Source organism: Lynx canadensis, chromosome D1, assembly GCF_007474595.2.
Source record: "Lynx canadensis isolate LIC74 chromosome D1, mLynCan4.pri.v2, whole genome shotgun sequence".
NCBI lineage: Eukaryota > Metazoa > Chordata > Mammalia > Carnivora > Felidae > Lynx > Lynx canadensis.
In genome coordinates this window covers 52,559,155-52,631,243 of record NC_044312.2, presented here as the reverse complement: position 1 = coordinate 52,631,243, position 72,089 = coordinate 52,559,155, and positions in this window count along the sequence as shown.

Genomic DNA, 72,089 nt, shown 5'->3' with positions numbered 1-72,089 from the left:
AAGACAAGGAAAAGAAAGGGCATTTATTAGTAGACACTGTTTACGGAGGCGCCTCCTGTGTCCTAGAGCCCTCACTGCGAGGTTGATTGCTAACCTGTCAATGCTGCTTGAGAATCAGAAGTTAAATGACTTGACTTAGAGGTAAATAACACTTAGGAGGTGCTAGGCCAGAATTGGACTGCTGCCCTGACCGGCTCCTGAGTCCGTGCTCAGGACGCCACATAACGTGTCTGTGGCCACTAAGAGCCAGGTGCTGTCCAGGTGCGGGAAATACAGAGGTGGTAACACTAGTGCCTGGAGTTCGCATTCCAGGCAAGAGTACGCTTCTTTATTGCACATGACTCTATCTCTAGGCAGAGGTGACTTCCACAGGGTAAAGTGTTCTGAGAGCTTAAATGTGATGAGCACAGTCACGTGAAGACTAGTTGGAAAACCTTACGTGGACCTGAAGCATTTGTAAGAAGAAGGGCATTCTAGGAAGGGAAGGTAGCTGATCAAAAGCACAGAAGTAAACCGCAAGTGGGATGGCAGAGACTGACGATAGCAAGCTTGTTCTCATAAAAACTGTGGTGAGGACTGAACTTACTGTTACCCTCAGCCTGTGCTTAGCTGCAGCCAGAAGAGATATTGGTGTGGCCATCAAGTGCTCAAGCTACTCAGGGGTGAGGTCCAGAACCTCACCCTGGCTAGCTACACGCCCGTGTGTTGTGTCACGTGACCAGTAGAGAGCAGGAAGGCCAGGGAGAGCAAAAAGTGAAACAGACAAGGGAGTTGGCTGTCCCCTACGGGTCCCCTGAAAGGCTCCTGTTTAGCACTTCAGGCATATCATCATGCAAGTTTTGATGGCTTGCCTCTGCTTGAGGGCCAGCCTCCTGAGAGGCATCGTGCTGCTTTCAAAAGTATCCTCCCAGGCTGACCTCTTGCCCCCACACAGGGTGGAGGAGGTTTCCTGATTATCCCAGCCTCTCTCAGGCCTCCAAGCCTGGATGCAGCCTCTTTCCTCCACCTGCATCTATTTCCCTCTCTCCATCCACATCCTTAGTTCATTTCTTGAAACTAACTGGAAATTCTTTCCCTTAGTAACACCTTCCTCCTCTTTTCCAGGCATAGCTGTTCCCTCTCAATGCTTTCACATGCGGTTGTGGTTATCTTTGTGAAGTTTCTCAGAGTACGCTACTGTAATTTTCTGTGTCCAGGTTTCTCTGCTCCACTGATGGTGTGCACCTCCAGGGCTCAGGAAGAGTTTATGGAATGAATGAATGAATGAATGAATGAATGAGGGGGCAGCTGAGTGAATGAATGACTTCTGCATCCCCACAGCCTAAAGCAAGATCTGCACCAGGGCTAGTGAGCAGGAGAGTGAATGAGTGAGTCTAAGAGGGAAGAAATGAACAATCAAGTTAACAGGGGGTCAGGGACTGGATCCCTGCTCTGACCAACATGCTGTGACCACAGGCAGACATGGGAAGTGACAGGTACAGGAATGCTCTCCTGAGACAGCTGCTATGAACCTGCCATAGAGTTTAGTGAGTGACAGATGGTACTCAAGCAGCTACTCTGGGAAAAGAAAAAAAAAAAATCAATTGACCTAAAACACACACACGCACACATACACACACACACACACACACACACACACACACACACATCTAAAAGAGGATTAAAATCTCAAAAGACAGCATGTGTCTGTACAATTCTGTTGTTGAGGCTTTCAGTGGTACCTCGTAGAAATCTCCAGTATGAACTCTCCCTCCCATTTTTTCCATTTCATGTGGAACCACATTCTCCAAAGCAGTGTCCAGTAATATCAGGCAGCCACATCCCTCCTTGTAGCTGCACAGATAAATCACATTCCTGCTTTTTGCAGTAAACAGAACATTTCAGTAAAGGCAGCCTGGGGGAGTAGAAAGGGCCACCCTGGCCTTTGCAGAGATCTGGGTGCAAGTCCAAACTAGTCCATTCAACTCATTGAGGGATCCTGGACAAGTTTCCTTAATTTCTCCTTATCAATAAACGTCTTTTCATCTATAACATAGGAAGAAGATCCCTGGTCATCACTGGTGCGAGGACTGAATGGCTTTTAGCAGCTCATCCTTGGGTGAGTAGGGGGCAGAGAGCAGTGAATGCAATCTGGAGGAGCAAGGCTTGAGTTTCAGTCTTAGCACTTTGGAAAGTTCTCATAGCTTTGTGAAAGAATTTTCATATTCCTCATTTGTTCTTTCAAATAGACTTGCAATTCAGGCCCCTGGGGTCAGATTTTCAAGCACTAGCACAAGCAATCTCGGATTTGGAACCTCCACACTGTTAATTCTCTAGGAGTTAAGCACTCCTCTGTTTTCTTTCATTTACTTCCTTGGATTTCATTCATTCGTTCATCATTCAGCTATCCACTTGTCCAACCATTAATTAATGAGTACATCACTTAGTCATTTAGTCATTCTCTCCTTCATTTATGAAAGATATAATGAATATTTCCTCTGGACAGGCACTGTGGTAGGCACATGAAATATGCTCAGGAACCCAATCTTCACGACATTCACTCTCTGCAGGATGACAAGACACATGCGCACACATACACACAGTTATAAACAAAGTAGCAGGTACTACAGCAGATGCATGAACAGGGAATTGCGGTAACATAGAGTGTTGTGTGATTAAACACTGCCTAGGAGAAGCAAGGCAGGCTTCAAAGAGATGGTGATAGCTGACCTCCAGGTTCATCTTCAGTAACCAGTGCCCAGTGGTTCCCTTAGAAAAGTTTTTTTTGCTGTTGGCATCCTTTATGCAATTATAAGACAAGACACTCGGCATCCATTGCCTTGAGGAAAAACCGGATAATTCTATGGTCTTTGTCATATAGGACTTGGTGCTGGAGACACGAGAGGTTAACTTGCAAAAGGATTTCAGATTCTTTAAGGGATAAAGGGTACATGACTCCAAACCCTTTTTCAGACATTTAAAAGTGGAAAAAATTTGGACAAGATTTGCTAAGAGGATTCACCAGGAAAACAGGGGAGTGTGGCTGGTGACCCTGGCTCAGCACAGGGCACAGGGATGTAGGAGAGTCTTGGGTCCAGTACTGCCCAGTCTGAGTCTGGGAGCTTCTCAGGCTTCAGTAATCCTGACTCAGGGTCTTGTTTGTGAATCCAACAGATGAGAATTTAATGCATGGCCAACAAAATTAGTAAACTTGGTGCTAATACAGGAAACCCCCATACTAGTAGCAGGGAAGCAGCTAATTTGTTTCAGGGTCCAACCAGGCAAGCAGAAATCATGCCAGTCTTAATATGGAGAATTTGCTATGCAGATGATGGAATGCTGAGAAGCCAAGTAGAGTGCTATGGGGTGACCTAGAAATGTGCAACAGCAAAGGAAATAAAGGAAGGGGATTCGGAGTTGTCATCTGAGCCAGGATCCCAAGGCAGAGAGGTAGGGAGAGAAGCACGCCGGTTTCTTCCTTTCTTCACCTTCTTCCATTTTACCCATAGTACCCTCCTCCCGCATTGGCTAAAGCCAATTAGAAGCCAGCCGACAAAGAGTCCTGGAAACTCCTACGTGCTGTGATGAGCCTGTCTACCCTGTGATCCAGAGCCAAGCAGGGGATAGGTGAGAATGGGGTGAAGGCTGGCTCATAAAGGCATCTTCAGGACAAGCTGAAGGGCAAGCTTAGGGTGTGTGGAGCCTGTCTTCCACAAAGACCCCGTGTGGCAGACTCTGGTTCTTTCTCCGTTGGTCTTAATATACCCCAATGTTCTTAAACAATCCATAGGCAAGATGTGGGATATCAGGGAAGAATTCAAGAGATGATATCAGGCTTCCTACCAAGAAGTCATACAAGTACTAATTCAATTACCTGAAAAAGTAAATTGTATTTGAATGTAATTGAAACCGATGTTGGGAACGAAATCATATAGATTACATGATAATACAGTAATGACTATACTTACTAATATTGAGTTCTTATTATATACCAAGCACTGCACTAAATACTTTACATAAATTAGGTCAATTAATATTCACTACAATCCTGTGAGGGTATATATCATTACCCCAGTTTACAGATAAAGAAACTGACATTCAGTGACTTGTGGAAGGTCATACAACTAGTAAATAGAAAAGTTCCAGTTTCCTTGGGATCCAGAATATATGCTCTTAATCACTACGATATATGGCTGCAAAGGAACAAAAGTATATCCTTTGTATCCCAGTTAGAACGTGGCCTGTCTTGTTTCACTAGAAGGGGTAGAGTCAAATCCCATGCAGTGGAGAAGAGGCCACATATCACTAATGCAATGTGACATCCCAGAAATTAGTATCAGGACCCTGATCAAAATATATTTGCATTATGTGTAGCAGCAATAGTCTTCTTAGCTTCTGTAATAGGATAATCTGGCACCAGCTCTGCTCTTCCCACTGCTGAAGACAGAAGTTTGGTCCCAGGGAATGTAGCAAGGGAAATGGGCTGAAACCAACCGGAAGAGAATTTGAGCTGATTATCCTACAAAATATGTCCGAGCTCTGAGCTGTTACCCCATGAAAGTTCCCCCAGGGATGGTGCAGAAGAGAAGCCCCATTGCCTTTAGCTCCTCTGAGTAAGAGCTATGTAAACACAAAGTATCCAGATGAGTCTCTCCCATCAGCTAAGGATTACTGAGGGCTCTCAGGAGCTAGGGACCAGGGACCACTGCAGAAATAGACGGAGATGCTCCCTGGTAATAACAACCCCCAATGCAACACCGTGGTGATACCACATATATTATCTCCTTTCAGATGCTCAGTGGTCCTGCAAAGGAGACAGGACAGACATTATTATCCCTGTTTTCTAAATAAGGAAGCTGAGTCCCAGAAAACTGAGATGATTCACTGAAAATCATACAGGCTTTTTAGTAGATGAGATGGAATTAGAACCTGAGTCTTAAATACTGGTTTAGACCTCATTGCCTTGCACTAAGTAGAGAAGATATGGTTATGCTTTCTTGTCTTTTCCATACCTATCTGGGTCTTGGGGGGTTGAAATGACAGACCTCCAAACAAGTCCTCTAACACAAGTATTCTAATGATAAATCAAGCTGGCTATGGTTGCAATGTCTGATTTAGCTTCAGATAGTAAGATTATTCCTGGGAAAGGACACTCACGCATGAGGTAGATGCACACAGCACCAAGAAGGGGAGCTATAGAATGTAGACAGGGGGCTTGTGCTGCACTCACCAAGAGCCATCCATCCCAGGATCCAGGCATTCCCAGCCTCTACCATCACTGACACCACAAGTGTGGACTCCCAAGCAACTGCAGTCACTTTTGCATCCCCTCACTGGACTGTTTCATGGTCAATGAGGCCTTTTATCTAATTTTTTTTTAATTTTTTAAGGTTTTAAAATTTAGTTTTGAGAGAGAGAGAGAGAGAGAGAGAGAGAGCACACAAGTTGGGGAGGGGCAGAGAGAGAGGGAGGCACAGAATCTGAAGCAGACTCCAGGCTCTGAGCTGTCGGCACAGAGCCTGATGTGGGGCCCGAATTCATGAACCACGTGATCATGACCTGAGCCAAACTCAGACGCTTAACAGACTGAGCCCCCCGGACGCCCCTGGTCAAGAGTCCTTTTAAAGGGCTTCCACGGGAGGCTGTGAGTGCCTGAGCAGGGGCTTGCCAGCCTTAGGCATAGAGAAGACTCCACGGAGGAGCAGATGAAGCTGTTGCTTCAGCTGAGATGTGGCGAATGTGCAGGATCCTGGGCATGGCTTTGCCCAACACTGCCATTTGTCACATCCAGTTCATTTCAATGAACAATTATTAATGTGTGTGTATTACTAACTGAGACCCAGAGAGTCAAGATACATTCCTAACGACCCAATGTACTCATGGCGGAGCTGGGTTTATTCGACAGGTCTTCTGACCTGGTACCTTCCACCCCTACCACCACCACCCCACTCTTCTCTCTTGGAGCAAAGCAGCACTAAGGGGCCTTAATCACCTTATTTTCTTTGTTGTTAATGCTAATTGTAAAAAATGCCTGACACCGAGATCTGTCACATTTCATGTGCAGGTGGAATAGTGACTAATGATCTACATTAGAATCATTGAGACTTGGCCTAAAAATTAGCTGATTGAATTTGTCAGATCTGACTATGGTTTCATGAACCACGGTGAAATCACCATTTCATTTGACACGGATGAATACTGAAGCAGCTATTTAACCTCAGGCAAGGCTAACCTATCTACTCTTGATGCTGTGATTGGCTGCATCATTCAACCTGGAGCCCAGAGAGAGGGTTTGCTGACTCATCAGCTGGGTTTCAATTTTGAGCACCTATTATACACCAAGTGCATGTCCTCTTGCATACATCACCACATGTAACACTCACAACAAAACGAAAATTATTATATTGGTTTTACATGTGAGAAAGCTGGGGCAAAGAAGTGTTAAATAACTTGTGCAAGTTTGTGCAGCTATTTAAGAACAGGAAGCAATTCATACCAACCAGGTTTGTCTAATCCCAAACCTCATATTCTCTTCCCTAACCTAGGCTGCCAGGGAAAGAAAGTTTTGAAAGAAAAGAAATAAAAGGCAGTCTCAGATTTGGAGGGAGCTTTATGTCATAACTGTAATGGGGGTGGCCATGGGGTTTAAGTGTCTTCTATCACAGAGATGGTCAGAGAAGCAGGGGAGGCGAGAGCTGAGCTGGGTCAGGACAGGGATCAGGGTACTGAGCAGGCCCAGGGCCCAGCTCTGCTGCTTTGCCGTGAAGAGTAGTGATAAAAGACAATTCATGTAATAACTATCATCAAAGTCATGATGAAATATAAGTTTACACTTCTTTAAATTGTAAAAATTAAGAAGACTTTCAATATTACACTAAGAGATTATGGATCAATAGACTCTCCGAAACTCTGCTGGTGAGAATGTGAATTGGCATTACCAATTTGGAAAATAATTTGGCATTACTTTGCAGCATGAAGTGTTCATCATTTTACTCCCCAATATATGTGAAATGTTCAAGAATGTTCACAGCACTACTTTCTACAGTCACAAAAATTGGGACATGATTCAAATGTCATCTTCAGATGAAATGAGAACTAAAATATGGTACATTCACATACTGGAATATTATCAGAATTCACAGCAAATAACCTCTGGGTATATACAACAATGGAGTGTTTTAATTTGTTTTTAACTTTTTTTTTTAATTTATTTTTGAGACAGGGAGAGACAGAGCATGAACAGGGGAGGGTCAGAGAGAGAGGGAGACACAGAATCCGAAGCAGGCTCCAGGCTCTGAGCTGTCAGCACAGAGCCCGATGCGGGGCTTGAACTCACGGACCGCGAGATCATGACCTGAGCCGAAGTCGGCCGCTTAACCGACTGAGCCACCCAGGCGCCCCTGGAGTGTTTTAGTAATACAGTATCATACAGGAAAAAAAAAAAAAAAAAACAATCCCCAAAGATTATATACTTCATGATATCCTTCTTAAAATAAAATTAAAACAAAGCAAACAAAAAAAATTTTATATAAAGGAAAACATGAGATTGATGAATACAAGTTTCAGGATAGTATTGTCTTGGTTGGGGGGAAATAGAAGGATGAGATGTGGGTGTAGGTTTTATTCACTATGGTAGATTGTTGTACTAATGGCCTTACAATGTCCATGTCTCCCTGTATCCTCATTCTTGGATCGCTCTTTCCCAAAATTGACTATGACCTTGGTATATTATCTGCTTTGGCCAATGGGATAAATGCAAATATGATGGAAACTGACTTGGAATATACTTGCACATTGAACTTGCCCTTTCTTGCTGATCCTGAGACGCCTCCAACCACTGTCATGTGAATACAATTAAACTCACCTCATGGACAAACATGGTTCAGCCAGTCCTGTCACCCCAGCTAACAACCAGTACAACGCAACACTCAGCAGCAAATTCCAGACAACTGTGAGTGAGCCTGTCTTAGACCATCTGGCTAAATCTGCCCAAACCTGAGGAACCACCCAAGTGAGCCCAAGCAAATTGCTGACCCACAGAAGCATGAACTCATAAGCCATTGTTATTTTAGGCTGCAGAGTTTCAGGGTGCTTTATCTTATGGCAAAATCCAACCGATTTAGTTTTTCTGTAGGGTGTGGACTTATTTTATAATAAACAAACAAATGAGAAGCTTGTATGAATCACTGATGAGAGCATATACTATGAGCCAAGGATTGCAATTAATCCAATTCTATGCACCTGAGGCTCATTTTAAAATAATCAACAACAAAATGAAAATTCACCTCTTAGCTTGCTGATTACGTCAGCCTGCAAACCATTCTCCCCATCTAGAATTCTTTGCTCCTTGTGTCAGACTGCTGATGGATAAGCCTTTCCAACCCTCAACTCATGCTACAACTAAATCCTCTCTAATAAGCATAAGAGGAAGTGATGTGTACAGATTCCAAGTCATCTTAATAAAGACTCTTGTCCTGAACTCTCTTCTCCCTTCTCCTTCTCAACTTCTGAAAATGGTAAGACCTGGAAAATCTCAGATACGTTTTTGAGAATAGCATACCTACCCTGCTAGCTTGGGTCCCTGGTGGCTTTGTGGACACAGAGTCTGCTAACCTTACTTACCTGAATTGCTGTATAAGAAAGGAATCAATTTATATCTTGTCTGAAACACTGTAATTTGTGAGGCTTTGTTACAGTGCACTTCAGTTTTTTTGTTCCAACCAATAAACTCTTCCATACCAATCCCTACAGTAAGATACGGTAATCTCCCTGATATAAAATAATTTTTTAAAAATGGAAATGCTTTTATTGTTTTTGTTTATTGTGTAAACTTCAAACAGAACAGAAGCGTATGAAAAAGGCATAAATCCTAAGGATACCAAGTGGTTTGGAATTTATCATTTCATGCTTTTTAGGTACATGTAAAATGGCACACATCTAGACTGATGGGGCTGTAGTGTTCATACTGTTGTATAAATTATGTTTATTTAACAATGTATTATTGACATCTTTCCATGTCAACACAAGATCTATATAGTAGTTCACTCAGTAGATGTCCCATATTTTACTTAGAAAGTCTCCTAGGAGGTTTTTTCAACTTTAAAATTTCATTATGGGGCACCTGAGTGTCTCAGTCAGTTAAGTATCCGACTCTTGATTTTGGCTCAGGTCATCATCCCATGGTTTGTGGGATTGGCCTGTGTCAGGCTCTGTGCTAACAGTACAGAGACTGCATGGGATTCTCTCTTTCCATCTTTCTCTCTGGCCCACCCCCACATGTGCGTGCATATGCACGCACGTTCTCTTTAAAAATAAATAAATATACTTTTTTTTAAAGTTCCATTACAAAAATGTCAGGAACATTCTTGTACCCTTACATCAATTTCTTTTTTGTGCACTTATTCAACTTATTTCCTCACAATAGGTTTTAGGAGAGAAATTTTTGGAAGAGAGGATATTGCGTGCATACAATACATATTGTATCTTGTGAAATATGTTATAGACTTCCCATCTCTCTTAAGATAATGCCCAGACCCAATGGCCTGGCATACTCCAGCAGAGATCTTCTATACTAAGCCCTGTGAGCTCAGCCAGCCCTGTGAGCCTGGTCCCTAGAGTGCTCTCCATGTTAGCCATACTGATTATAGTTTTTTATTGAAGGCATAAAGCTATTTCACGACTTCGTCCATTTCCTGTTACTCCTTATGTCTTTATATTTGCTTGTTCCAGATCTCGCTCTCTCTCCCTCTCTCTCTCTCTCTCTCTCTCTCTCTCTCTCTCTCACACACACACACACACACACACACACCCCTACCTTGTATTATGAGCTAACTTCTTTCTGTTCCTGAAGATCTAGCTCCATTTTACCTATTCCAGGAGGCTTTTCATTATAGTTTCCCTCAACTTGATCATATCCTTCTCCTCTCTGCTTCCATAGCAATTTTCACCTACTTTTATCATCGCACTTAACACATCCTGCTATGCTATTTATCGTGTTTATTATTTATTTTCTTGTGTAGACTATGTTATCTTGAGAGCGGAATGTATTTGACTCTGAATTCTCCTTCTCAGAATGGTGGCTGGCATCTAGTAGGCATTCATGAGATGGGAGATAACACTGGTTTTTCACAGGCATTTTTGGTGATGTTGTCACAAAGATTTATTCTAGACCCCTCTAAAAATATCTCAGTGTCTGCTAATATCCTTCCGGCCATAATTAATACTGGCTCTGGCACTGGAGTGAGTCTAGGACTGCATTAGCAACCTATCAGGGATTCCATAGAAGTCAGGGGAGTGAGCAAGGCAGGAGTTTAAATCTTAAAGTCTGAATATCATCATCAACTTGGTTCGACTTCCCTGGATGTTCCTAGGAAAGGTGAAGATTCATGACTGCATCAATGCCTTGAATGGATGGTTTACTCTCCTAGGACATACCATGTGTTGTTGGTGAGGAGCAGTTTGTTTAAAATAAAAGAGCGACAGCAGAAGGTCTAGGCTATTCCTTGACGTTGGAGGACCAGTGTCCATCCTGTAGACCACCATTCCTCTCCTTCCACTTACATGACAAGGCTCTTAAGCTAAAATTATGAGCCAGGACTTAACCTAAGGAAGATTGCTCCCATCACAGACTATCGAGGCTGGAAGTGGGCTTTGGAAATCACTAGAACATCTTCCAGATGAAGAAAATAAAGTTTAGAGTAGGTAGGTGATTTCCAAGGACAGGCAATGAGTCAGTAGAGAGCCAGGATTAGTTGATAGGTATTCTCTGCTTCCCATCTTGTGGTACCATCCAGAACTTTCTGATAAGACAGAAGACTGGCTACTCCTCTTTCTCTTCCAAGACACCAAATTAAATTTATTCTAGGGGTGCCTGGGTGACTCAGTCAGTTAAGTGTCTGATTTTTTATTTCGGCTTGGGTCATAATCTCATCGTGCCTGGAATTGAGCCCCATGTCAAGCCCTTGCTTGGGGTCCTCTCTCTCTCTTTCTCTCTGCTCCTCCCCTGCTCCCTGCATATACTTTCTCTGTCGCCCTCTGAATAAATAAATTTTAAAAATTTAAAACACACTTATTCTAAATACATCATGCTTCTTCTTCCCTAATCATCATCGAATCATGATTAGAATTAAGAAGTGGTTCTCACAAAACGAGACTTTAGGTTAAATAAACAATACTATATATATCAATAGTATCAAAAATAACATAAATACCAACAGATATTTCAAATAAATCAAATTCACCAAAATCTATTCACTTTCAAAATTGTAAAGACAATCACTGAACCTTTCTTTGATGATCCAGAGAGTTCAATAACCAGTGTTCAGTTAATTTCCCAAGTGCTTATAATGTGCTGGCCACCATCCTAGGCTGTATGGATACCAAGAGAAGCAACTTGGAACATTCCTCGGTTTCAGGTTCCTCATATTGGATAAAAATTAGCATTGAATCAATGAGGAAGAAAAATCTTGGCAATATGGATATTCTCATTATTAATATCTTGGATGCATTTATGATGGCTAGGTTAGAACCATCTGAATCATCTTGCTGAAGTCAGTATATCAGTAAATAACCAGTGTATAGAGGAAACAGCCAGAATTCAGTCGTTGACCTTGGGGAAATCTTTACCATTCTGCATTTCCATAGAGATACTTATATAATTTCAGAATTTATAGAACTCTTGGGTATCATCTAACCATATGTGTATGTATGTTGTATGTATGTATAGACATGAAGGAAACAAGTCCCTACAATATCAGTTTGTCCTAGATCCCAAATGTTATTTGGTAAGAGAGTCTGACAAGGTCCTATGTCTCCTGAATTTTCACCAATTCTTTTTCTATCACACTATACTAGTTCCTAGGGGTGGACAGACCGAGGTGGCCCTCATGATTCACTCTTTCTACTATTCATGTCTTCGATTAATCTTCTCCCCTTGGGTAAACAGAGACTGTTAACTGTTTCCAACCAAGGGATATGACAAAGATTATAGATGTCATTTCCTTAAATTATGTTATCTGTAGACTATTTATATATACACTCTCTCATTAGCAGACCCATTTGCAATTCCACCAAAAACCTGAGTGCATTCAAAGTGGATTCTTCCTTAGTCCAGTCTCTAGATGACAGTGCAGTCCATCCAACACCTTGATTTTAGCCTTGTGGGCCCTAACCAGAGGACACAGCTGAGCTGTGCCTATGGTCCTGACTCATAGAAACTATGAGATAATAAATAAATGTGTGTTATTTTAAACCACTAAATCTGTGGCAAGGTTTTATACAGCATAGAAAACACTAGGTCTCCAATCAAAATATATAAGGTTTTAATAAACCGAGATACCAAAACTACCTAACATGATGACAGACATATACTAAAACAGAAAACACAAAATTTGGTGCATTGGTATATCCAGAACTAAAACAAGTTGGAAAAGTGTGAGGCATTCAACACAGGAAAACCCAGACTAGTCTTTCTGAGGTTATGTCTGCTGGTCAACAGTCCTAACTATAATAAGGACTCTGTTCTGCATGAATTGTTAACTGAAGCTCAACTAACTTTGGATTCCATATGTGAGAAACATTTGTACGTATAAAAAAGAGGCCAAATTTTAGAACACTGTCTGTTGCTGCGCATGGAGGCAGGAGTGAATAAGGTTAAAGACTGAATTTCAATAGTTTAGTAGAATTAAGGCATTATTACTAATGTATCCAAAGGTTATTATAAGGGTTATAAGGATATATGGTTTCTTGCTAAATTAAAGTATTATATTAATCATAATAAAATCTATATCTCACTGGTGTCAGCCAGAATGTGGTCAAAGGTTGAACGCTTATGCTCTAAGGAGATATATGTTACATTCTCATAGCAAGGGTTTCAACTAGGGTTCATCTTGTATGCCAGCTGTAACTGATTAATATTGGCAGCTTATACTGAGTTAGTCTTCACAGGAATGTATACTATAGCGAACCAGCCATGGCTGTCATGGGCAAGGGAAGGTGGAAGAGTGGTATACATGTCCTCCTTGGGCATGGGTGCGTTGTGGACCTTGTATTGAAATATATGTAGTTTTAGTCCTGACAGTCATATTCATTCACTTGGTGATTTGAGGCATGTCACCCAACTTTTCCAAACAGTTACCATAATAAGTAGTTTTGAGAGTTATTAAGAGTGTCCATGTATGGGCATCTGGGTGGCTCAGTCAGATGAGTGTCAGCCTCTTGATTTTGGCTCAGGTCATGTTTCAGGGTCATGGGCTCAAGCCCTGCCTACTTAGGATTCTCTCTCCCTTTCTCTCTGCCCCTCCCCTGCTCACTCTTCTGTAAAAAAAAAAATGTCCATGTAAAAGTACCCAGAAGAGTGTCAGGTTTCGGTCAGATGTTTCTTTCTCAAAAACCTCTTTATCCATAATTGACAAAACTTGGAAGTAACCAAGATGTCATTCAACCATGATACATCCGAACAACAGAATATTTCACAGTACAAAAAACAACTAAGCTATCGAGTCATAGAAAGTCAGGGAAGAATATTAAATGCATATTATTAAGTCAAAGAAGCCAATCTGAAAAGGCTACATACTGTATTCTGACTGTATGATATTCTGGAAGAAATAAAACTATAGAGACAATAAAAAGATCAGTGGATGATGCCAGGGATTAAGAGGAAAGGAGGGAAAAAGAAGGAAAAAGAAGGAAAAAAAAGGAAAAAGAAGAGCACAGATAACTTTTGGCATAGTGAAACTATTGTGTGTGGCACTCTTTTTCCAAACACATAGAACATACAACACCAAGAGTAAACTCTCATGTAAACTATGACCTTTAGGTGGTAATGATGTGTCAATGGAGGTTTCACAGACTGTAACAAATGTCCCACCATGGTGCAAGATGTCCCCAGTGTGAGAGGATGTGTAAGTATGGGAGCAAGTTTATACTTTCTGCTCAGTTTTGCTATGAACCTAAAAATAAAGTTTATTAATTAAAAAAAAAAAGTCAACTTCTTTTGAATCTCTGAATAGAGTTAAGGAGTTGAGTGAAGAACTCAGGGATGAAAAGCCGAAGTAGATGTACTAGGGGTGAGCTGCAGATATCAATGGACTATGGGGAAATAAAATTTGTGACCAGACAGAGGTATGAAAATCAGGAGAAAATGGGAATCCAACGAAAATCATAGAGATCAACGTATCTGGAGGAGATAGCCTGAGTGCCAAACATCAGAAATGGGCTCTAGTCTGAATGGCTAAAGGACAATGTGGAAGGTGCAACCACCAAGTTTACCTCTTTCTATGCCAGCCATGAGGTTCACATTACTTAAAACTGCACGCGAACTGCCTGCTTTCAGAGCGCTTTTATCTTAGCATCACTGGCGAGAAAACCGCTTGTATAATCCCAAAAGAAGCATGGAGAACAGTAAGACCTTCATTCTTGAAGTGATTAAAAGAACAGGGACAGCTAGTTATGGAGCAGGATCAATAAGGAGACAGACACAGGCTCCTTCACTCTTTCTGAAAAGGAGGGAAATCCGGTAGAAGGGTCCTCAGCTTTGAAGATGAGCACTCCACTCAGAATTCTGAGTGTGAGTTGATGCTTAGGTCAGGGCAAGGTCTAATGGCTGGAGGGGCACAGATTACAAACTACCCACTAAGGGTAGAAAAACCTTTTCCTTCTGCCTCAATACCAGCTTTCAACTGGGAAGAGAATCAGAAAGGATTGCATAAGACCCTGCAATGGAAACACAGTGATAAACGGCTTGCTTCTTGCCCTCAGAAACTTGTCTCAAGGAGAGAGATGGATAGTTAACTAAATACACTCCACATCACTCTACACTGGGTGCTGTATGGCAGAGAAACGAACGATATACTATGGTAACATAGAAAAGCATTTAATTTTGAAAAGTGTCAGGATCTGACTGTACCATTTTGAGTCACAAGATGAATTAATTTTCCTGACTTCTAGGCTTTCCCTACCAACCAGAGCAGCGGGATTTAAAATCTCACTTTCCAGTTGATTTAAGGCCAAACTGAAACATTTATTAGAAATCACTTTGGGCAAGTCACCTCACCTCTCTGAAACTCCTTTAAATTTTTTAAATATAAAATGGAGCTAATAATAATATCTATTTCATTAGTCATAACCTAGTAAAGCAATGTTGAGTCAAATCCTACTTAACAATGTTGGTGTGAGGGCCTTATGGAATAATGGTTGCAAGTACACTTTTTAAATGGCAAAGTACTATAAAAATTTAAATTATTGATGCCATTTTAAAATTTTATTATTTAACATTCAACATAACTAATCGGAATGTATGTTCCATAAGGGCTAGAAGAGAATATTTTTATTATTGCCACTTCTCCCTTTTGCAAAATACAATACATAACACTATGTTTCGAACTGGGAGTCTTTTCAGTAATAAGTCTTGGACTGAAGGACAATTTCCCTCCCTTCCCTCACTTTTCTGAGAGCAGTGGGGCTTAACAGGTTGAAGACTATTGACACACATGAGCTACTATGTCACATATCAGGATACAAACACAATGTTCCAGTCAAGGGTGGAAATATTAATGTTTATATATATATATATACATATATATATACACACACACATATGCATAATATATATGTGTGTAATATGTACATATGAATAGAGTCTATACATATGTATTATGTATACATACTATATATAGTACTATATATATAAAGTAAGTATACATATATTAATCCTAATTGTAATAATGTATACATTTTATTACATATACATAAAATCCTAATGCCTTCTCTATAGTGCCATATAGTTGCAAAATTGATCCCAGACACATTAAACTAGATGTAGTCACAAAGACAGTAGAGCTACATAACTCTGCACCCAGATAAAGCTATACTGTTTTGGTACAAATGTCCTATTTTATTTATTTTTGTGAATATATTTCTGCATATTATGTGCAGGGAATGTATTTCTTAATTTGCCAGTTAATTAAAATGTGCTTTGATAAGGAGTAAAAAAGATTCAGCATTATCTCTGAGGACAAATACGCATTCCTTGATGTAACAGTCTATTTAAAATGTGGTTTGATTAATGCCAAATTCTCAGAAGGTACATTTAAGGGAGAAACAGGCAGGGTTATCAGACTAGGGATTCCTGTCAAAAAGGATCGGTTCCTGGTTCACTTCAACCATCTATCTTTATAGTTGGTAATGTTTTCATACCTTTACAACATTTTATAAATAAAGCTCTTTTGATATCCTTTCAAAAGATGTTTAATAAAGTAGTAAAACCAACACTTTTTTTTCACCAACTGTTCAGAGTAACTGGGATGGTTTGCAGAGAATAGGAAAATTCCTTCCCTTCAAACTTGCTCAGTAGGGATGAATGGTAAGATAGAATTTATTTCATAACAGTGCTTCATTTGAACATAAATCCCTCCCTTCTCCCTCACTTACCTTTCATAAATGTGGATGGACCAAGGCTGATTCTACAAAGACCAGCAAACCAAGAAAGACCACTGAAGCACTATTTAAAGTTGTAGAGAAAATATTACAGAGAAAAGAGGATGAATTCAGAATCTGAAAACCTAGAATCAAACTTCTACCTTCATGTAGTAATTGGGTCCTGGAAAAGTTATTTAAGTAAGTAGAAGTTACCAGAAGTTTAACAATCGCAATCACAATTTTTATGTCTGTGAAATGGACAATAACAAAATCTCCCCATCTTGTTTCATGGGATTATACGTAAAATTCAAAAAAGGTCATTAGCTCCACCGTTGTGAAAGCTTTTGAAGTGCTTCCTCTGAATCAAAAATAAGTAAAACACCTTCTTTATCCATTTATCAGTCAATGGTCATTTGGAATACTACTCGGTGATGAGAAAGAATGAAATCTTGCCATTTGCAACAACATGGATGGAACTAGAGGGTATTATGCTAAGCGAAATACGTGAGTCAGAGAAAGATATCATATGATTTCATTCATATGTGGAATTTGTGAAGCTCAACAGATGAACATAGGGAAAGGGAAGGCAAAAATAAAATAAAAGCGGAGAAGGAGGCAAACCATAAGAGACCCTTAAATACAGAAAACAAACTGAGGGTTGCTGGAGGGGGGTGGAGTGAGGGGATGGGCTAAACGGGTGATGGACATTAAGGAAGGCACTTGGGATGAGCACTGGGTGTCATATGTGAGAGATGAATCACTGGGTTCTACTGCTGAAGCCAAGACTACACTGTATGTTAACTAACTTGAATTTAAATTTAAACAAACAAATGTACTATGTATTATATACTAATATATACATGTGTTAGTGGATTAGGAATCCACTAATAATTACAACAGCCTTATAAGGTATGTCCTGTCTGCATTTTGTGGTGGAGGAAAGGAGAGTGACAGAGAAACTGAAAAACTTGCCCAAGTTTACAGGTAAATGGTACAACCAGAATTCCAACCCAAGCAAATACTGAGTCCGTGCAGTTAACTGGCACACAATACCACTTAAATGGTGCATACACTTAAGAAATGTACATACACTTAAGAAATCATAACACACCACACAAATGTATACAGATTACTATTTACAATTTAATTAGGGGTTTAGAAGGAGTTAAAATGCCTAGTGAGGTAACTGTTCCTTATCAAGATAGTGTTTAGAATGTTGGTGTGATTTTGATTTGTCTCTTATGTTAAAACCTCCCAAGGGAGACCACTTTGCCAGTCTCAGCTCTAGAAAGTTATAGACAGACACGTAGTACTATATTCTAACCTCTTTTGTATCCCTGTTAGCCCTTTCCCCTTCCCACCACATGGAAATTATATTGATTTATGACCTGGGTTGAAACTTAACCAAATCTCACTGATTTATTTCACAAATATTTATTGAACACTTACTATGGCTCAGTTCCCTGTTAAATATGTACGTTTAGACACGTAAGAACTCTCCATACAAGAAGACACAATAAGCCAAAGCTATTACAAAGCTACAAGCTAAAGGTTTTATGGCAGGTGAGAGGAGAGGCCAAGAATCTCAAGGAAAATGCTGGACTTCTCTAGGAAGAGAAGACGGTAAGAATGTTCCAGATTTTGGACTAGTATGAGCAAAGGTAAAAAGGCCAAAGAGATAAATACAGAAGACAAACTAGTCATTGTCAGAGGGCAGATGGGAGTGGGAGAGTGGGTGCAAGAAAGAGAATTGAGAGGTAGAAACCCCTAGTTATAAATAAATAAGTCACAGAGATGAAAAGTACAGCATAGGGACTATAGTCAATAATACTGTAATAATGTTTGGTGACAGATGGCAACTACACTTATCTTGTCTGGAGGGTTACATGGGTGCGTGCATTTGTCAAAAATGATTGAATTATGCATTTAAGTTCTAAGTAAATGACACCTCAATAAAAATACAAATAAATTTAAAAACAGAAATAAAGGGAAAGAATTCTTGCTTATTTCTCAAGACCTTTGATTGTACCTTACTTAAACCCTTTTTCTCACACTCTGTGCAGGTGACTCAAGACAATTTAATATTGGGGCACCTACGTGGCTCAGTCAGTTGAGTGTCCAACTTTGGCTCAGGTCATGATCTTGTGGATCATGAGTTCGAGCCCCCATCAGGCTCACTGTTGTCAGCACAGAGCCCACTTCAGATCCTTTGTTCCCCCCTCTCTCTGTCCCTCCCTCACTTGGGCTCTTCCCCAAACAAATAACTATCTAAAAGACAATTTAATATTAATCTGTTGCTTATTCTGAAAAAATGAGCCAACATCTTGTGGCATGGCCATATCCTACTGTTGAGATGGTAGAATGGTGGGACGGTTGTGTGCATGTGTGCTTGTCAGAACTGTGCACATTCATATGCATGTGTCCTCTTCCGTGTTTGAGCCCCAGTTTCTCCATCTACAGAAAGGGAATAGGAACATTTGCTCTATCATACTCAGACCTGAGGTTTGGTCCAGTGACATCACATATTTGAAAGAGCTTAGAAAAGTCCTAGCACTAATGAATTATCTGTATCCAAATCATTATTTTCTAATTTAAAAAGGATATGTATGTGGAGTATGTAAGTAGAGATATGTATGTGGAGGATATGTATGTGGAGTATGTAAGTAGAGAGGCAACAGTCCCTGGATTGCCCATGAACTTTCTTCCCTTGAGAATTCTCAAGGTTCATATTTCTCAGCTTGTACCCCAGTGGACAATGTCATTTCTGGATGCTCCTTCCTTTGTCAGAATCAGTCAGAAGGAGGTGTTCTATTGTCTCCTAAATGCATATTTACTGAGTGCCTACATTGTGTTATTTTCTGCAGAAACTGGAGATCTGTACCTCTTTTTCTTTTCTGGGTGGTGATGTAGTCTAGTTCCTGAAAGAACTACGTTGAAGGCCAATTCTACTGATATGAACTGTGTGGCCATTTTCCTTTGACCCCAAGAGTCTCTTCTGCATGTGCTTCCAACCTCAGTGAGCTGGATGAGCTTCTCACCTCTGGAGACTGAAATGGCATTTGCCTTTTTTTTTTTTTATTTTTTTTATTTTTTTTTCAACGTTTATTTATTTTTGGGACAGAGAGAGAGACAGAGCATGAATGGGGGAGGGCCAGAGAGAGAGGGAGACACAGAATCGGAAACAGACTCCAGGCTCTGAGCCATCAGCCCAGAGCCCGACGCGGGGCTCCAACTCCCGGACCGCGAGATCGTGACCTGGCTGAAGTCGGACGCTTAACCGACTGCGCCACCCAGGCGCCCCGGCATTTGCCTTTTAAGACTGATCTCAGTCTGATGAAAGGGGTGGAAGAGAATCTTTTCAAACAAAAAAAGGATCTCTTCCTCTAGTGCTCCAGAAGCGTTTGAGTTGCTAGAGTGTGGAGACTTGAAACTGGAATATTCTTTCACATGACAACTTCTATGAAGATATTCTATAAAGTGTTTGTTTTTTGTACGCCTTTACAGCAACCACAAGTGTTTCAGTTCAGGACTTAAGAATGTAGCGAACCTACTCTGAAGGGTAATTAGAAAGAATGAAATAAGGGAAATATTAAAGGGAGACAACATAGAATACAAGTAGAAGTGTGTGTGTGTGTGTGTGTGTGTGTGTGCGCGCTTGTGTTTATAATAGACTTAAGAGAGATAAAGAAGCAGAAGCATCTGAGACCCAAAACATAAGCTTTGACTTGAACTTCTCAGTAGCTGAGCTCAGAACAACCCTGGTTTTATGAAGCATGTCCAGATGCTTGCCAACCAGAACTTGTTCCATCTTAAGTGTTCCTAGTTCCTAGATGTTGTGCAACAATTGTGAGAAGAGACATTCAAATATTCTAGTCATAAAAATGTAAAGACATATTTATGTGGAATAAAAACATAGAAACAAATGCCTCTTGTTCTGAGTAATGTCCACCAAACAAATGTACAAGGCTATCCTAGAAACCACAGGGGAGCAAAACCCTGAACACTTTCAAGAGGTAATAAATGAAAATTAATTGCACAGAGGCCATTATCTCTCATTTAGGGTGCATATGATATCATTAATGCTATCTATATTGAGTGTTCCGTCATTACTGTTGTATTTTAGTAAACATAAAAATGAAGTCTTTCATGAGTTTTATTCCTATTCTCCTTCCCACTAAGTTTACTTTTTCATAATGTCTTAAGTTCTCATAATATGAATCATTATTCCATGCCATTTTTCAGAAATCTAATGCTAATTGTTGTCTTGTATTATAAAAATGTAAATTGTTGTGGTTATTAGTATTACAGAAATAAGACTTATGCATTGTGATATATATGAAAGGGATCGCAGCTCACAACCTCTCCAGGCGTCAGTTTTCTTATCTTTGAAATCTGTGCACAGGGAGGAAGTTATTAAAGCCCTCCCCTCCCCAAGTTTCCAATCTATTCACATTTCTCACTGCTCTGAGCACAGAGAGGCAACTTCAGGGGTGCCTGGGTGGCTCAGTCAGTTAAGAGTCCAAATCTTGATTTTGGCTCAGGTCATGACTCACAGTATGTGAGACTGAGCCCCATGTTGGGCTCTGGGCTGACAGCATGGAGTTAGCTTGGGGTTATCTCTCTCCCTCTCTCTCTCTCCGCCCTTCCCCTGCGCATGCACTCTCTCTGTCTTTCTCAAAAACAAATAATGAACATTAAAAAAGAGGCAACTTCAGAGACATAAACCCCCATTTCTTTCTCAGTACATTCTCAAGATCAAGTTTACAACTAGAAAGTATGAAATTATTTGGAACAAAACTGGTGGAAAAAAAGAAAAAGCCATCATATTTTCATGTCAGGTAAGTTACTGAGCAAGATATTCAAGATCTTTATATTGCTATAAATTACCTTTCTCATCCATCTCTGTCTACTCATCCTGCATCAGACGACTAGCTCACCTATTCTACTAGTATGTTAAGGATCACCTCCACCATGTACTTGCTCATTCTCTTCTTCAGTTCAGGACAGCCTTTCTTCCAACCACCTATAACAAGTGTACATTCTCTTCATGGTCAGATCTCAAATGTCCACTTTCTCGATCTTTCTAATTAGAACAAGTCTTCCTTCTCTTTCATTTTCTAAGTATTGTACCTATCTTGGAGGCACACCTTATTAATTTGAAATCTTATTCCATTTTTTATATTAAAGTTAAAATGTTATCTGATTTTATTTTTAGATTGAGACCTCCTTGAGGGTAAAAATTAGGTCTCATTCATACTTAGACCTTACTCAAGTGGTTGGCAAAGTGCTTTTATAATGTCCAAAAAGAGTACAAGGGTAAGGGTCAGGAATTTTCAGTTTCACTTTTAGGCCCTTTAATAACTATATGGCCATAGACATATTATTTAAACTCTATTAACCTCAATTATCTTGTATAATATGGGGATAAAAAACATCTATTCCACATGGAGGATTAAATGCTAAAGGGCTTTTAAAACTCTAAAATACTATATTATTTGTAGAATGAAAGTTATTAATGTTGTTCTTATAATTTTATTATTATAGGAGTCACTCAATGACTATTAAATGTGTCTTAAAGAATGAAAAAGCGAAAGTAAGTAGATAATAAATGTCATATTTGAATTCAGTTATAACAGAATGGAATGACTACATACATTTATTTTCTCTCTCCCCCCAAACTCTATTAAAATAAAATTAAAGGAATTTTTTGGTACTTAAAAAAGCAACACGGCAAAGAGAATAAAGAGGAGGCAAGAGCAGACAAGGGATTTCTACAAACTTCTGGGAAATTGGAAGTAGATGGGGAGATAAGTGGCAGAGCTGAGGAGAGGTCACAGCTGCTAAACCTAGAGACGGATATAGCAAGGAAAAACCAGGGGATCCCTTGTAGGAACCCAAGACTTGTAGCCTGTAGCACCTAGGAATGTAACAAAGAAGACAGGAATAAGAACAAGGAGGTTGTTAAAATCAGTCTGCAAAGCGGTTATTCTTCATCATCTCCTTTTGACTTCTATACTCCTGTGAACAAGGATTATTTCCTTCCCTCTCCTTTCCTCTACCCCCAGAAGACCAGAGGTTTATACTCTAGGGAAATGAACCTTGGATGCCTTGATTTCTACACACCAGACACAGAGGAGGACGGAAGTAAGGTGTGGGTCCAAACATACAAGGAGATAAAGCAAGAATCTGCATTTTAAATCTTACAGCCCCAGCTTTCTTCCATTCCCTGCACATAAATGCAAGAAACAAAATGTATCTCTCCTAAGCTAGAGGCTAGAGAATTCCACTATAGAAAAAATAAAGGAGAAAACTCAGGGATAAAACATACAGATGAAACTGAATTCCTGAAACAAGCACAGGCTGTGATTTTAAAAAAAAAGTATAACTGGATAAAAAGAAAAAGTTCTAGAAAATTACAATTATGATTGTTCAATTAAAAACATAGATGTGTTTAAAAAATGTGTACAAAACTATTCCAAAATTTGAATTAAAAGCAAATTTGGGAAATTATCATAGGAAACAAAAGGAGATCTAACATCCAACAAATACATATTTAACTGAGATTGGAAGTTTATTTCCCCAAAACTAGCTAGACAGAGAAATAAACATTTTATATTCAAATGCCTGGCTAAGACATTTACAGATTAAAAAGAAGAAGAAAAAAATGTAAATAAGTTCACCTAAAATTGCCTACTCTTCCCTATAAAAATATAAGGCAAAAAACAAAAATAAAAAATAAAATCCCCAAACCCTGCTAAGACCCTCTAATCTTCAAAATGTTTTTTTTTTCCTATTGTTATAGTGTGAAAAATAAATTTTCTGATTTTTCTTTATTATTTTATTTTATTTTTTTATTTTTTGTCAATGGAGAGACATCAACTAAAAAGGAAATGAAAGAAGTTTTCACAAAAATGACAAACACAGGTTTCCAGAGAGTGCCCATCTCAATAGGTGAAGAAATACCCAGATCAAAGGTCAGGGAGAATGAAGAGAAGGTGCTAAGGAGTTAGCATGGAGAACAAAAAGCAAATTACCTCCCAGTGATTAGGATTCAAAATGGAATCAGACTTTAAGGGCAACAATGAAGTCTAAAATTAACAGAAATGTTTTCAAGCTGCTAAAGAAACGTGGCTGTCTAACCTGGCTGTCTGTCCTCAGACAAATTTTCCTTCAGATGTAAGGATGGAATTAACAGGCATTCCTTTTGAGGAAGTAATTTAGTAGCTGCAAGCATCCTGAACTAATTAGAGGATGTACTTCAGGAAAATAAAAGAAGAGCTAAACAAAGAAGAATATGTATGATTCAGGAATGGGCTGCCTTCCCTAGAAGCAGGGGAGTGAGAAGGCTTTGGACAACTGGAATACAATCAGTTCTGCTGGAACAAGAAAACAGAGGGCTCCAGAAAGAGAAGCCTCCATGTATGATAAGAAAATCACATATTATTTGAGCATTTAAAAATAAATTTGGCAATTGAAAAATCTGTTGAAGAATGTCTGAAGAAATGGTGATAAATATATAGGAAATTCACAAATTAAATGGCAATTTATTAAAATAACTTATATGAAATATAATTTGAAGTGTCAGTAAACAGTATTTACTTGTAATATGTTTTTATCAGGACCTTGACTTGATTAAAAAATATATCAACAAGAGAAAGGAAAAAAAATCATTTCAATACACTCAGAAAAAAATATATTTGACAGAATAGAGCATCCATTCAGGAAATAAACCCTCAACAAAGTACATTTAAAGGGAACATATCTCAACATAATAAAGACCTTATATGAAAAACCCACACTGAGCATAATACTCAATGGTGAAAAACTGAGAGCTTTTTCCCTGATATCAGGAACAAGACAAGGATGACAACATAGTTCTGGAAGTCCTAGCAACAGCAATCAGACAAGAAAAAGAAATAAGGTATCCAGATTAGAAAGGAAGAAGTAAAACTTTCACTCTTTGCAGATGACATGATACTGTATACAGAAAACCTCAAGACTGACCAAAAAACTATTAGAATTGATAAAAGAATTCAGTAAGGTTGCAGGATACAAAATCAATATACAGAAATCTGCTAGAAGAACAAATATGGTTAAAATGTCCAGCACAATCTACAAATTTAATGTGATCCTTGTCAATATACCAATAGTATTTTTCATAGAACTAGAGCAAATAATCCTGAACTTTGTAGGGACCCACAAAAGATCCCAAGTAGCCAAAGCAATCTTGAAAAAGGAGAACAAACTGGATGTATCACCCTCCCAGATTTTAAGATATACTACAAAGCTATACAAAATCGTATGGTACTGGCACAAAAATAGACACATAGATCAGTGGAACAGAACAGACAGCCCAGAAATAAACCCGCACCTATATGGCCGATTAACCTGTATGGCTGATTAATCTTCAAAACAGGAGGCAAGAATGTGCAATGGATAAAAAACAATCTTTTCAACAAATGGTGTTGGGAAAACTGGACAACTACATGCAAAATAGTGAAACTGGACCAGTTTCTTACACTATACACAAAAATGGATTAATGACCTAAACATGAGACCTGGAACCATAAAAATCCTAGAAGAGAGCAAAGGCCGTGATTTCTTAGACATTGGCCATAGCCACATTTTTATTTATTTTTTTTTTAATTTAAAAAAATTATTTATTTTTGAGACAGAGAGAGACAGAGCGCAAGCAGGGGAGGGGCAGAGAGAGAGGAAGACAAAGAATCTGAAGCAGGCTCCAGGCTCTGAGCTGTCAGCACAGAGCCTGACGCAGGGCTTGAACCCACGAACCGTGAGATCATGACCTGAGCCGAAGTCAGACACCCAACCGACTGAGCCAGCCAAGCACACCTTCATAGCCACATTTTTCCACATATGCCTCCTGAGGCAACGGTAACAAAAGCAAAAATAAATTATTGGGATGACATAAAATAAAAAGCTTCTGCACAGTAAACAATCAACAAAACTAAAAAATGAAACTGACTGGGAGATCTTTGCAAATTATATATCTAATAAAAGGTTACTGTCAAAAATGTATAAAGAACTTATACAAGTGAACACCAAAAAAACAAAAACCAAAAAAAACAAAAAAAATCTGATTGACAAATGGGCAGAAGGGGCACCTGGGTGGCTCAGTGGATTGAGCATCCAGTATCACCTCAGGTCATGATCTCACGGTTCGTGAGTTTGAGCCTCATGTCGGGTTCTGTGCTGACAGTTTGGAGCCTGGAGCCTGCTTCAGATTCTGTGTCCCACCCCCCCGCCCCTCCCCCACTCACACCCTCTCTTTCTCTCAAAAATAAGTAAACATGATTTTTTTTTTAATGAGCAGAAGACATGAACACACATTTCTCCAAAGAAGACATCCAGATGACCAGCAGACACATAAAAAGATGCTACACATCACTCATCATTAGGGAAATGCAAATCAAAACCACAATGAGATATCACCTCACACCTGTCAAAATAGCTAAAGTCAAAACCACAAGAAACAAGTGTTAGCAAGGATACAGAGAAAAAGGAACCCTCATGCACTGCAAATGGGAATGCAAACTGGTGCAGCCATTGTGGAAAACTGTATGGAGTTTCCTTTAAAAATGAAAAACAGAATTACCATATGATCTAGTAATTCCACTACTTGGTATTTATCCAAAGAATATGAAAACACTAATTCAAAAAGAGATCTGTATCCCTATGTTTATGGCAGCAGTATTTCCAGGAGCCAAGACATGGAAACAACCTAAGTGTCCATGACTAGATGATGAATGGACAAAGAAGATGAGCGATATATATACACATAGATAGACAGATCTCATATCTTCTTTATATATACATATCAATATATAATTGAATATCATGAGCCATAACATGAATTAAATCTTACCATTTGCAACAACATGGATGGCTCTAGAGGGTATAATGCAAAGTGAAATAAGTCAGTCAAAGACAAATACCATATGATTTTACTCATATGTGGAATTTAAGAAACAAAGGAATGAAGAGAAACAAACCAAAAAACAGACTCTTAACTATGGAGAACAAACTGCTGGTTACAAGAGGGGAGATGGGTGGGGGGATGCGTGAAATAGGTGGAGGGGATTAAGAGCACACTTGTCATGATGGGCATTATGTATAGAATCGTTGGGGCATCTGGGTGCCTCAGTTGGTTAAGTGTCTGACTTCAGCTCAGGTCATGATCTCACGATTCATGAGTTCGAGTCCCACATCAGCTCAGAGCCAGAAGCCTGCTTCAGATTCTGTCTCCTTCTCTCTCTGCCCCTCCCCTGCTCATCCCGTGTCTCTCTCCCAAAAATAAATTTAAAAAACATTTTAAAAAAAGAAAGAATTGTTAAATCACTATATTGTACTCCTGAAACTAATATAACACTGTATGTTAACTATATTGGATTAAAAATTTTTTTAAAAAGTCTTTCATAAATGATGGGCGTATGAGTATTTAAAGAAATTATATGGAATTTTCAGCATATTCCATAATTTATTCATATTTTTTAATGCAAAATAAAGTTTTAATGACTCTCCAGTTAAAAAAAAATTGTGACATAACCATTTTTGGAGGCTGAGAAATGGGAGAAAAAAAATCTATGTGTAAGAGCCAAAACCTCCTCTACTATAATGGTAATGAAAAATGTCTAAAATGGATAAATCATGAAATGGTAATATAAGTGATTTATTTAGACATGTAACGATCAATACCGATGACAACAGATGAATGGTTCAAATATGTGTAAGTGAAAAAGCTGGGGGTGAGGTGAGACAAAGTATAATTCTTTTTTGCATTTTAATCCTCTCAGTAGTATTTAAATTCTTAAATCATGTCCACACGTCCATGTAGCAATTTTATGATAATAAAAATGAATTCAGAAAAAAATAAAATAAAAATGTTCTCTATCCGAGAAGAAAAAAAATATATTGCTATAAAACTTGGTTATTAAACTAGGGTTTCCTTCAGCCTGCTCAAACTACACGAGCCATGGATTATGTGCACAGAAGCAATGACTTCATAGGCCATTGAACATTTCAGGGTTTAAATAAATCTTCCACAATCAGAACCTCCGTACAGTGGGAAGTAAGTTGGTAAAGATTATTGGGATGAAAAACCTGAACTTTCTTTAAAAAAAAAAAAAAATGTTTATTTATTTAATTTTAGGAGGGAGGGAGGGGCAGAGGGAGAAGGAGAGAATCCCAAGCAGGTTCCACCCTGCCAGTGCAGAGCCTGATGCAGGGCTCAAACCCGCGAACCATGAAATCATGACCTGAGCTGAAATCAAGAGGCAGACACTTGACTGAGTCACCCAGGCATCCCAAACCTGAACTTTCTAATTATTGCTGTTCATCTTGGGTACATGCCAGACTAGTTTCTCCCCTTTTAATTATTTATTTTGATTTTTCGAAAATCAGAAGACAATTAAATTTTCAAAGTAATGATAATGCCATTTTGAAATAAAGCAACAACTTGGAAGGAATCCAAGAAAATGCTTTTCTATGTATATACCTGGAAGATAGGACAGTAAAGATATTAATAATTACTGAGTGCTTACTACGTACTAGGCTTCTCCAAGCAACTCATTCTCTCTTCTCAACAGCTTTGTGAGACAAATCACCATCTTGTTTTTAGGGATGAAGAAACTGACCAACAGAGAGGTTAATAAACTTCACGACAACACAGTGGTGTGCCTCAAATGGGCTACTGATGTGAGAGGATATTGATCTCCTCAGTTCTCAGGGGAGGTGGAGCCCATGCCCTTTACTCAAGTGTTTCTTTCAGTTAAGTGTCATTTTATCTAATGACTGTCACTATCTATCTGTGGACAAGGTTGGAAACACCGCTTGAATCAGAAGTAAATCAGCCCTCTTAGTCTTCAAATTTCAAGATCTCTCTACTCTGAAAAAAACATTGTCATGGGCAGGTAACATTTTATTGAAATAAAACATTTTGATTTAAGGCAGGACACATGTATGAACCATTTCAATATCCTCACTCTTCAGGCAAGGACATGGGTCCAGACAAGTAAGATGACCTAACTTATAGAGGGCTCATTCACCTGCTCTTCACCGATCCTGGGGAACAGGAAAGCAGGGATGCTTAGGACTGTGCTCTGTTCTGCCCTATTATGGCTCTGACCAGATGGCATCACAATGGACACTTGCTAGTTCATCTTGTCCCTTAGCTAGGGAGATCTGCTATGTATGTTTGTGTGCCCAACACTAGAACATTGTTTGGTATACAGCAGGCACTCAATATTTGTTAAATGGCTAAGTGACTAATTAAAACTTGTGTTCACAGGATGCCAGTTCAAGCTCTATCTCCCCAGCTTGTGAGCTTTCTGACCTCAGGCAAGTCATTTATATTGGTAAAGGGGCATGAAAGGTGTTAGGTGATTGTGAATATTACATACGATAATGATAAAAATGACAAGACACTAATATCAGCTAATAGTGAACATTTACTATGTGCCAGGCAAAGTCACAAGTGTTTTGAAAGTATTAACTCATTTATTTTAAAATACATTTTTAGATTGCAAATTGTTTGGCTACGTGAACAATCATTAGAGCTCCTTGTGTAGTGAGTATATTTCCCACTGGATTAAGATCTCAGTCTGGGGAATACTTTGTTTCGATTTGTAGTACTCCTTTGGAAGCAGATGCAAAGGTACAGATGACTTAGGCCAAGACTAAGAGTCAGAGCTCTTATCTCACCACTCTGTGAAAATGGCACTGGGCAATAGAGGAAGGGGTGGGGATCACATTTCTTATAATGGGTGGCTCTCTCTGCCTTAAGAGAGAAAATTAGTATTCTCCTAATAGACAGAATGTCACAGAAAAGTTCAACCTTCTTCATAATACTATAATTAGTATTTCATATACTATAATTTTAGTCTTGATGAGATAAGCACTTTCTGAAGAAATTTCAATATCTATATTGCTAGTGCTAGCAAAAAAAGCAATTTAAAATGACACATTTTAATACATAATAGCTGCCCCAACCTTTTGATGTAGCAGCATGAATATCAAATTCTCTGAGAGAGAATGAGGTTTGAGGTGCCTTCAAGGGGTTGGTGCCTTTATAACGAACGCGACATGTGTCTGCTGAATGGCACCAACCTCAGCCCCCTGGGTCTTTTGCTGATCAGGCTGGTGAGGAAGTTCCCGTAAGCTAGTCTTGTCATAATTCAAGAAGACTCAACCACAGGATGTGCTACGAACCCGGTGGCATCACTTGTAGGTTAGCAGAAGGCAGAACACTAATAACTTTGAATCACCTACCATGTGCTAAGGATTATGTGTTACAAACACTGTATCATCAGTCCTCATGCTATAGATGAGAACACCGATACTCAAAAAAGCAAACTCACTACTTCATATGTAAGACTCATAGGTATTTGAACCTAGATCTATCTAATTAGAAAATCCATGCTCTGAATATTACAATAGGCCGCCTCACTGGAAACAGGTTATTTATCAAATAATTCTTTGTTGGGTGATCAGATCCTTTATGTTACACACACTGAAGGGAAAAAAATGGATACCAAAATTTTCCAATATATTTAAATAGCATTGATAGGAATACATAAAATACTTGAGCTGCTATGACAGCTAGGAGCTGGAATAAAGAAATGCTATCATCTGGCTTGTTGGGCTTTCTGTGGCCACCGGGTTAAGACTGCCTGCAATTGTCATGACAGAGTGTTTTGTGATTACAAAAGCTCATAAACATCTAATGCATACCTTCTCTGAAAGGGGAAATACAGTGGTTTTGCTTTGGCATTGTGCTGTCTTCCTGTGAGTTATTTCAACAGGTAACTTTGATCATTTTCCAAAGAACTGTGAGAGACGTACAGATTGAGCCATCTACTGGGAACTGCAGGTGGGGGGTAATTAAATTGGGTTGCTTCCATTTGGACGGTGCTCCTGACCAGTGTTAATGATTACCATCACTGCAGGGACAGCACAAATGTCACTACTATCATCACTCATAGTATGAGGGGAAAGAAAAGACATGAGAAGAGAAGGAAGGACTAGCAGAAGGAGAACAAGGGAGAGAATAAGACAAGGATCTTTATATGTCATAGATATATATAAATATGTGTATAGATATTTGTAATGTACTGTTGGAACCCGGAGGATAGAGACATTAATTCTAATGGTAAGACTCAGAAAATAATCCACAGTAAAGATAACACTGAAACTAGAATTGAACTATATGATGTTATGAAATGAATTGTGTCCCCCAAATTCACAGGTTTAACCCATAACCCCCAATGTGACTATATTTGGATACAAGGCCTTTAAGAAGGTAAAGAAGGTTAAATGAGGGATATATTTTTATATCTTCTTTATTTATGTGCCCCACCATGTAGCCCAGTTGCTGGCAAATAACTAATCCTCAATAAAGAATTATTGAATGCGTGGAAGGATTTATGGATTGATGAACAGATGACTAAAAACTAAGAAATACTCACATATCTTAGTCTGCTAGAGTTGCCCTAACAAATACCACAGTCTAGATGGCTTCAACAACAGACATTTATTTTGCCACAGTTCTGAAAGCTGGATGTCCAAAATCAAGGGGCTGGTTGGGTTGATTCCTCCTGAGGCCACTTTCCTTGGCTTGCAGGGTGTTGTCTGTCTGCTCACTGTGTCCTCACATGGCCTCTTTCTCTGTGCATGCACATCCCTGGTGTCTTTTGCTTTTCAAATAAGGACAGTTCTACTGGATTAGGGCCCCACTGCATGACTTCACCTAACTTATTTACCTTCTTAAAAGCCCTATCACCAGGGGCACCTGGGTGGCTCAGTCGGTTAAGCATCTGACCTTTGATTTCGGCTCACGTCATCATCTCACAGTTCGTGGGTTTGACACCCTCATCCAGCTCTGTGCTGACAGTGTGGAGCCTGCTTGGAATTCTCTCTCTCTCTCTCTCTCTCTCTCTCTCTGCCCCTTCCCCACTTGCTTATGCTCTCACTCTCAAAATAAATGAATTAAAAAAAAAAGCCTATCTTCAAATATGGTGACATTCAACTTATGAATTTGGAGGGACACAATTCAGTTCAATGTTATCTTTATTGTGGATTAGTCCCTAATTCTTACCATTAGAATTCATGTCTCTCTCCTTTGGGCTCCACTGCACTTTACAAATACCTATGCTTAGAACCCATCAGATTGCTCTTTTCTTGGACATAGAAATCTCCTGGCTGGTCTCTGCCATTGGTCTTACTCTCAATCTGTCTTTCTCAATTTGTAAACCTACTAAAATGCTCATGGAACCTTGCTATTTCATAGCTTTAAACTTACCAACGGGTCTGTGAATATAAGTAGAACTCTTCAGCATGAGTTTAAATTCTTTGCACAATCTGAGACCCTGCCTATGTAATGAACCTCAGCTTCCAAATCTCTTTTCATCCATCACCCTTTAGCCACTCTATCCCACTGGAATCTCCACTGTTTCAGATGTCCTGGCTATAAGAATGTTGTCCTTGCCACAGGCAGATCCCTGGCCCAGAGCTCTATGCATCTCACTGTAGTGACCCATGGCTCTGCACAGACACATACTGCTCTACCCTCTCCAGGGCTATGGACATCCCCAGACTCCCCTACTTTAACTCCTCTTATTCTTTCCTCGTGTTTTTAGTGTTTAAAATTTTTCTTCAAAATGTGCCTACATGGGAATCATAATAAGATGTACCTAGAAATAATCACACACATTAAAACAATGGCAGGGACAACTCCCACTGCTGATAATCAAGGAGTAGCTCCTATCAGATAAATATTATTACATAATAACTATAAACTCTAGAAAAAAATACCCTGAAAACACATGAGAACAACCAAAAGGACTCAGAAAAGGAGTGGGTGTTTATTCTTGAGCCATTTTTAAATGACTTTTTGTCTAAGAGCAGGCCATAGTCAGCACCACAGCAGGTAGGTAAAACTCAGTTGGAAAACATGTAGTTTGGTGACTTGAAGACTCAGTGGAGAGATGTTATTGTCGTGACAGAAGTGGAAAAATGAGGGAAGAAATCCAAGAAAGGAAAAAAGGCAAAGAAGCAGACTGCTAAATTCTGCATAGAAAGTCTGTCCAAATTTCCGGCTGCCCTCCAAACTTTGCTGGCATAGGGTAGATCCCAGTTCCCAAATAAGGTAAAAGAAGCAAACAGAGATTTCAGTGCATGGATACCAGAGGAAAGCCAGAATTTGGAGTATGGGTTCAGTCAAGGTAAACTGTCAGTTAAAGAAATAAACACATGCCGAAGGAACATAACAGAATCTAGAGTTTCTACAATGCATGAACCACAATGTTCAAGGCACAATACTTACGGAGGGGGGGAACCAAGAACCTATTATTGAGAAAACAATAATATCCTCTTCAAAATGAGGCTGAAAATAGACAACAGATAAATGCAAACTGACAGGATTTGCTATCAGCAGACCTGTGTCACAGGAAATATTGAAGGGTATTCTTCAAGATTGAAGGGAAATTATGACAGTTGGAAAACTCTGAAAGGAATAAAGAGCACTGGAAATGGTAAATATGTAGATAAATACAAAGACTATATGTCCTCTGAAATACATATGACTGTTCAAAAGGGGGAAAAACAAAACATAGCACTGAATTGTGGATTTTATAACATACATAGATGCAATACATATGATGACTCTAGCATAGAGGAAATTAAGTTGTGAAATAGAATTACATAGTTACATGGCCTTTACATAACGTGGAACGATTTTAACTCTAAGTAGACTATGAAATGTTTAGGATGCATATTTTAATTCCTAGAACAACCACTAAAATATAAAAAGGTATAGCTTATAAATAAAAAAAATTAATTAAAGTGAAATTCTAAAATATAATTTTAGTTAACAAAACATTAGGTAGAAGGGACAGAAGAAGAAACAAAAAAAAAATAGATGAGACAAACAGAAAACAAATAATAAAGTGGTAGCCATATTCGTATTACTTTAAATTTAAATGGACTAAACATTCTAACAAAAAGGCCCTGCTCACCTGAATAGAAAAAAGAACATGACACAACTCTATGCATTTTATTTTTTTTTTAATTTTTTTTTCAACGTTTATTTATTTTTGGGACAGAGAGAGACAGAGCATGAACGGGGGAGGGGCAGAGAGAGAGGGAGACACAGAATCGGAAACAGGCTCCAGGCTCTGAGCCATCAGCCCAGAGCCCGACGCGGGGCTGGAACTCCCGGACCGCGAGATCTTGACCTGGCTGAAGTCGGGCGCTTAACCGACTGCGCCACCCAGGCGCCCCACAACTCTATGCATTTTAAAAGTGATTGCCTTTAGATATAAATCCCATAGTTTTTATCCCTTTCATATGACTTCATAAATGGGCCTAAGACTCCAAATTACTCAAATTCTTAGAATATTAAGAAAAAAAAATAAAAATATAAAAACCCCAGCAAAAGTTATGATTACATGGATAAGTTACCTCTTTCTGATAGGGTGCGTGGCACAAATATCTGTGAGTCTACACCACACAGGAACCAAGAACAATCCTGAAAGCTAAGCTTCAGAGTCTCCATCTGCCTAACCACAGTCTGAGTAAGGTTCCAAATAGGAAGTTGGAAGCAATACCTCCATCTATGATACAGCTAGTATATGGACTCCTTCCTCAGCTTACATCCAGAGGGAGGAAGAATGAGGCAAACGTTCTCTTTTCCTTCCTTTATATCACATCCTTTTCAGTCCCTAGAGCAATAGAGCTCCTGGCCTTGTCACAGGTGAAAAGAGGGCTCACTATGGTGGACTCCAAGTGGGTCCCCTACACTCAGCTTTTGCTATGTTAAAGGAAAAAGAATTTATAAAATATCTACTCTCAAAAGGCTTAGATCCTATTTTTCACACCCGAGGCTAAAATTTTGATCATTCTGTTTTCCTCATTCTTTTTTTTTCAAACTTCTTCCATTAGGAATTCTAAATTTTGACTAGAAAAATATATCTCTTTCAACCAGCATAAATATCGTGTATTCAGAAATGAAAAAAAAGCACAATAATAATCTTAAAAATATTCCTGCCAGTAGAGAAGCGTACTATAGGTGCCAAATGAATATAATAAAACACTAAATATGCAACTATTTAAGTTTCACAAAGAAAAAGTCAAAACTGTAAATTAAAAAATGTGTAGCATTTTATACACTTTAATGAGCATTATAAAATTAATTTGTATTTAGTACTCATGATGTCTAGAAATATTTCAGGATCATCTACAATTATTACAAGGCAATTATAATTTAACTTTTATTTTTTGTAGGCTATTTGTATCCAATGGGACAACTGTGTGTGTGTGTGTGTGTGTGTGTGTGTGTACATCAATGTCCAGTCCTCTGTATAGATACTGAATGATTGATTTTATGGTCTTATAAATCAGAATCTTTAAGTCATGTAGAGCTTATGAATCATGTCTGTTTAATTAGAAATTCTTGTTATAGTAGAAATTTTGAAAAACACAATAAAAGCAATAATTTATAATTGCCTTTTAGTATGTGCTAGATAGTGTGATACACAGACATGTATTTGTTTGCTCTGACAGCTGACAGGGCCCAGAAGCAAGGATATCCTACCAAGAATCTACAAAACTAGCACCTAGATCTTAGTTTCTAACACCATTATCCAATAAAATGAACCAGGGCTCCTTGGAGAAATGGCTGATTCTAGGATTAGGGTAGGAAATATACAAGATGAGACTGGAGCATCTTACAGTGCAAGACAGTACAGAAGTACTCAAAGCTCACATGTATACACAGATACACACACACACACACACACACACACACACAAACACGTGCACACACACATACCTCAAACAAATCTCAATATTGAGTGAATGTCAAAATCTCGACATTGAACACAAGAGCCACATGGAAGAATTCCTAATGGTCAAAGCTGGAACACTTTGAACAACAAAATAAATAAAGTGAGTATTGGATTTTAACCCAACGTACAAAGTAAATATCCATGAGTCCATAGTGATTTAAACAAACGATTGAATAAATAAATGGGAGTAGGCAAATATTACATGCAGAAGGATTCCAAATAATTTATGTAGATACCTATGTCTTACAGAGATGGACACAATTCCTCCCTCTGTAAGTGTGCACTACAGACAGTGACTTTCTTTTAAAGAGTAAAAGGCAGAAAGGGGAAGAAAACTAACTTTACATTAGTTAAGCCTGGAAAATACTATCTGGTGACACATGATCAAGACTAACAACAGTGGTAAGTAATACTGATAGTATGTACCTTTGATAAGATGGGATGTAAATAGTTTTTCACTTTGTGGTCCTCTTTTCCAAAAACCATTAACTGACTTTAATTATGAAAAAAAAAATATATATATACATATATATGTGTGTGTATGTATATATATATACATATACATATATATGTATATGTATATATATATATATGTGTGTGTGTATATATATGTGTATATATATATACACATATATATGTGTGTGTGTATGTATATATATATATATATATATACATACACACACACATATATATATATATACAGATCCCACTTGAGAAGTTTTCTACAAAATCCCTGACCAGTAATCCTTGAAATTGTCAAAGTTATTAATACCAAGGAGTCGGAGAAACTGTCACAATCAAGAGGAGCCTGGGAGGTATGACTTCTAAATGTAAAGTGGTATCTCATATGGGATCCTATGACAGTAAAAGAACACTCAGGAAAAATGAGGAAATTGCAATAAAGAATGGATGTCAGTTAAAAATAATATATCAAGATCAGTTCATGATTTGTGACAAATATACCATATAGATACAAGATATTAATAGTGGAAGAAACTGGGTGTAGAGGGTGTGAGATACATGGGCAATCTCTGTGCCATCTTCACAGTAATTCTGTGAAAATAAAAGTGTTCTCAAATTTTAAAAAGTTTATTTAAAACATGTTTCTCCTCTATTACCAAATATACCATTTGTATTTACAAGCTTAGATAAATATACATTCCTAGAAGGTAGAATTTCATCCCCCCTCATTATTCATTCATTGAGAAGGCTGGCTGTAGAAGAAAGGGTATTTGTGTCTGGGGATGAGGTCCATTTCTGCACTGGTCTCTTCTCTAGGGCATTGTGGCCCCACAACTCACTGGAGTCATGTAGATGCTAAAAGAAAAGGTCCATTAGATCACTTTCATTTGCTATAAGACCCAGCACTGCCAAGAGAGTAAGGGTTGTGCCATGTAAACCAGCATGGTCTTAAGTACCCAATATGACCCTTGTCCCCATGTAGTTCTACCCGGTTACCGTACGTGTGTCCGCATGCTTTCCCAGCATTGCACTAGGCCCATCACTGGGGGGCAGGAGTCTGAACATGGCCATAAAAGCCTCTGCTGCCCTTCTTATCTATAGGTCAATGTCATCATTCAGAGGCCCCTTCCTGAACCCTGTGGCTTAATTCATGGACACTTATTGCTGTTGCTATCATTAGTTCATCTTTTATCACTTTCTAATTAGTCCATAAACCTTTTACTCTAGAATTAGACTCTCTTGTTTTTCCTACAAATTTCCCCTTTTTTCTCGTACAAGAAACCCTATCAAAAACCTTGTGATATGGATTATGGGGAATAAAAGGCAAGGTTGGGGAGTTAGGTATAATGAAATTAGGTGGATGCAAAGGCCAAAAATGGGATTTTGTGTATGATTAAATGAAGAATCATACTCTAAGATCATCTACTGACTTTTAAGATATCCCATTTCCCCTAAATGCAGAAAAGAAGCTGCCATGTTGGACTAGAATAAATGTTATTTTTGTCTTGTTTTATTTCTGTTTGGGGGAAGGATCCACACTTGCACAGTGTTATTTTAAAAATGCAATATTAATGTATTGTTACTCAAATGAATGCTTCCATCTAGTTCTTGGCAAGAAAAAGAAATCATATGTTAATATGTGAGTTGGCTCCTCCATGGAAACATACAGTATATAGCAGGTTTTTTTTTTTTTTTTTACTAATAAGATTTGAGGAGTGGTAAGTTTTCTTCCCTCTATTTCTTATTTTTCATGGTGAGACCCACTGACATTTACCTTTTATTTAGTGTTGTGTTTAAGCACAAGATATTACACTGTAAGACGTCAGAGAAGACAGAAAAGGCTTAGATAGAGATTGCATTTGCCAGTGGGTCACAGATGGGCTCTTAAATGCTTATTCTTTTCTTCTAACTGTAGCCCAGTACCAAAGGATAGATCCTAGTCCAACTATCAGACATATTCTCTGCTCTTCAGATGTGGTGTGGGCCAAATTTTTTCACAACGAATCTGCCAAAATGTAAAGTAACAATACCACCTACTCTTACTTAAACACATGGGAATAAATTGTCCTTTTGCCAAAATGATGTCTTTTATATTGGGTTTATTATGTTTGCTATGTGAAGATGAATTCCCAGTATTTAGTTGGCCATGTGTTGGCCTCCCTAAGCACTTCCTCTTACATGGCCAGGAACCCAGCTTCCAGAGTTCAGGCAGAAATGGAAATCAAGGCTGGTTGTCTACCAGGTAGTGACATGTATTCCTGTATTCTGACATCAGGGATCATACTGGTTTTTTTTTTTTTTTCTTTTCCCTCTGTAGATGAGTTTTATAGTTTCTACAGATCTAAGATCTGGCATGGAAAACAGCCAAGGGCCACTCACTATCACTGAGTCTCAGATTTCCTCCTTCCTTCCTTCCTTCCTTCCTTCCTTCCTTCCTTCCTTCCTTCCTTCCTTCTTCCTTCCTCCCCTTTCTTTCTTTCTTTCTTTCTTTCTTTCTTTCTTTCTTTCTTTCTTTCTTCTTCCTTTCTTTCATCCAAGTTAGTTAACATATAGTGTAGTAATGGTTTCAGGAGTAGAATTTAGTGATTCATCACTTACATATAACACCCAGTGCTCATCCCAACAAGTGTCCTTTTTAATGCCATCACCCATTTAGACCATCCCTCCACCCAACTCCCCTCCAGGAATCCTCAGTTAGTTCTCTGTATTTAAGGGTTTCTGTTTCTAGAGAGGGAAGCAAATCATAAGAGACTCTTAAATACAGAGAAAAAACTGAGAGTTGATGGAGGTGAGAAGTTGGGGGGGGAGGGGAAAATGGGTGATGGGCATTGAGGAGGGCACTTGTTGGGATGAGTACTGGGTGTTGCATGCAAGTGATGAACCACAAGAATCTAATCCTGAAGCCAAGACTATACTGTATACACTGTATACACTTTTATGTTAGCTAACTTGACAATTTATTATAAAACAAGAGTCTCTGTTTCTTATGGTTTCCTCTATGTTTTAATCTTATTTTTTCTTCTCTTTCCCTATATTCATCTGTTTTGTTTCTTAAATTCCACATATGAGTGAAATCATATTATAGTTTTCTTTCTCTGACTGACTTATTTCACTTAGCATAATACACTCTATTTCCATTCACTTTGTTACAAATGGCAAAATTTCATTCTTTGTGGTTGCCGAGTAATATTCCAGTGTGTGTGTGTGTGTGTGTGTGTGTGTGTGTGTGTGACATCTTCTTTATCCATTCTCATATATTTTTCTATAGTTTCCTTTAAACTTTAGAAATGAAGATGTAGAGGGAATGGGGGCTAAAATCAGGATTGTCTGAACTTCAGAAACCTGGGAAGTCTAGGGTTAGCACTGCAACTGCAACCCTGAATGGTTTCACAAAGACAGGAAGTAAACAAAGGTGAGACTGATCATAAGCATCAGGAGTCCTCGGACACTATGTCATCATCTTCTTCTTTGTAAGAATTCTCTGCTAAACTACTTGCCCAATCAAGTCCCTTTCCTGGCTAAGAACAGAGAAAGAGAGAGAGAGAAAGACAGAGGAAAAGAGAGGGAGACAGAGAGCAGAGAGAGAGAGAGATAAAGAAAGGGGAGAGACACAGGAAGGAGGAGAAGAGAGGGAGGGGAGTAAAAGGAAGGAGGTAATCTTGGGATTACTGCAGGGAATATATAGAAGGGTAAATCTTCTAAATTTTTTACTTATTTGACATGATAATGAGCTGTCTGACATTAATAGCCAAGAAAAGAGGAAGAGGTAGTAATGCTTAGGAAACTGGAGAAATAGGGAAACAGGTATCTATAGGGCTTATTATATAACAGACCTGAGGCTGGACACTTTATATAAATTAGTCTGTAATCCTCAGAACGACACTGTAAGGTAGGTATTATCCCAATTAACTGATGAGGACAGTAAAGTGCAGGAAATCCAAAGTAATTTTCCCATAGTCTCATAATTAACAAGTGATAGAGATAGGATTTAAACTCTTATCTGTCTAAAGAAAAATGCTAAAATATTTCCAAGCTCTACAGTAACTATTTGGTACTATATTTAAAAACAAATAAAGTGATTTTTAAAAATCCTTAAAGTTTTCATTTTAATAATAATTTTTTGGAAGATCTCTACAGCATGCACACCATTCAGAAAACTTGAGACTCAAACCCAGGAGTGCTGGTCCAATGCGACACTCTTATAGAGCTGGGACTTGGTTAATTCAGCAGGTAAGACCAGAATTGGATGGCCAGTAGGGGAGAAGGACACTTGGAAAACTTTTAAAAGAGTTGAGGTTATTGTTGCTTTCCTTCTCAGTTACTCTGGAGGCTAATTTCCCCTGGACCAAAATCAATACCTCATCTTCTCCTCCGCCGTCACTCCTCTCTTAACTCTTTTACCGTTGGATATTCCATTAAACAGGAGGAGGCAGAACAGGTTAACTAGATCGTTTTATGCTGAGGAAATACGTAAGCAATCACCCATGCTTTATAATATATAAACATTCTATTCAAATAATTTGACTAATAGAAAAATATCATGATTTTGTTAAAGTTTCATAGAAGTCCCCAAAGTTTAACACCCTTCCTTCTTTCCCTGTCTGTTCTTCCTCTCCCCCTTTACTGGTGATTAACAAAGAGAGAATACTGGCCTGGCCAGTCATGTCTGAGATATCCTGGTGATAAGAGGATGACAGGTATCACACTCAAGTGACTCTCACATGTCCCCCTTATTCTTTACAGACAGATTTTCTGTGCTGTCATACCTTCAGCCTGCAAAATGACTACCCAAGGAAATTCTTGGTTTCCTGGCCAGTTAAGAAAATCATTATGACTTGACTTTAATAAAACAAAAAATTGGGTAAACAACACGTTCGCCTTTGGTTGAGTATCTGCTCAAAACCAGTGTGGTGTTGGTGGGCCACAAGTCCAGCATGGTATATAACAGCTATTCTACATACAAGTGGTTCTAGGACTTCATAAAAATGAAGGCTTAGCTAAATTCATGTTAAGTGTTTCTCGTTTAATTTTTTAAAAATTTTTAAAGGGAAGGAACTTTGAAATGATTCTTTCTTTTTTTTTTATTTTTTTAGTACTTTCTACACCCAATACGGTGCTCAAACTCACCACCATGGGATCAAGAGTCACATGTTCTTCCGACTGAGCCAGTCAGGTGCCCCAAATGTTTCCTTTTTAAAAACAACTTTATTGAGATATAACTGATACACAAAGGACTGAACATACCTAATGTGGACATTTGGATGAGTTTGAACATATGCAAATTTCCATGAGACCATCACTTATAATCAAGGTAATGGGAGTATCCAACACTCCCAGAATCTTCTTGGGTCCCTTTGTTTTGTTTATTTGTGGTAGGAAAACCCAGCATGAGTCACATGTAAATGTTTCTTTATTGCAAAACAATTCATTTTGTAGTTTTGATGGTGCTAATATGCGTATCAGTAGATTATTTGACTGCTTACCTTTTATATTTTTTATTTCACTTAATGTTAATGGAACATATGACTGGACTAGTGTTCCTAGAGCACACTGTAAGAAATGCTGCCTTGGGGTGCCTGGGTGGCTCAGTCAGTTAAGTGTGTGACTTCAGCTCAGGGCATGATCTTGAGGTTCATGAGTTAGAGCCCCTGTGCTGACAGCTCAGAGACTGGAACTTGCTTCAGCTTCTGAGTCTCCCTCTGTCTCTGTCCCTGTCCCACTCACATTCTGTCTGTCTCTCTCAAAAATAAAAACTAAGCATTAAAAATTTTTTTTTAAAATTGTCTTAAGATTCCTTACCATCCATCTTTGTTTTTTGGAGATTTGTGCCAACCATAAGGTGTAGGCTGAAGAAAGGAAGGAACTTACTCAGCTATTGAGAGGAGATGTTAAAAAATACAGTGGCAGAATAAATTGCATTGTGGTAGATATTTAACATTTTTGCAACCCTCCTGATTATTACTAGTGGGTTTCATCTTCACAATTACCTGAGGAAGAGGAAAAGGAAGGTATCTCTACTGCTTCTGTCACTAGTAACAATTATCATTAATTGAGCATTTACTATATGCCAGATACTTACTTATTTTGCTTTTGAGAATAGCTTTCAATAACCACTATGATCTACTATGCTAATGAATAAAACAGAGGCTCCGAAAAGTATAGTGATTTCTGCCTACATCCTCAGTCCAGTAGAAGGGTTCAAATTTTGAGGTCTAAGAAAGTCCCAGGACTTGTTTAAAGTTAAGGAATTGTACTCAGCACAGACGAGTTCTTCCCCTTGACTTGACACACTTCATTATGTGATTGTCTTTCTTTACTCTCTATCCCTACCCCAATAAAGGGTCTAATGAAAGTGCATTGATCCATATAACAGACCAAGCATTGAATATAGGTAAGGGCTATAAAAAATGAAAAGTATCATGGTTGGAAAATAACTCCACTAGGATTTAAATCCCAAATGGTCTCATAGAATGTGGTAGTCTAAGAAGTGGGAAGATCCAGATTCTCATCCTGGTTCTACTGTATAATATGCAATATAACCTTAGTTTTCTTAACTGTACAACGGGGAGAATAACTCACTTGGGATGCTGATAAAATTAGATAAGCACATGTTTCTAACAGGGCATTATTAACTGAGTGGGATTTTTGCAGTTTGAACTGTTTGAATTGTGTGGGCATGTTGCTTTGGAGTGAGTCAAACATTTCTACAGAGAAGAGTTACACAAAAATGACTTGTCTAGAGCACTCTGCCCATTGAGAAATGGTCCTGTGTAAAAATATGAGTCTATATTATCCCAGCCTTGAGCAAGCTGGCCAAATGCTTTTAGAATTCTCGGTTTCTTTTTTAATAAATGACTTTAAAAGTATCTACAAATATATTTTTTAGAAACAAACTAAATTACATATATCGAGAAAGGAATTGAATATACATTTCTTGAATTCTTCCTAAGCCTATTGTATTATAAATTTCACTGCAAAATACACTTATGAGACAAATATACTTTTTAAGACAGTAAAACAAAGGCTTATCAACTCTAAATATCTGGGCCAATGAAACTGAGAACAGTTGTCACCAGCATCTGAGCTTAGGTTGCCTAAAAGTCAAAGCCCAAGCTTTGTCCTGCTGTCCTACACTACTCAAATTCTCTCCCCTTCTCCTTCTCTTTAACGAAACTTCTTTCCAATAGTCCTTTATCTGGCTGTGCCTCTGTATTTAGGAATATTTGCCAATGTGTCTATGTACAGTCAAACCCTGTGTGCGTATGACTTTCTAGAATGGATTATGGGGTCCCTAAAAACTAAATTATGTCAAGGTGTCTTATCTGGCACACAGGTGTCAAGACAGCCCCCACCAGCCTGTTGAGACTTTCACAACTACCCTATAATTTAACTTTAAATACCTGCAGGAGTCTGGGAATTACAAATAATATGCAAATAAAATTCCCATGAAAACCCACACTGCCTGCCATTGTAATGATTCCATTACTTATGATAATGGCAGTTGTATGTCTGTGAGCTCTAGTCAAACCTTCTAGCATCTTGTAGAAACATGTGGCTTCTGGATTGAAATGGGACATAATCCAAAGTAGACCTAAAACATGCGATTTCCTTCCTTTTCTTTTCTCGTTTTATATGGACCCGGACAATATTATAAATTTATTTCCACGAATCAGAAGAATTTACCTTATCACTTTTGCCTCTGTTTAACTCTCCTTTTACCTGTTTAGATCTACTTGACACATAAAATTCATATCAACGGCATAAAATTACAACGATCCCTAATGAAAGGTGTCAGTTTACTGGCTTATCAGAGGTATTCTCTGGAGCAGGCCTTGGTGCAGGATTCCATGTGGTTAGGGCTGTAAAGCGCTGGTTTTTCTTTTCCCCGCAGGCATCTTCCCCCTGGTCCCACACAGCTCTGCGAGAAGTCCACGGGAGGATTGGGACTTAAACGCACCTTATTGAACAAACTGAGTTGCACACCAAATGGATTAGCGTTTGATATTCAATTCTTTTGTCTGACTGCAGTGTGTTTGGAGGGGAAGAGTCAATCCTACCTTCACTCTCACACATCATTGCTTCTTAGGCTGAGCCATATCAGAACATCTCCATCTATAGCTTCTGCCCACCGCTCATCATGGCGGGGTGCTGATGCCTACATTAAATGGTATTGGCTTCGTGCCTGCTGCAGTCCTTGTGATCTGGAGTATATATTAAGAAATTAGGCTGGGCTAGAGTGGATCTGAATTACAGAGTGTCGTACATAGAGTGCAGGCCTTGGGTCTAGTAGCTGTGTGGAAGTCGGCACATCTCTCAACTTTTCTTGATATTGGTTGATACATTTCTTTATCAAATGGGCATACTTTATGGACCCTTTGAAGTATTTCTCAGCATTAAATAAGGAAATGCAGGTAAAAAGCTTGTACCTGGTATCGTATAGTTACCCACCACATAATAAGTCCCTCTCACTGGATAGAAGAATTGACAAATGCTCCTTTATCTCTAGTTTTGTTGTTCTTCCAATTTGTAAGTATCTATGATCCTATAAGTGCTGCCGACCTACGGGAAATCCAGTCTAGGGCTTCCTGCACATGCGTTCTTTCAGCAAGGATGCTGCCATGCTCATGCAAGACTGCAATTAACCCAGGAGCTGTGCTTACAGGAAACTCAGAGTTTTATTTGATGGAAACAAGCAGTAATGTGATCTTTCAAAGAAAAGCAATATTAATACAGGGAGATACTGATATAACATGATGTGAAATTGCTAACATAATAAAGCCATATGACATTTCTGCCTCAGTGTGAGTTCTGTCTGAGAGCCAACCTGCTAAGGAAAAGGATGCAGGTTAAGTGAATGAATAGGCTCCCCACCCCCTGCCATCTTGGAGAGGTTCAGTATAGAAGATGGCAATATCCTCCACGATTACAGTTGTCATATCAAACCCTGGCTCTATCCTTTATCAGGCAAGAGACTGAGGAAGACAAGGGGATATATTACCCATAAACTCAGGATGTTGCATCCTGAGAAATGCCTGAGAAATAGTGCAGTGTAGTGGCTAATAGTGCAGTTTCTGGGGCTGAATTATCAAGGTTCAAATTCTAGCTCTGCCACTTAGAAGCCATGTGAATTTGGGCCAGTCATTTTACTTCCCTCAGCCTCAGTTTCCTCACCTGTGAACCTGGAAAAGATAACAGTGCCCAATCTTTAGGGTTGCTCTGAAGTCCATACTATAAGTCACTTTGAAAAGAGCTTGGCACATTGCAAGTGTTTAATAAATCTTGGCAATCATGTCTCAAACACGTTAGACTTCTATTCTTACACACAATAATAAAATCTGGCTCATCAAATTGGGTGTAATTCTTTTGGCATTAGCCAAATATGCACAACTGATCAATGTATGGGAAACCTGAAGAAATGCTCGTTTTATTATAGCACTTAATTGTGGTTTGTTTTTCTGCACATGCTTCTTTATTACAAGGTTGTGAATTTCTTGAGGACACCATCTGTATGGTTTTCTTTTTTTTTTAAGTTTACTTACTTATTTTGAGAGAGAGAAAGAGTATGAGCGGGGGAGGGGAAGAGTGAGTGGGAGAGAATCCCAAGCAGGCTCCTCACTGTCAGCATGGAGCCTGACGTGGGGCTCAATCCCACGACCCTGGGAACAGGACCTGAGCTGAAATCAAGTGTCAGACGCTTAACCAACCAAGTGCCTAGGCAACCCTGTATGGTGTTCTTCTGTATTCAGAGTGCCTGCCATCAGGTTTGGCATAGCAGGTAGTCAATAAAATTTGTTTAAAAGGTTAAGTAAAGAAATTGACCAGGTAATTTCATGAATGAAGCAAAGGATGCCTGCAAGATTCTAAACCATTTGCAATGTATTCAAACCCTTCCTCTTTCCTTATGTTTCCATGTATGTGTGGCTTTCAGAGCTAATTCATTCTGTGTTGGTGGCTAATGATAAAAAGGGCTGTTATGAGAAGGGGCCGCCTCTTAAGCCCAGACACTTCTTTTCTCATCGCATCTGCCAGTGTTTATGTAAGAAAAAAAAAAAAAGCATGCATTATATTTTTATGAGCCTTGCGATTTATTCTGTTTTGTTGTCAGACCTTTGGGAATGCTTTCTATAAACTTTATTGAGACAAGATGTCTAGAGACGTTTGCATATGTCTGAGCTCAGCACAATATTACTTTTTAATGCACTTTTGACTTTGCAGGCAGAGGATACAGTAAAAAATGTAAAACAGCGGTAGTTGGGGCTTTTTTATTACCCACGTTTTGCCTTCCTGGTTCGAAAACAAACAAGTGCCTCATTCAAATGAGATAAACTAATACGCATTAGTTTGGCACAGTTACAAATGGGAGATTTCTGTTGTCGAGTCAGAGATAGAGTTTTACTCCATGACGACAGGTACAGGGCACAAGGTGGAGAGCATTCTTGTCAGCGGAGGTTAGTACCAGCTCCCTGGTCCCCATATACTAAGAGAACAACCGTGGAGGATGATTGCAAGAATAAACTCACAGATTCAGAGACGGAAAGACCTTACTTCCATCGTGGGAAAGAAACGGAGTCTCAGGGAGGTTTAGATGTACCAGGTCACATGTTCAGTGTTGTGTTGTTAGGACATAACTTCAGAGAGGTAATCATGGCTGAAATCAAAGTGTGAAGCCTGAGCTACGGGGCCAGGGCCGGGACAGTGAAACAGGACAGAAATGGAGTCAGATGTGGTCAAGCACAAAGAAAATACACTAAAATGATGACAAATTTGAGCAAAACCAGCATAAGGGCCAAAGCCTGCGTGTTTGTCTTGGGTCAAGCAAGATGGGTGTTAATAAGGAAATATAGCCTGAAACAGTCACCCTGGGAGACAAGTAGGTGAGAAATAATTATTTTTAAGTTGTTTTTTTTTTTTTATTTTGAGAGAGAGAGAGAGAGAGAGAGAGAGAGAGAGAGAGAGAGAGAATGAGAGAGAATCCCAAGCAGGCTCCTCACTGTCAATGCAGAACCCGACATGGGGCTCAAACTCATGAACTATGAGATTATGACCTGAGCCAAAACCAAGAGTCAGAGGCTTAATCGACTGAGTCACCCAGGTGTCCTATAGGTGAGAAATAATTCGAGGTACAGGGGCTGCTGGTGCCCGGCCTGGCCTCATAAACTTGCCTCTCTGTGAGGCAACTCAATCCTAGCTAAGAGGAGGCAGCATGGGGACAGCTGGGACCAGAGCTCAGATTCCAACAGTGATCTAGCCCTTTGCCTTTCTCCTCAAACCAGACCACCCAATACGATACGAGAAGTTATTTTTGTCTTTGTTGGAAATTACCCATAAGTGTGTGGCTAAATGCAGGTTAACTGACAAACCTGTCCAAACAAAAGCACTGCAGAAAAGTTACAGCGAAATTTTCACTTCCAGGCTGCTGATTATAAACAAATCCTGGGCCTCAAAGAATCAAGTGATCAATATTTGGGGCTCAGGTAGTTTTATGGTAAAGTGAAAGGAACTGAGATATTAAAATGAGGGCCTTTTAGGAATTTCAAGTAAAAGAGGGGGGAAAATCTTCAATATTAGTTTTTATTTCTTCATGTAAGGAACTTTAAAGTTTACAAAGTATTCCTCCTTCTTCACAACAGCCTTTGATAGGAATAAGGGAGGTTAATTGGCTTGCCCACAATTACAAAGCTGGGAAGCAGCACAGTTAGGATCTGAACCCAGGTGCCCTGCACTAATTTGGAGGCTTTTTCTTCTCATTCCCAAGAACATGTGTGTTTCTACTAATGGGGTATGGGGGAATCTCATTGTTCATAAAAATAGATGTGATCTTCCCTTACGTCAGATGCATAAATGTGTATCTCCATTTGAAAATCATTATTCCTGCAAATGTGGCAGAGATACACGTGGTTTGTGGACAGCAACAGCTAGCCCAGACCGCTGAGGATGAAGGCGGGATGGTAGAGAAGGGCACAATCACAACCATCCAAATAGTCTGGGTTTTAGAATTAGACCATCAAGGTGAGTATCTGGGCTCCACCTATTAACTGTGTGTTTCAGAGAGTTAACACCAGGAATCCGTTCTTGACCTCCCTATGCCTTCTTCCCCATCCCTGCCATGAGTGCGTAAGGAGGTCCCTCTTTCTGCCCATAAAGCATCCTATATTACTCTTGTCATATGATTTATCAAGTACCAGAAAGAGAGTTTCTTAAGGACAGGGGCTGGGAAGATTTGTGCTTATATCACCAAGGCCTAGCATCATGCTTAATGTATGGTAGGCTATTGGTCAGTGCTCTCCAGAGAAAGAAAATCCATCTCTCTCTTTGTATAGGGGGAGAGAGAAGGAGGAAGACAAAGAGGGAAAGAGGAAAGGAGGAAGGGAGCGAAGGGGAGAGAGATTAAGAGTGGTTTATATGACTGTTGTGGCTAGAAAGTCCAAAATCAGCAGGGTAGGCTGGCAAACTAGAAACCCAGGAAGAGCTGATATTGCAATCTTGATCCTGAAGGTAGTCTGGAGGAAGAATTCCTTCTTTCTCCAGAGAAGTACTTTTCTCTTAGAACCTTCAACTGATTAAATATGGCCCCCCATTTTATGGATTTTGATCTGTTTTACTCAAAGCCTACAAATTTAAATGTTCCCATCATCTAAAAAATACCTTCACAGCAATATGTAGACTGGAGTTTGACCAAACATCTGGGCAACATAGCCTAGCCAAATTATATATAAAATTTACCATTACCATAGGCTCTCAATAAATACTGGTTTACATGTCTGATATCTTCTGTTTTCTTCTCAATTATATCCTTTTTAACCCTGGTGCTGTCCTAGGAAGCTCTCTTGTATGTTCTATATTAATAGGGCTCTTGTGCCTTCTAGCTTCCATTGGACTCGGCCAATGGGGAACCCCAAGGGGAGAATAGTGGGAGGGAAGAAGGTGAGGTCAGAGTGTTTACTTTTCTGTTGCTCTCCCTGGAAGCACCTCTAGGACCATCTGTGTGCCTTAATTAAGGGTCACTGTACTTTTCAAGATAGGCTACTCTACGTGCCTCTCTTATTTAAGGCTCCAGTAACCTCTTCCCCACCCCCCACTAATCCTTTCAAAACTAGGTATCAGCTTTCCTTCTGCTACACCTAGGTTTCTACACTGTCCTTTGTGGTCCTCTTATATTTTAGCTATATTTTTACAATAAGTCACCTTAAAATTAAACCCTCTTTGAATTAAAGTATGCATTCATTTATTGATTGATATCATTGACTAAATAAATTTAAATTTTCTTCTTAACCTCTCCTTAGTTATGATTTCCTCATGTATAAAACGGGAATCAGATGCCTTAAAACATAGGCTGTTGGATGATTAAACCAAATAATACAGGTACCATGCTTATTGGACACATGGCAAGTTCTTCACATAAAATAAACAGTTAACAAGTATTCAATCATAAAAGTAGTAATAACAGTAATAAAAAGGATAGCTGATTTGATACAGTCTCCCAACCTAATTACAAAGATACATGATAAAATGAGAGCTGACAGGCTGAGAGCTTAAAATGCATCATTAGTCTATTCATTCACTTATCGAACATTTCCTGAGCATGCTACCAATAATATGTGCTGGGAACACAAGGGTCAACAAGATGGATTCTATGTACCCTCCTTACCATCGCATTAGCCAGAGTCTCTGTCACCCTACCTTGACAATGGTAACACCCTCGTACCTTGTCTACCTGCTTCCACTTTGCCAAACTCCTATGCCTCATCTGTCATCCACCTAGGGAGGGGCCACGTCCCTCTCTTGCTTAAGACTCTGTGATGGCTTCTCAGTGTTCTTGGAATCAGGACTACAATGTGGAGGCCCCACATAAGTTAGTCCCTGGTCATCTCTGTGCCCATCTCGAGACACTCTGAGTTACTTGCTGAACTACAGCCACAGTGGTCTTGCTTTGGTTCTTAAAACCACCAAGTTCTTGCTTCACCTGTCATTCCTTATGTTTGAGCACTCGTTTTTCCCTAGCCCATTTATTTCCCAATTTTTCCAGCTAGTCAGGATCCCTGTTACAGCCATAGAGTACATGTTCCTCTTTGCAATGGAATTCTTGTCATTTATTGATTAATGTGTTTCCCCCACTCTTTTTTTTTGATATTTATTTATCTATTTATTTTAACGTTCATTTATTTTTTAAGAGAGATACGAGCACAAGTGGTAGGGGAAGGGCAGAAGGAGAAGGGGACAGAGGATCTGAAGCAGGCTCTGTGCTGAGAGCAGAGAGCCCAATGTGGGGCTTGAACTCACGAACCATGAGATCATGACCTGAGCCCAAGTCAGACGCTTAACCAGCTGAGCCACCAAGGTGCCCTTCCCCACTCTTAAAGAGTAAGTCTTATGATGGCAACAACAGGCACATTTTGTTCACCACCATATCCTCTATCACCACATAAGTGTTCAGTGCCCAAGACGAGGTCCTGACCTCAATCAAGTTCATCATTTTTTTCTAGTGGTTTGATTCCTGTAAGAAATGGGAAGAAGTGAGGATTTTGCTCTATTTCTTGCTTCTAGGTAGGAAGTTCCATGAAATGTATGGAACCTAAGACACGGTGTGAGGATGCTTGAAGGGATATGACATCTAGAATTAGATCACACAAATTTAAACCCAGCTCATCATCCTTAAGACAAAGACAACACAGGCAAGTGACTTAACCTTGGAGAACCTCAGATTCTGCCCTTAAAATGAAAATAGGGGGTGCCTTTGTGGCTCAGTTGGTTAAGCATCCAACTCTGGATTTCAGCTCAGGTCATGATCTCATGGTCAGGAGATGGAGTCCCGCATTAGGCTGTGTGCTGACAGCATGGATCCTGCTTGGGATTCTCTCTCTCCCTCTGCCCCTTCCCTGCTCATGCTCTCTCTCTCTCTCTCAAAATAAATAAATAAACTTTAATAAGTGAAAATAGTAATTACTGCTTCACAAATTTCAGGAGGATTGAGTGACATAAAATACTAGAAGCACGTAGTGCAGTGCCTGGCACAGAGTAGTTCAATAACTTTTATATTTTTATTTGTTATGATCACTAGTACTATCATCCTTACCACAATAATCCCTTTATTCTGTGAAATGAAGAGCCTGTGGAAATGTGTATAAAAATAAGTGGATGAGATAGTTATAAATGAGGCAACCACCCACTATCTATCTCAGTGAAATGTCAAAAGCAAAACATAAGAAGTTATATAGTATGGTTAGAAATCAGCTTTTCAGAAATTTTTCAGAGTCTTCCAGCATTAATCGAGGGAGTAAATTTAGAATTGGATATAGAGTCGATAACTCTTACAGTAGGAATGTATACGGTGTCTGTATGTGGGGGGGCGGGGTGCAGTGTAGAGTCAGAGCCGGATGGAGAGGCGGCTATGAAAGAAGTAAATTATGGGGAGCGTTAGGCCTTTGAGGTGGAGGAACACTCAGTGATGCCAAGCTGTGGTGTGGCCCACAGCAGGTGGTTAAAGAAGGGCCTGAGCTACAGAAATGTTATATGTGTGTATATATGTATATATATGGACATATGCATATTTACACATGTGCATATATATACATACATAATTTTTTTCCAAGTATTCCCTCTAAAGCCAGTATTCCTATAAATGAAAACCACCATCTAAAGGACTTCATTCTGGCGGTGCCTCCCTGGACTTGTCAATGACATTCAGGAGAGACAGCAGCAGCCCTGAGACCACCTCATAGAAGCCAAGAGATACTAGTCTCTGAGCCATTTATCCAGTTCCAGCAGTAATCATGCAATCAGTACGGAATGGTTGATCACCTTTCCATAGCCGAGAACTGGGAGGGGGCTCAGAGTGGGGTTTCTGCTGTTAGACTGATGCTGTAACATTTCTCATTGTGAAAATTCATCCACATATGAATACAATCTAAGTCCTCAGGTATTGAAAATCATTCAAACATCCAAGTAGGTATCAACAATACAAGGAAAACACATGGTGAATTTTATATTCCAACGAGCCTCTTTTTATGCTCCCCTTCCGTCACGTTTCCCCCCCCTATGTAGGACCCACTTGTTTACACTGTTCTCAGAGTGCTGGTAAAGAAAAGGGCCTTCAGAGGCTGTCAGAGCTGGGCATGGAACCCAAGCCTACTTTTAACTAAAAGGCCACCTCCCTGGTCTCGGTATTGGTCAATATTTCTGTGACATTGTATTTAGTCTTATCATTTGTCTCAAATCTTTAGTGGACTGAAACAGAGAAAAAAACAGTATTTATTATATGACCTTGGCTTATTTTCTTAACTTCTCTGGGCCTAAGTTTTCTCATATGCAAAGTGGAGATAATAGTACATTCCTCAGTGGATTACATATTAATACCCTGTCTTATTACAGAAAGAATTCAGGAAACAGAGGCACTTTGGGGATGAAAAAATAAAACAAAGAATGCAAACTGCCTATCAAAGTATCTGCAATGAGATACACAATCACTTCCTGTTAATCCTCTCCCTTTGCTCATTTTATTTTCCTTTTCTAGTGAGAAAAAGAAAAATTAACTTCCTCTCTTCATCTCCCCTCCGTTCCTTGCCTCTTATAGCTTTGTACTGAAACAAATGTGTTGAGCCACCATCGTACACAGAGACCAGTGCTGAACCCTGGGGACATAAACATGAAGAGAGGAAGGCAGATCCCTAACCTGAAGACTCTCAGACCAATGGCTAGGAACAAATGTGAATGCACACAGTTGTGTTTTGAGGTTAATTAAAATAGGGGTATTGCAAAGGAAAGCTTCCCTGGGGAAGTGACATGTGAGCTGGCCTGATGTCCCTTCTGCTCCAAGATAGTGTCATCCCGGGCTGCTTCTTTTCAGTTTGGGGCACCTATATTTACATGCTGGAGAGAGGACCCATCTAAAGCCGATTTGATTCTGGACACAACCTATCTTCTTAAAGGATGACCAACTCCACCTGAGAAGTAAATGTTTGGAGATTTGTCTTCAACTTGGCAAAAGGAAGACTTGGATGGCCCTCCAGGGAAAGTGGCCTTGCAATTCTATTGCCGTTAAGTGGCCCTGCAATTCTATTGCCGGCCCGGCCAGCCTGCCCTGTCCCATGGAGGAGCAGGCATAGCAGAGAAACAGTTCATCCTCACACTAGCCCCTTCTTGTCTCTCTTTTGTTGTGTTCAGAGCTTTCTTTGCAATCAGAGAGGAAGTTAGCTCTGAAGATACTGCAATCTGCAATATTTGGGGAAAAAAATATCAGGTCATTGTTATTTATTGGAACAGCTCTTCCGTGTAAGTCTCAGTGATACCTGGATAATGAAAGTTCTACTGCTTGCATATCCACGTCTATTCAAAAGAGTTCTTGCCAGCCACTGGCCCTTTTGAAAAAAAGTCTTATATTAGATTCTAACATCTTTATTGACACTCATATTGAGTGGCTTGGAAACATATAGTCACTAAGTCTATAGTTTGGCTTCACTCTTTTTGGCCTTTTCCAAGCAAAATCTTATCCAAGAATCTAGCTGAGTATAATTTACATAGAAATTATCTACACCAATATCTATGTCTATACCTTCCTAAGGATGATAACATCATACTTCTTGGGGAAAAAAAAAAAAAAAAAAAAACGCTCCTTGTGTCTGCTATTACTGCATAGTCCTAGTGGGAAGAGTAGATCTCAGAGCTCTGCCTCCTTGACATGAGTGTGAGCATGTGATCCAATTTGGACCAATCACAAACCTTCCCAAGGAAATTTTAAGTTGGAAATAAGGGAAAAAAATCTCTTTCTACATGGTGTCTAACTTGGCAAGATGGGAGCAACAGATATTTTTTGCCTCTCCACTGGCTGAGATGAAGTTCAGCTAGAAAGGAAAGGAGGGATTCTGGGAAGATGGCGGCATAGGAGGACGCTGGGCTCACCGCGCGTCCTGCTGATCACTTAGATTCCACTTACACCTGCCTAAATAACCCAGAAAACCGCCAGAGGATTAGCAGAACGGAGTCACCAGACCCAAGTGCAGACGAGAGGCCCACGGAAGAGGGTAGGAAGGGCGGCGAGGCGGTGCGCGCTCCACGGACTGGCGGGAGGGAGCCGGGGCGGAGGGGCGGCTCATCAGCCAAGCAGAGCCCCCGAGTCTGGCTGGCAAAAGCGGAGGGGCCTGACGGACTGTGTTCCGACAGCAAGCGCGACTTAGCGTCTGGGAGGTCATAAGTTAACAGCTCTGCTCGGAAAGCGGGAAGGCCGGAGGACAAAGGGAGGGTGAGCTGCGGAGCCCCCGGACGACAGAGCTCAGTTTGGCGGGGAACAAAGGCGCTCGCCAGCGCCATCTCCCCCGCCCATCCCCCAGCCAAAATCCCAAAGGGAACCGGTTCCGGCCAGGGAAATTGCTCGCTCCGCGCAAACACCCAACTCTGTGCTTCTGCGGAGCCAAACCTCCGGCAGCGGATCTGACTCCCTCCGGCTGCCACAGGGCCCCTCCTGAAGTGGATCACCTAAGGAGAAGCGAGCTAAGACTGCCCCCCCTGCCGCCCGCCGTGCACCTTGCCTACCCACCCCAGCTAATACGCCAGATCCCCAGCATCACAAGCCTGGCAGTGTGCAAGTAGCCCAGACAGGCCACGCCACCCCACAGTGAACCCCGCCCCTAGGAGAGGGGAAGAGAAGGCACACACCAGTCTGACTGTGGCCCCAGCGGTGGGCTGGGGGCAGACATCAGGACTGACTGCGGCCCCGCCCACCAACTCCAGTTATACACTACAGCACAGGGGAAGTGCCCTGCAGGCCCTCACCACACCAGGGACTACCCAAAATGACCAAGCGGAAGAATTCCCCTCAGAAGAATCTCCAGGAAATAACAACAGCTAATGAGCTGATCAAAAAGGATTTAAATAATATAACAGAAAGTGAATTTAGAATAATAGTCATAAAATTAATCGCTGGGCTGGAAAACAGCATACAGGACAGCAGAGAATCTCTTGCTACAGAGATCAAGGGACTAAGGAACAGTCACGAGGAGCTGAAAAACGCTTTAAAGGAAATGCAAAACAAAATGCAAACCACCACGGCTCGGATGGAAGAGGCAGAGGAGAGAATAGGTGAACTAGAAGATAAAGTTATGGAAAAAGAGGAAGCTGAGAAAAAGAGAGATAAAAAAATCCAGGAGTATGAGGGGAAAATTAGAGAACTAAGTGATACACTAAAAAGAAATAATATACGCATAATTGGTATCCCAGAGGAGGAAGAGAGAGGGAAAGGTGCTGAAGGGGTACTCGAAGAAATAATAGCTGAGAACTTCCCTGAACTGGGGAAGGAAAAAGGCATTGAAATCCAAGAGGCACAGAGAACTCCCTTCAGACGTAACTTGAATCGATCTTCTGCACGACATATCATAGTGAAACTGGCAAAATACAAGGATAAAGAGAAAATTCTGAAAGCAGCAAGGGGTAAACGTGCCCTCACATATAAAGGGAGACCTATAAGACTCGTGACTGATCTCTCTTTTGAAACTTGGCAGGCCAGAAAGAATTGGCACGAGATTTTCAGGGTGCTAGACAGAAAAAATATGCAGCCGAGAATCCTTTATCCAGCAAGTCTGTCATTTAGAATAGAAGGAGAGATAAAGGTCTTCCCAAACAAACAAAAACTGAAGGAATTTGTCACCACTAAACCAGCCCTACAAGAGATCCTAAGGGGGACCCTGTGAGACAAAGTACCAGAGACATCACTACAAGCATAAAACATACAGACATCACAATGACTCTAAACCCGTATCTTTCTATAATAACACTGAATGTAAATGGATTAAATGCGCCAACCAAAAGACATAGGGTATCAGAATGGATAAAAAAACAAGACCCATCTATTTGCTGTCTACAAGAGACTCATTTTAGACCTGAGGACACCTTTAGATTCAGAGTGAGGGGATGGAGAACTATTTATCATGCTACTGGAAGCCAAAAGAAAGCTGGAGTAGCCATACTTCTATCAGACAAACTAGACTTTAAATTAAAGGCTGTAACAAGAGATGAAGAAGGACATTATATAATAGTTACAGGGTCTATCCATCAGGAAGAGCTAACAATTGTAAATGTCTATGCACCGAATACCGGAGCCCCCAAATATATAAAACAATTACTCATAAACAGAAGCAACCTTATTGATAAGAATGTGGTAATTGCTGGGGACTTTAACACCCCACTTACAGAAATGGATAGATCATCTAGACACACGGTCAATAAAGAAACAAGGGCCCTGAATGAGACACTGGATCAGATGGACTTGACAGATATATTTAGAACTCTGCATCCCAAAGCAACAGAATATACTTTCTTCTCGAGTGCACATGGAACATTCTCCAAGATAGATCATATACTGGGTCACAAAACAGCCCTTCATAAGTTTACAAGAATTGAAATCATACCATGCATACTTTCAGACCACAATGCTATGAAGCGTGAAATCAACCACAGGAAAAAGTCTGGAAAACCTCCAAAAGCATGGAGGTTAAAGAACACCCTACTAACGAATGAGTGGGTCAACCAGGCAATTAGAGAAGAAATCAAAAAATATATGGAAACAAACGAAAATGAAAATACAATAATCCAAACGCTTTGGGACGCAGCGAAGGCAGTCCTGAGAGGAAAATACATTGCAATCCAGGCCTATCTCAAGAAACAAGAAAAATCCCAAACACAAAATCTAACAGCACACCTAAAGGAAATAGAAGCAGAACAGCAAAGACACCCCAAACCCAGCAGAAGAAGAGAAATAATAAAGATCAGAGCAGAAATAAACAATATAGAATCTAAAAAAACTGTAGAGCAGATCAACGAAACCAAGGGTTGGTTTTTTGAAAAAATAAACAAAATTGACAAACCTCTAGCCAGGCTTCTCAAAAAGAAAAGGGAGATGACCCAAATAGATAAAATCATGAATGAAAATGGAATTATTACAACCAATCCCTTAGAGATACAAACAATTATCAGGGAATACTATGAAAAATTATATGCCAACAAATTGGACAACCTGGAAGAAATGGACAAATTCCTGAACACCCACACTCTTCCAAAACTCAATCAGGAGGAAATAGAAAGCTTGAACAGACCCATAACCAGCGAAGAAATTGAATCGGTTATCAAAAATCTCCCAACAAATAAGAGTCCAGGACCAGATGGCTTCCCAGGGGAGTTCTACCAGACGTTTAAAGCAGAGATAATACCTATCCTTCTCAAGCTATTCCAAGAAATAGAAAGGGAAGGAAAACTTCCAGACTCATTCTATGAAGCCAGTATTACTTTGATTCCTAAACCAGACAGAGACCCAGTCAAAAAAGAGAACTACAGGCCAATATCCCTGATGAATATGGATGCAAAAATTCTCAATAAGATACTAGCAAATCGAATTCAACAGCATATAAAAAGAATTATTCACCATGATCAAGTGGGATTCATTCCTGGGATGCAGGGCTGGTTCAACATTCGCAAATCAATCAACGTGATACATCACATTAACAAAAAAAAAGAGAAGAACCATATGATCCTGTCAATCGATGCAGAAAAGGCCTTTGACAAAATCCAGCACCCTTTCTTAATAAAAACCCTTGAGAAAGTCGGGATAGAAGGAACATACTTAAAGATCATAAAAGCCATTTATGAAAAGCCCACAGCTAACATCATCCTCAACGGGGAAAAACTGAGAGCTTTTTCCCTGAGATCAGGAACACGACAGGGATGCCCACTCTCACCGTTGTTGTTTAACATAGTGCTGGAAGTTCTAGCATCAGCAATCAGACAACAAAAGGAAATCAAAGGCATCAAAATTGGCAAAGATGAAGTCAAGCTTTCGCTTTTTGCAGATGACATGATATTATACATGGAAAATCCGATAGACTCCACCAAAAGTCTGCTAGAACTGATACATGAATTCAGCAAAGTTGTAGGATACAAAATCAATGTACAGAAATCAGTTGCATTCTTATACACTAACAACGAAGCAACAGAAAGACAAATAAAGAAACTGATCCCATTCACAATTGCACCAAGAAGCATAAAATACCTAGGAATAAATCTAACCAAAGATGTAAAGGATCTGTATGCTGAAAACTATAGAAAGCTTATGAAGGTAATTGAAGAAGACTTAAAGAAATGGAAAGACATTCCCTGCTCATGGATTGGAAAAATAAATATTGTCAAAATGTCAATACTACCCAAAGCTATCTACACATTCAATGCAATCCCAATCAAAATTGCACCAGCATTCTTCTCGAAACTAGAACAAGCAATCCTAAAATTCATATGGAACCACAAAAGGCCCCGAATAGCCAAAGGAATTTTGAAGAAGAAGACCAAAGCAGGAGGCATCACAATCCCAGACTTTAGCCTCTACTACAAAGCTGTAATCATCAAGACAGCATGGTATTGGCACAAAAACAGACACACAGACCAATGGAATAGAATAGAAACCCCAGAACTAGACCCACAAACGTACGGCCAACTCATCTTTGACAAAGCAGGAAAGAACATCCAATGGAAAAAAGACAGCCTCTTTAACAAATGGTGCTGGGAGAACTGGACAGCAACATGCAGAAGGTTGAAACTAGACCACTTTCTCACACCATTTACAAAAATAAACTCAAATGGATAAAGGACCTAAATGTGAGACAGGAAACCATCAGAACCTTAGAGGAGAAAGCAGGAAAAGACCTCTCTGACCTCAGCCGTAGCAATCTCTTACTCGACACATCCCCAAAGGCAAGGGAATTAAAAGCAAAAGTGAATTACTGGGACCTTATGAAGATAAAAAGCTTCTGCACAGCAAAGGAAACAACCAACAAAACTAAAAGGCAACCAACGGAATGGGAAAAGATATTTGCAAATGACATATCGGACAAAGGGCTAGTATCTAAAATCTATAAAGAGCTCACCAAACTCCACACCCGAAAAACAAATAACCCAGTGAAGAAATGGGCAGAAAACATGAATAGACACTTCTCTAAAGAAGACATCCAGATGGCCAACAGGCACATGAAAAGATGTTCAGCGTCGCTCCTTATCAGGGAAATACAAATTAAAACCACACTCAGGTATCACCTCACGCCAGTCAGAGTGGCCAAAATGAACAAATCAGGAGACTATAGATGCTGGAGAGGATGTGGAGAAACGGGAACCCTCTTGCACTGTTGGTGGGAATGCAAATTGGTGCAGCTGCTCTGGAAAGCAGTGTGGAGGTTCCTCAGAAAATTAAAAATAGACCTACCCTATGACCCAGCAATAGCACTGCTAGGAATTTACCCAAGGGATACAGGAGTACTGATGCATAGGGGCACTTGTACCCCAATGTTCATAGCAGCACTCTCAACAATAGCCAAATTATGGAAAGAGCCTAAATGTCCATCAACTGATGAATGGATAAAGAAATTGTGGTTTATATACACAATGGAATACTACGTGGCAATGAGAAAAAATGAAATATGGCCTTTTGTAGCAACGTGGATGGAACTGGAGAGTGTGATGCTAAGTGAAATAAGCCATACAGAGAAAGACAAATACCATATGGTTTCACTCTTATGTGGATCCTGAGAAACTTAACAGGAACCCATGGGGAGGGGAAGGAAAAAAAAAAAAAAAAAAAAAGGACGTTAGAGTGGGAGAGAGCCAAAGCATAAGAGACTGTTAAAAACTGAGAACAAACTGAGGGTTGATGGGGGGTGGGAGGGAGGGAAGGGTGGGTGATGGGTATTGAGTAGGGCACCTTTTGGGATGAGCACTGGGTGTTGAATGGAAACCAATTTGTCAATAAATTTCATATATATAAAAAAAAAAAAAAAAAAAGAAAGGAAAGGAGGGAGGGGAGATGGAGAGAGAAGCTTCTTGGAGCTCCAGACCCTGGTTCCTGTCATATTAGGGGCCCCCCTAACTCCTGTTTTTCTTCCATTTGGTGATAGGAGTCAATAAATTCCCCCTCCTAGATATTCTAGTTTAAGTGGAATGTCTTCAACTTGCGACCAGAATCACCCTGAAATATTTCCCTCTATTACGCTTACCTCTTTTCAGGAGGAAGTTGGTGGGGGCCAGGGGAGTGGTGTCTGTGTGTGTGGCATTTTTGAAAGTCCAAAGTGAAAGTTAAAAGATTACCCTTATATCCTAGGACAAACAATGGTACAATCATGGAATAGAAAGAGGTTTAAGGAAAAGGGTATGGACTTTAGAGCTGCCATAACAAAGTTGCACAAGCTGGGTGGTTTGAAACAACAGCCATTTGTCCTCTGAGTTCTCCAGGCCAAAAAATAAAAAACCAAGTTGTCAGCCTGGCAACAATTCCTCTGGAGGCTCCAAGGGAAACACTTTCCTTATCCCTTCCAGCTTCTGGTAGTTCCTAGTGGTTTTTGGCTTATGACAGCATAGCTCCAGTCTCTGCCTCTGTCTTTACATGGCCTTCTTCCCTTTGTGTCTTTCTGAGTTATCTTTCTGACTCTTATTCTTATTGGATTTCAAGCCCACCTTAATCCAGTATGACCTCATCTCAACCTTTTTAATTTTATTTTATTATTGTTTTTAAAGTTTATTTATTTTTGAGAGAAACAGGAGAGACAGAGTGTGAGCAAGGAAGGGCAGAGAGAGAGGGAGACACAGAATCCGAAGCAGGCTCCAGGGCCAAGCTGTCAACACAGAGCCTGACATGGGGCTCGAACTCACGAACCGTGAGATCATGACCTGAGCCGAAGTCAGATGCTTAACCGACTGAGCCACCCAGGTGCCCCTCAACCTTTATTTTATCTTCAAAGATCATTATTTTCAAATAAGGTGCCATTGTAAGGTCCCAAGTGGACATGAATTTTGGGAGGACACTATTCAAAACACTGTAACATCCAAACTGAATTAAGGTTGAGGCCTGCATCTTACAAGACACTATTAAGTATGTAAATCTAGATAAAAATCATTTAAACTCTGAACCTCAGTTTCTTTTTCTATAAATGGATGCAATATTACTATCTCTAAAGAATTTCTGTCAACATTAAGGGAGATGTAGGAACCTTATCTTTCCTAGTACGTGACACAAAGTAGGTGCTTAAAAGTTAAATTTCTAAAACTACTTTACTTCACTAATGATTGCCATTAATTATATAAAAAGGAAGAATTAAATACATGTTTAAGTGCATTAAACAGAGGTAAAAGCAGTCTACTGTGGGAGTTTCACTGAGGAGATCAAGGAAGGCTTGTGGTTCAGCTACCATGTTTAACTGGATTTTAAAAATGAATAATTTCATTAACTGGCAATGTTATGGGTGCACAATTAAAGTCAATTCAGGAGAGGGCCTCTGCAGATAATGGTCAACATGAAGTATAGCCCTCTAGTGGTCCAATTCACTCCACATGATTCCTTTAGGAGTGGACAGATATCACACACTTTAGACAAAACATCAGTTTGATAATTTGGGCTTTTATAATTTCAGTAGGAGTAATTTCAAGATGGCAATCTATGATGATAATCTGTGAAGTAGATATTCTATATTATAAAAAACAAATTAGGGGGAGTGGAGTTTCATATTTTGAAAATAAGTGCATGATCAGGTCAACGTTTTACAATGAATACTGAGAAACCAAAATTCTAACACTACCCCATTTGGAATGTATGCTGAAATTTACATGTTATATGTCTTGTTCCCCAGCTAGATGGTAAGCTCCCTGAAAACAGAGGTTGTGGCTGCCCATCACAGTGACTCTCGTGCTGGAGTATGATAGGGTCTTGCTCCTATTTAGTAAACAAGTAAATGAAATTACGTCACATATCGTATCCCATATGAAAAATTGGTCAATGTGCAATCCCAAGTCATGTGCTTTCATTCTCATTATTTTTTTTTTGCCATAACTTTGCTAATGAGATCAAGAGCCCCACAAGTGGAAGTACATTAGGATGAAATGTGGACAACTGATCTTCCAGCTTTCACCTTTGCACCCTCCACGCTGCAATTTGTTATGTATTTAGTGGTCACAGTGAGCCTTTTAAAATGTTAGACCCTGTGGCTGCCTTGCTCACATTCTCCACAGGTGTCTGTGGTAGATAAAGAAGACTATACATTCTGGCTACCTCTCTCTTTGAAAGGTGAAGCCCAATTCTATTTATTTGTCCTCCCACTAAATTTTCTGGCCTCAGTAACTTACTTGACCAATGGAATGTGGTAGAACTTATTTTTCTTCACACTTGCCACTACTAACACCTTATGTATGTGTTTATTATCAGTCCCAGGCTCTCTCATAAGCTTCATGAAGGTATAGACTTTGTCTATTCATAGCTTTAGTTCTCAGTGCCTAGAACAGTTCCTGTCACATAGTAGGAACTCAATAAATACATGTGGAATAAATGAATCAAATGGGCCTTAAAAATTTCAGTTGTTTACACTGCACTGGTGACAAAGTGGTGCTCTAAAAATGTTCCCTTTCCTTGGCAGGAGATAGGCTGACCAACTTAATTGTTATTTCCTCAGCTTGAATTTCTATGATTTAACTTAATCTTCCATCCTTGCCCTTCAAACCTATGTGTTCTTGATTTAATCAGCAGGATCAGAACTATTGCACTTCCCGTTGCCCTTCAGCCACTAACAGAAAAATGATTGACAGTTAATCATGTCTGAAGGAGATCTCTTCCTCTCTTTTGCCTTTTTCCATATTAGGGTTGAACTAGGTTACTCACTTGAATAAAATAACCCATATTAATACACATTTTAAGTCTTATTTCTCATAGTCTTCGTGTATGTGTTTTTGATTCTCCAGGTTTTAAACCAAGTGGCAGTACTCAGTCAACTTTATAAGGAAAAAATGCAATAGAAGAAAAAAAAAGAAGCAAATTGACATTGATTGAATATCTACTATATATTGGGCTCTGTACTTGAATTTTTCAGTTTATAAAATGTCTGGCCCTTCATTCTGGTCTTGGAGCACTGGGGTCATTTCTGAAATTTGAATCTCTATCATTTTCATGTCACACAGAATTGCAGGCATAGGTCAACAGAGGTCATTGTCAACATTAAACAGAAAATATTGTCAATTTTCCAATGTTAGCGCAAATATATATGATATTCTTCTTCTTCTTCTTCTTCTTCTTCTTCTTCTTCTTCTTCTTCTTCTTCTTCTTCTTCTTCTTCTTCTTCTTCTTCTTCTTCTTCTACTTCTTCTTCTTCTTCTTCATATGTGAAGTCAGGTAGGCTGGGAGGTTTATATTTACAACAAATCCACCAAATCCCTAAATGCAAACTCCATGGAGGTAAGGGACTTAACTTTGTCCATACTTTATCCCCTGTGCCAAGAATAGTGCCAGTTCCACAGTGAGTACCCAGTTGTTGTTGTGGAATGAACACTATTAATAGTTTATTGGTGGGTCTGCCTATCATTGTTGGTCGAATACAAACATTCAAACCTACACAGCATGTTTCTCTTTTTAATAAAAGAAACTTTCTCCCCAATACCCTGAGATGTCTAACCCCATTGATTAAGCTCTACATGGCCTCACTTATCTAGACTTGATGCAGTACTTCTACGTGCCCTTCAAAGTATATTCTTTTTTTGTTTTGAAAAACTTTTAACGTTTATTTATTATTGAGAGACAGAGACAGACAGAGCATGAATATGGGAGGGGCAGAGAGAGGCGGAGACACAGAATCTGAAGCAGGCTCCAGGCTCTGAGTTGTCAGCACAGAGCCCGACACGGGGCTCAAACTCACAAACCAGGAGATCATGATCTGAGCCAAAGTCGGACACCCAGCCGACTGAGCCACCCAGGTGCCCCCAAAGTATATTCTTAATGTCTACAAGTGCTATTGCCAAATCTTATTATTTCCCTTCTTCTAGACCCTTAAATACAATGATCACCTCCCAGAGATTATCAAAAGCTAATGAAGAGAAAACAACTCAGTTTCAACTACTCAAAAAGGATTGCCTTATTCTCTTTGTTTCCTTCTCCCAAGCTCTTAACTTTCTCCTATGACATGATCTTCTGGTTTGATCTTATATGATCTTTTCCAATTTGATGCCACCCTTTCCTCACACATACACATGTACACTTACAAGCAAGTACCACTGGACTCTAAGCTCTCCATCCTCTCTTGCTACTAGTGGGAGATGCAGCTCCTATAAGAGACCATCTCTTTATTCATTTGTGTATGAATATTTTTTGAGCAACTGCTATTGGTCAGGCAGACCTATAGGTACTGTAACAGGGATGAACCTTAGCCTCTGTCCCTTAGAAGTCTAACTGTCTGAGCTAACCTACTTTTTATGCTACATATCAGCAACCAGGATTTCCTGCTGGAGCGAGTGGCTAAACAACGATAATCCTCAAAGGTACAAAAATTTTTATAAAATTTCTGTTTCTTTTTTTTTTTTTTCAACATTTATTTATTTTTGGGACAGGGAGAGACAGAGCATGAACGGGGGAGGGGCAGAGAGAGAGGGAGACACAGAATCAGAAACAGGCTCCAGGCTCCGAGCCGTCAGCCCAGAGCCCGACGCGGGGCTCGAACTCACGGACCGCGAGATCGTGACCTGGCTGAAATCGGACGCTTAACCGACTGCGCCACCCAGGCGCCCCTGTTTCTTTTTTTTTTTTTAAGCAAAGTAGTAATAGGTTGGAGCAAATATAAAAATCATGTACTATTTTTCCAGAACAAATAGTGTTAACATATAAATAGGTCATACATTATAAATGATTACTTTTAGATAATACAAAGAAAAAACATGGAAAACAATAGCAAATGTCTACAGTATTTTTTCTCAAGAAATTCTCCATTGTTAAGAGGATGCATATTTTTAAAATTCTAGATCACGCTTTGTTTGGATTTTCTTACACATCAGCTTTGGCTCTCTTTAAGGTTAATGCATGAGGTGGCAGTGGGAGATGCATGTATTAAAGGCATAAATCCATAATGACTCAACAACTATTTATTCAGCACCTACTCAGTTGTTGGTTGTTCCAGGTACTAATGTAGACTCATATGATTAAATAGGATTATCTGGGAGATATTCATACACAAAGAGCAGTAAACGGAATTACACAGGAAGGAACAAGGTGCTGCATGCTGGGGATTATTTTTCAGCTAGGACCTCAACCAAGAAGTTGTTCTTCCCACAATAAATTTACCCTGCTCGCTTCTGGTACTGAAACTCAGGAGAAGTTGGCAGAGATGATAACAGGGCACAAAGTATTCAGAGCAGGGTGAGTGAAAGTATTGTAATGCTAGGAAAACAAAGAGATTCAAGAGCCTACTGCTAGTTATGAGTAATTAGCATCAGGCATTTAGAGAATCTTAGAGACAGACCTTCATACACATTAATTTATAACGATTTACAAATGAAGTCAACATAAACAATCATTATCAACAGAGACTGGAAATAAACCGCTAAAGACAACATCATGGCATAGATGTTCATAGTATCACATTCTCTGGCTACTTCCTGAATTTTTAGGTCAATTCTCAAACTCTACCACTCTGATAATTCTTGGACCTCACAGAGACTTCTGTTCTTTGGCATTACAGTTTTCTAAACTATCCAACACACTACTTGTGCCCTTTCCCTCCTTAAACAGCTCTGATTCCTTTGCTCATTAACACAGAGTTGTGGTTTTCTATTTTTTATTGTGAGTCCTTCTTTGTTGTTTGGATTTCCTGACAGACTGTCTTCTACATCTACTTATGTCATGTGCTTAAGGAATAGGCTGAAATGGTTGCTGGAGTATTTACTCCACTCTATTTTCAGTGAGAATGAGGGTTAGGCCTTTTCCTCTACTTGTCTCCCTAAATAATTTCATTTGGTACCATGCCCTTAAGTACCATCTATTGTTGTATGGATCCCAAATATATAAGTGCACCCTAGATCTTTTTCACTTCCAGACTTATTTATTCATGGCCTCTGACCACCTCCATTTTAATAGCTAGTCATTACCTAAAATTCAGAATTTTGAAAAAGTGTTCAAAACAGAGCTTTTGACTCCCTAATACCATATAATTGTTTCCTGACTCTTTCTTGATAAATAGTACCACCATTCACTAGGTTGTTCAACACAAAAGCCAGCAGTAACCATTAGTTATTGTCTTTCCTTCCTTGATCTCCTCTTGCCCCATATTTGGTCTGATGTCAAGTCCTGTTCCAAGGCCATCCACTTTTTTTTTATCTTCCATAGCCACTACTACAGCTCACATTGTCTTCATCTCTTCCCTGTATTACTTCCAGACCTTTCTAACTTGTTTCCCTATTTCTACTCTTACTTTCCTTTCATCCACTATGTGCCAAATAGCTGATTTATTTCATTTATTTCATGACAAAGTAGCTAATATTTCAAAAATATAATTTATATCTTATCACTGTGCCACATAAAACCCTTCTAGGACTTTCCTTTTGACCCTTAGAATAAAATTCAAACTCCACAGCATGATTTGAAGACCAGCATAAGCTGCTATCTGTGAACTGCCTACTGTAGTCCACTCTTCCTTTTGCTCACTTATGGTCCAACTAAACTGGCCTCCTTTCTGTCCATCAATTAATTTAGTATATGACTCAGCAGCTCCTAAATGTCACTCTTCCCCAAAAGTAAACAAAAAGGGTCCCTGCTCACAGGAGCTTACCTTTTAGGGAACAGACAGTATTTACTCCAGCAGGTATAGATGGGATAACTGTTGTGAATTAATAATAAGATAAGAAAATAGAATAAAGAATGATTGAGGCTACTATATTTAGGTAGAGTGGTACAGAGCAGAGATCTAAAGAAAAGGTACGAGTCAAGAGAATTCTCGTGAATGACTAATTCAAAGCAGAGGGAACAGAAAGGGTGAACATTCTGAAAAGAGAACTTGTGTGTTTTTGAAGAACAACAAAAAAGCCAGTGCAGCTGGGACAGGGTGAATGACAGAAAGAGGTATCAACGTTCCAGGCTGTGTTTTTCTTTGTAAACACTTCAGCTTTCACAGTCAGTGAGATAGAGAGCCCCTAAAAGAGGTTGAGCAGAGGAGCATCTGACTCAGTCTAGTCCCTGGAAGATGAGGAAGTTCAGATGAGAACTTCAGTTCATGTGAGAAATGGTGATGACTTCGATGAGAGAGGAAGTAGTAGCAGTGGAGAGAAGTAATGGATTTGAACATGTGTTTTGAAAATAATACTGAGACAACTTAGTGTAGGGTTGGATGTGGATTATGGGTAAGAGAGAAGGATCAAGAATGATTACAAGTTCTTGCATTGTTGGCCAACTGGATGAACGGGTGATGAGCTAGAAAGTCAACAGTGTCCTGGGTCCTAATAAGAGTCCATAAACAAATAATGTATTCCACAGACAGTTATTAGGATGTCTGTTGTATGTCAGGTATAGTGCTGGGCATAGAGTGTACTAAAATGACTCAAATTCTGATCCTGTCCCTGAAGTATTCACAGGAGAACATGAGACAGATGCACACAATAAGTGTATAGCTCTCATACATCCGTCACCTGAACACAATTCAAAGGACACACAGCATTAATAACTCCAACCTCAGGTAGAAACCCTGGAGTTCTTTCCAAATTTCTCACCAAATCCTTTTGTGTCCTGGGACAGTTTGCAATTTCATTTCTTCTTTTAATTTTCTATAATAGCTACAAATCAGAAATATCATTATTTAGTGACCACATAAATGGCATACCATTTCTCATTTAAAAATGATTTACCACTCCAATGTGAGTTCAATGTCTTTATCAGGGATAGGAAACTGCAGGCTAAGAATACATTGATCTAAATATCTACTCAGTGGCTAAAAGGAACACAAATAGATTCATAAGTAATGAGATGATTGACCTTACGCCACTAACAGTAAACACTTTCAACTAGAGATTTCCCTGTAATTGTTGTAATTAAGGACACCTTTCTGGATCTATACTTTTTGGGTGTTTGGAAGTCACGAATGTGCCATGAACTCAGATCAATGGACATTTGCCAAGCTCCATCAACACAGCCTTTCTGGGCTTCTTGTTCCAATCACAGTGGCTATGGCCAACTTCTAAAAAAAGGGAACATTCTGTGCTTTTGAAATATGAGTGGATATAAAAGACAGCAGGTGGCTGAAATTGGATGGAATGTTCAAATTTTAATTAAACCATCAACACAATTGCTAATGATAGGAATATCAACAGTTTGCTGAAGGAATAATGACTGAAGCTAGTGAGAAAGTAGAATAAGTTAACAGATTTTTGAGACTATGTTAGCTAACTCACTTAGAGTTATAAAAATTTAAACTTAAGTCAGTCATCTTTTTCTTGATTAAGTCTTTCCCCTTCTCTTAGGTATGGTTACCTGCCCCTTTGGGGTGCTCTCATAACACTCTGCCCATACCTCTATTTTATGTCCTCCTATTAAATATGAACATTGTGTTCAAATGGGAAAGCAGCCCTGAGACTTTATGGAAACTTAATACTTGGAGTGTATAGGCCATTTTAAAGGTCTCTGGTAATCCTTTCAGTGATGTGATCATTAAAAAGATATAGTAATAGTATTTTTCAGGAGCCTCCTCTGTATTAGACATGTTTAGGGCTATAAGTACATTATTGCATCTAATCTGCATAACAGATTTCCAAGGTAGGTATTATCACTTTTTTAAATAGAAAACTGGGGGTCAGAAATGTGAAGACCTTGTCCAAGGTCACTCGGCCAAAATATGGTGGCACTAGGTTTCAAGCTTAGGCTTATATATATTTAAAAACATTCAACATTGGTCTTGAGCTCCTTGAGGCCAGAAATAAATTAGTGTAAGCATGACATTAGGCTTCACCAGGGGTGGTTATACATAGTCTTAGAAGCAGAGTCATTGATAAAATATTTTCTCTTAAGCCTATGTTAGTGTTTCTTAAATTTGGCATTACTGACATGTGGGGTTGGGTAGTTCTTTGTTTTGAGGGGGCTCTTCTGTGCATTGTTGGACATCTAGCACCATCATGGGTCACTATTCATTGGATACCAGCAGCACCTCCTGAATTCTAACAGCCTAAAATGTCTTCAGACATCGCTCCATGTCTCTTGTCTCACCTTAAGAACCACTGGTCTACACATAGAATACTAATTCTGTCTCATGTTTCTTCCAAGTAGTGTGTGTGTGCGTGTGTGTGTGTGTGTGTGTGTGTGTGTGAATGAGAATAAATTTATTACAGGACTCCCTCAAGCTTGACTATAATGAACTCCACCTGCAAGTGAAGTGAGAAAAAAAAAAGACTTAATGAGTTGCTAAAATGTTCTAAAGTTAATATTTAACTCAAATGGGATCAGCACTTTCTTGGAACAAAATGTGTAACTGAAAGACAAAAACAAAAGTCTTTGCAAAGGCGCTTCTCTGCTGTGTGAATCAGGCCCTGGAGTCCTACTCCACTAAACTTTACAGCACACATTTTCTTAATGGCAACTAGGGAAACTAGACACTAATACTGCCCACCCACCACTCCCCCCATACACAAAATTCCAGATCCTTTAACAATGCAGAAAGGAGTCATTGTGGGCCTCACACCAGTGTAAATTATACTATAAATATTCATTAAAACCCAAGTCTGGAAACGCATGCTACTTTTACAGATGATGAGGCAGAAAGTAGTCAGAGGGACTATTTAGATGAGGTCAGGGGGAGCACACCATACTGAGGAGGAAGTGGAGATAAATCTCCTGTGGGGAGGGAGGAGCATGGGAGTAAGGAGCTGTATTTGCTGAGTGCCTCTATGTGAGACGGGCATGTAGTAGGTACTCAAGAAATAGTAATCCCAGTCCTGCTACATTTAAAGACACTACAGTTTTTACTGATCGATTATTGGCACTGACTATACAGACCACTCCGTGTTAAAAAAAAATAGCATTTAGTCCTTGTCTGTCTATACATGCAATGTTTTCTGGCTTATTACACGCTTTATCTCATTTATGATTATCATAACCCCCAAAGTCAGTATAATATTTCTTATTTTACGGATGAGAAAGGCAAGGCAGAATGAATTGCCCAAGGCCATAAAACTAATAAAAAGGGGCCAAAATTTGAATGTAGGTCTGTGAACTCCAAAGTGAATGTTCTATTAGTTACATTACAGTATAGAGAATATAAAATGTAATATATTTGATGGTGGTTCACATTAGCTTTATTGATGTTCAAAATAATTCTTTTCTATAATAAGGAGGACAAGTTAGGTTCTCTAATTACAATGAGCAAACTGAGCCTTATTCCTCATTCAACCCCCTCCCCCAGGGATATTACTGAACTTAAAAGTAGAAGCAAAGAGAATCACTACCATTCCTAAGGCTCATTTTGCCTGGGTCACTGTGGCTGGGGCAGAATTCTGGCCTCACCAGTTTCAGCTGTGTGAACATATAGATGACTTAACTTACTTGTATCTCATTTCATTTCTCTGAAAAAATGGCAGTAATAAAAGTGCCTAGTTCATAGTGTGAAAGTGAAAACAGAATGAGATTACACATACAGAGTTTAGAAGAGTGAATGAATACATAAAGGATCAATAAATGTTAGTTACCTTTATTGTTTTTATTCTTTTAGCAAACATTGATTGAAGACCTGTTGTATGCAAGATGGCTAGCTAGTTAGCATGGGGGATTCGGCAATTGTTTACTGAGCACCAACTATGTGCTAGCCACTATTTCAAGCGCGTGGGTTACATCAACGAACTGAACAGACGAACATGACGTTATCATTGTTCTTCCTGTGCCCCCTACGGTGTAACACATTTACTAATATTGGAGTCTTGCCTGGTGGATCACAAGTCAGCTGTCACTGCCCAATCTCTTCCCACCACCTTTCCTGTTATCATTCTTTCATCCCTTCTAAGCATGCTGAGGGTCCAAGCAAGGGAAGACATACAAATGGTATTAAACACACACACATAAACACACGTTTGATATTCAATCTATGCAGGCACTGTTAATATGCTCATGCATTATCTCATTTCATCCATTTAATCCTCCAACAACTGTATGAAATATTTTCCTTTATTAATGGTCACTTAACAGATGAGAAAAAAAATGAGTCTCAGAGAGGCTAAGTAACTTGCCTGAAGTTGTACAGCCAGTGAGTAACTTGTCTGTTACTGGAAATAAGTTCTCTGCCCTCAGGGCCCTCCCATAGGACCTTCTGGTATTTACCTTCTTGATGGAGTCAGGCACCTGAACATCCATACTCTTTCTTGGGAAACAGTAATCCTTCAGGGAATGAAAACATGCTCTCTTTTCAAAGGTAGGAGAGCCCTCTTTGGAAGTGGAAGCTTGTTGCTCGCATAGGATCACAAACGAAAAAGTTGAAAAACCATAATTTGAATCCAGATTTGACACAAAATATTTCCAGGTGTATTTTGCTCTGTGATCTTTCTTAGCAGTGGTGGGATTTAAGGTCAGATGGAAAATTTGGTGTGAGCTGTTTCTTTACAAACGATCCCCCAATAAAGCCTTTTTGATGTTCTCTCTAAATAAGGTTAGACAGCCAGATGCAGGGATACACTGGATGTATTGAAGGGGGAAAAAAAAAACATTTAACATGTGTTCTACTATCAAAATACACTGCCTCTGGCATACTATGAATAAGAATTTTTACAAATCCTATAATTATTCTTGGAACACATTTCCATTTTTATGTTAAATGTGTTCATTCATGAAATGTAAACACTTAAAAAAACACATCACTCATTTTATAACCCTATTTTGACATTTTTGAGGCTTAAAAATACAAATTTTTAGAAGACTGTCCATTAGTGAGGAATGAGGCTGGGAGAGAATTGTTAGTTTGTTCTAGTCACAGATCAGTTCACAAAACTGGGACCAGAGATGCATGGGACATAGTGGGAAGAGGATGGTGAGGGCAGGTATGACACTTGCCTTCTTCAATTTGGAGGAAAGTGAGAGAAGGGCGAGAGAACCAGTGGCAGCAAGAAAGGAGGAGGAAGAGGAAAAAAAAAACCCTGTGGGGAGGGTTGCAAGGTATGAAATTGTGAGAAAGGAGAAGAATGAGGGGGGAAAATCTGCAAGCCTTGCCATTGGCTAAATTGAATCTCATTTAATGTCTCTTACAGATGCCAGTAAAATCAGAATGGTAGACTTTTTGTTTTCTTTTCTTTTTAGTAATGTACTGCCACAATTAGCCTGAACCACATGGGATCTCTAAATTTGCAACTGTTGTATAAATAATCCTTGAATGGAGTCTAATTAGGAGTAACAACACCATGGAAATAATAGATAATCTAAATATATTCGATATCCATTTAAATCAATTCTAGTCAACAAGCATTTATTGTGCACATACTATGGACTAGATACTGCCTTTCAGAGTTCAAAGATACAACTGACTCATTTCCTTCCTTCAAAGAACTCAGAGACTGTTTTGAAAGAAAGAAAAAAAAAGTACCATGCACATT